Genomic DNA, 72,089 nt, shown 5'->3' on the forward strand with positions numbered 1-72,089 from the left:
CGGCAGAGCACGATGAAGCTACAAACGGTGAACATAGTACGGATCCGGCATCTGAACACGGCGACACCGAGGATAAACCTCATCAAACCCCGTCTGGGGAGGAAAATAGTCCGGACGAAGATGCACACATCATCCCGGAAACACACTTGGAGCAAGAGAACCTCCGCAGAAGGCTTATTGCCACAGCGAGGAGTCTAAAGAAGCAGAAACAAAGGCTTAAGGCCGCACAAGATACACTCAATAGCAGGTGGAACAAAGTGCTCGTCAACGAAGCAAAGTATGGTGGAAGTTACCACACAAATAGCTATCCAAAGCACAAGCTATTACCTGAATTCGACGATGAGGCCTTAGAGCCCACACAACTGAAAAATGAAACGGCCAACCGGCCGGATCCACCACCTTGTGACCGCGATAGAGCGGCTAACAAAGTCGCACATAAGTCAACACACGATCTACGTGAGAACTTGTGCCAAAAATCCGGTACGACCAGATCCATCTATGGATCTAGGAAGTGCGCTCTAGCACAAAATCAAAACCGAATACTACAACTGTTCGAACGCCATGGCACATCCCACTACAGGGGTGCCGCACACCCCCTATGTTTCACCGATGAGGTGCTGGATCATGAATTCCTAGAAGGATTCAAACCAGTGAACATAGAGGCGTACGACGGGACCATAGACCCTGGAGTCTGGATCGAGGACTTTATCCTCCATATCCATATGGCTCGCGGAGATGATCTCCATGCCATTAAATACTTGCCCCTCAAGCTTAAAGCACCAGCTCGGCACTGGTTGAAAAGCCTCCCCGAAAACTCAATTGGAAGTTGGGAGGAGCTCGAGGACGCTTTTCAGGCTAATTTTCAAGGGACCTACGTCCGACCTCCGGATGCAGACGATTTAAGTCATATAATCCAACAGTCCGGAGAGTCCGCCCGAAAGCTTTGGAACATGTTTCTCACCAAGAAGAACCAAATCGTCGACAGTCCGGACGCCGAAGCCTTAGCATCTTTCAAACACAGTGTCCGAGACGAATGGCTGGCCAGACACCTCGGCCAAGAAAAACCAAGAATAATGGCAGCCCTAACAAGCCTCATGACCTGCTTTTGCACGGGTGAAGACAGCTGCTTAGCCCGTAGTAGCACCAACGACCCAAGCACATCCGAAGTTAGGGATGGCAATGGAAAACCACGACGCAACAAAAACAAGCGTCGAAATAGAGAAGATAGCCCAGATAATACAGCGGTAAACGCCGGATTCAGGGGCTCTCGACCAAGTCAGCGGAAAAAGCCTTTCAAAGGCAGCAGAGATGCACTGTCTAGCCTAAACACGATTCTTGACAAGCCCTGTCAGATTCATGGCACCCCCGACAAACCTGCAAATCACACCCACAAAGAATGTTGGGTCTTCAAGCAGGCCGGTAAGCTAAACGCCGAACACAAAGGGGAAGAGACACCAAGCGAAGACGAGGACGAACCTTGCCAGCAAAGCACTAGAGGACAGAAAAAATTCCCACCAGAGGTTAAAACGGTAAACATGATCCATGTGACGAAGAGGAGAAGCAAACATGCACTCCGAGATACACACGCCATAGAGCCCATCACCCCTAGGTTCAACCCCTGGTTGGCCTGCCCGATCACTCTTGATCGCGGGGATCACGCGACAAGCATCCAGCACGAAGGATTGGCGGCCTTGGTGTTAGACCCAATAATAAACGGATACCATTTCACAAGAGTCCTCATGGACGGCGGCAGTGATCTAAATCTGATATATCAGGACACAGTCCGCAAAATGGGGATAGACCCGACACAAATAAGCCATAGTAATACTACCTTCAAGGGAGTAATACCAGGCCAAGAGGCCCGCTGTACGGGCTCTCTACTGCTAGAGGTTGTATTCGGTTCTCCCGATAACTTCCGAAGCGAAAGGTTAACTTTCCACATCGCTCCATTCCGAAGTGGCTATCAAGCACTACTCGAAAGAACGGCTTTCGCTCGTTTTAATGCAATACCGCATTACGCTTTTCTCAAGCTTAAGATGCCCGGTCCACGTGGCACCATCACAGTTAGCAGAAAAACTGGTCGTTTTCTACGCGCGGAAGAGGGTGCGGCAGCTTTAACAGCCGCGAACTAGATGGCCTCACCAACCAGAAAAAATGATAGGTCATCAAGACCACGGACATAGTTAGACGAGTCCGGTGCACCACTACATATACATGAGATTAGTTTGATGATCAAACCCTCCTAGATGGTACCAGGGGCTTCCCGCGTGTAATCAGGGCCAGTCCGGCTCAACTTGACTTATCTTGAATTTTAATAGTTCATTGATAATAACCAATTTTTTTTGGCACGGAAACTTTCACCTAAGTTCTTCCCTTTTACAGATGACAATCGTGCTACACCCGTCCAGGACATGGCACAACAGAGACACAGGCGCAGATGTGCAGCAGGGACCCGCCCAAAGGTTTCTTTTTAGATTAAGACCCGGCGTAAACCTTTTTTACTGTCTCTTGTTGTTCACATCCTCTGGATACTCAACACAACCGAGAAGGATGCTGACGTTATTGGCATGTGGCCACATCAGGATATTGCACGTACCTGGACACCCGGGGTTTATTATTAAGGGCATTGTTCAGCCCGGTATATGTTATAAAGACCGAATACCTTAGGGAGTGTTCGGCATCGCGAGTTTGGTCCTATATGCATCAGCTCCGAATCATGTCTTTGGTCAAATGTTGGGTTTGCCCGGCTCCCATGTTTTGGTACCTTACGTACCGCTAATCGGCTAAGGTAGCACTGGGAGAACTACTGCGATTGTGCCCTAGTTCATCCGGATGAGCACCTCAGAAGAGAAAGCCGAAAACTAACTGTCATGATATAGCGCGAGGCTGGTCAACTACTCGATGACTCAACGGAATCTTCGGGATTCCTCCGCATTAACGAAGGGCCGTTTCCCGGTCATGTACGTATGCGCCCCGTAGTCGGACGAGCGTAGAAGTACCAGGAGCTATATAGTAGCCCCACCGTCAAACTCCTATGGCTAAGTGAAAGTGTTAAAGCAATATAGTCTGATTGCCTTGTTCGCTGTGCTACTACCTCCTTAATGGACCAAGACATTGGATCAAGTGTGAATACGCGTTATTTTTTTGCGAACACCCCCGCATTATGTGCGTGGGGGCGGAAGCCGACGACTGCAAACTTTCAGGTTATATACATATATACATAAACGGCCGCACAGGAGGCATCATAATACTTTCAGGCAAAAGTATAAACATAGCCTTGATAACTCAATAAAACATTGTTTCTACAATGGGAGTACATGTCACTAGAACATAATATTCTTCGAGCACTGAGCCTCTATCGAACGAGCGCCTTCAAGAACTTCTTCAAAGTAGTGCTCGGCAGCCACTCGGCCTACGACCGAACCCGGTGTTGCAACAGTGGTGGCCTCCATCTCTGCCCAGTATGTCTTGAAACGGGCAAAGGCCATCCGTGCACCCTCTATGCACTCCGATCTCTTTATAGCATCGATGTGCGGCACAACACCAAGGAATTGTTCCACTAAACTAAAGTAAATATTCGGCCTTGGCCCTCCTGGCCACAGATGATCCACAACAAACCTCATGGCAAGTCCGGACAACCTATGGAGCTCGGCCCACTCGGCCATTCGCTCATTCAATAGAAGCGGGCGGACTGGAGCATGGAACTGTGACCAGAACAACTTTTTCCACTTCGTGATCTTTTTGATCCTTGAAGTACTCGGCCGCATCAGCAGCACTTGCAGCCAAATCCATGTAGGCGTCCGCAGAACTCCATGGTCGGTCAAGAGGAGCATACTTCGGATCTCCGAACTTAGTTCGCAACAAGAAGGGCTTCCCAGACACGATATCCGTAGCATGATGCAGCTCCTCCTTCGTCGCTCTAATTTTGGAGCGGGCTTCCTTGGCAGCTACCAGGGCCTTCTCCAGGTCCGTCGCCCTCGCTCGGCTTTCTTTTTCAAGAAGCTGGTAACGGTCAGCGGCATCGTTCAACTCTACAACCATTTTGGCTATTCTTTCCTTGCTCTGGCAATGCGCGGCCTGTTCGGCCCTCAACTCTTCGACCGCCTTTAGAGCGGCCGCATTGCTACTCCTTGCTTGTTCCTTGGCTCGGGCAAGCTCCGCCCGAAGGGTCTCCACGGTGGCAGCTCCATCTGCAGTCACAACATATTAAAGATACTAGCATCATGCTCCTCTTACTATGTGACGATCACCAGAAAAATCACTTACCATGTGCCTCGTCAAGCCGCTTGTTGACAAGCACGATGTCGGCATCGGCCGCATCAAGTAGCCTCTTTAGCTTGGGAAACCCATCAGTCTGGCTAGCCACCGGAACCTCAGCCACCTGCACATAAAGGCAATCGGGTTATTACCTGGGACTATGATCCTCGGTTTGCCGCCGTTCTCGACGACAACCAGAGTCTCACGGGCTACTATCTGCATAGGGCACACCTAACATGTGCGGTACTGTCAAAAACATACACTATTTTGCGTACCTCAAAGCCTTTCAGCAAACTCATAAAAGCTTCATGCAATCCGCTTTCAGCGGATGAAATCCTTTCAATTACCGTACCCATTAGCGTATGATGTGCTTCTGAGACGGCCGCTTGCCCCAGAAGATCCTTCAGTGCATCCGACCACACACTATACGATTCTGGACTCTTGTTGTTTCTCTCCTTAGGAGCCGGATACTGAGGACTCTGGGTAGCCAAAAGGTTATCCTCTGGCCTTGGCGGATCAGGAGATACTCTCCGCGATGACACTTCAGGGTCGCCCGCCTCATGAGGCGGGGTGTCAGGGGGAGGCGTTTCGCTCTCCATCATCTCCGGAAGAAGATCCCCCGAAGGTGAACTCTGTCGAGAAGGGCTACGATCCGGACTACAATTTATAAGCTTCGGTTATTGTCTTCGGAAGTAAGGTAGGATATTTTCACTATTAAGTACTTTTTGATTACTTATAGCTCAGTAGAGGGCTAATCCCCGCGCGGACATTGTGCAGCAAGAATACCTGATAACCCACAAGTATAGGGGATCGCAACAGTTTTCGAGGGTAAAGTATTCAACCCAAATTTATTGATTCGACACAAGGGGAGCCAAAGAATACTCTCAAGTATTAGCAGCTGAGTTGTCAATTCAAACACACCTGGAAACTTAAAACCTGCAGCAAAGTGTTTAGTAGCAAGGTAATATGATAGTAGTGGTAACGGTAGCAAAAGGTAATAGTAGTAAAAGTAATGTTTTTGGTGTTTTGTAGTGATGATAGCAATAGCAACGGGAAAGTAAATAAGCGAAGAACAATATATGGAAAGCTTGTAGGCAATGGATCGGTGATGGAGAATTATGTCGGATGTGGTTCATCATGTAACAGCCATAACCTATGGTGACACAGAACTAGCTCCAATTCATCAATGTAATGTAGGCTTGTATTCCGAATATAGTCATACGTGCTTATGGAAAAGAACTTGTATGACATCTTTTGTCCTACCCTCCCGTGGCAGCGGGGTCCTTACGGAAACTAAGGGATATTAAGGCCTCCTTTAAATAGAGAACCGGAACAAAGCATTAACACATAGTGAATACATGAACTCCTCAAACTACGGTCATCACCGGTAAGTATCCCGATTATTGTCACTTCGGGGTTAACGGATCATAACACATAATAGGTGACTATAGACTTGCAAGATAGGATCAAGAACTCTCATATATTGATGAAAACATAATAGGTTTTGATCTGAAATCATGGCACTCGGGCCCTAGTGACAAGCATTAAGCATAGCAAAGTCATAGCAACATCAATCTCAGAACATAGTAGATACCAGGGATCAAACCCTAACAAAACTAACTCGATTACATGATAAATCTCATCCAACCCATCACCGTCTAGCAAGCCTATGATGGAATTACTCACGCACGGCGGTGAGCATCATGAAATTGGTGATGGAGGATGGTTGATGTTGATGATGGCGACGGATTCCCCTCTCCGGAGCCCCGAACGGACTCCAGATCAGCCCTCCTGAGAGGTTTTAGGGCTTGGCGGCGGCTCCGTATCATCAAACGCGATGATTTCTTCTCTCTGATTTTTTTTCTCCCCGAAGCACAATATATAGAGTTGGAGTTGGAGTCAGAGAGGCACCAGCGGGGCCATGAGGTAGGGGGCGCGCCCCCACCCTCGTGGATAGGTGGTGGGCCCCCTGGCCTTCATCTTTTGTAGGTATTTTTTATATTTTCCAAAAAGTGGCTCTGTGAAGTTTCAGGTCATTCCGAGAACGTTTGTTTCTGCACATAAATAACACCATGGTAATTTTGCTGAAAACAGCGTCAGTCCGGGTTAGTTCCATTCAGATCATGCAAGTTAGAGTCCGAAACAAGGGAAAAAGTGTTTGGAAAAGTTGATACGACGGAGACATATCAACTCCCCCAAGCTTAAACCCTTGCTTGTCCTCAAGCAATTCAGTTGATAAACTGAAAGTGATAAAGAAAAACTTTTACAAACTCTGTTTGCTCTTGTTGTTATAAATATGTAAAGCCAGCATTCAAGTTTTCAGTAAAGATTATAACTAACCACATTCACAATAACGCATAGGTATCAAGTTTACTCATATCGATGGCATAATCAACTAATGAGCCATAATAATAAATCTCGGATGACAACACTTTCTCAAAACAATCATAATATGATATAACAAGATGGTATCTCGCTAGCCCTTTCCGAGACCGCAAAACATAAATGCAGAGCACCTTTAAAGATCAAGGACTGACTAGACATTGTAATTCATGGTAAAAGAGATCCAGTCAAGTCATACTCAATGTAAACTAACAACAATGAATGCAAATGACAGCGGTGCTCTCCAACTAGTGCTTTTTAATAATAGGAGGATGACTCAACATAAAAGTAAATGGATAGGCCCTTCGCAGAGGGAAGCAGGGATTTGTAGAGGTGCCAGAGCTCGTTTTGAAACAGAGGTGAACAATATTTTGAGCGATATACTTTCATTGTCAACATAACAACCAAGAGATGGCAATATTTTCCATGCTACACACATTATAGGCGGTTCCCAAACAGAATGGTAAAGTTTATACTCCCTCTCCACCAACAAGCATCAATCCATGGCTTGCTCAAAACAACGAGTGCCTCCAACTAACAACAGTCACAGGGGCAGTTTTGTTTTGCAATTATTTTGATTTAGTTTGCATAAAGCATGGGACTGGGCATCCCGGTGACCAGCCACTTTCTTGTGAGTGAGGAGCGGAGTCCACTCCTCTTGAGAATAACACGCCTAACATGGAAGATACGGACATCCCTAGTTGATACATGAGCTATTCGAGCATACAAAACAGGATGATTATTTGAAGGTTTAGAGTTTGGCACATACAAATTTACTTGGAATGGCAGGTAGATATTGCATATAGGAAGGTATAGTGGACTCATTTGGAATAACTTTGGGGTTTATGGAATTGGATGCACAAGAAGTATTCCCGCTTAGTACAGGTGAAGGCTAGCAAAAGACTGGGAAGCGACCAGCTAGAGAGCGACAACAGTCATGAACATGCATTAAAATTAATCAACACCGAATGCAAGCATGAGTAGGATATAATCCACCATGAACAAAAATATCGTGAAGGCTATGTTGACTTTGTTTCAACTACATGCGTGAACATGTGCCAAGTCAAGTCACTTAAATCATTCAGAGGAGGATACCACCCTATCATACCACATCCTAACCATTTTAATAGCATGTTGGCACGCAAGGTAAACCATTATAACTCATAGCTAATCAAGCATGGCACAAGAAACTATGATCTCTAATTGTCATTGCAAACATGTTTATTCATAATAGGCTGAATTAGGAATGATGAACTAATCGTATTTACAAAAACAAAAGAGGTCGAGTTCATACCAGTTTTTCTTATCTCTGTCAGTCCAGCATATAACATCATAATTGCCTTTCACTTGCACGATCGAATGATGTGAATAATAATAATAGTGCATGTGCATTGGACTAAGCTAGAATCTACAAGCATTGAATAAATAGGAGAAGACAAGGCAATATGGGCTCTTTTTCAGATCAACAATAATGCATATAAGAGCTACTTCAACAATTTAATTATGGTCTTCTCCTATCGATCCCCAAAAGAAAAGAAAAGAAATAAAACTATTTACACGGGAAAGCTTCCAACAAGCAAAAGGAGAACAGGAAATCTTTTTGGGTTTTCTTTTTAATTACTGCTACAAGCATGGAAAGTGAATTAATTAAAAGCTATAACTAATTTTTTTGGTTTTTCTTAAGGTTTATTAAACACACAAGAAGAAAACATAAAAAGGAAAATAAACTAGCATGGATGATACAATGAAAAAGTATGAGCACCGACATCTATCAATGAGTGTGTGAACATAAATGTAATGTCGGTGGGAAATACGTACTCCCCCAAGCTTAGACTTTTGTCCTAAGTTGGTCTATGGCCACGGCTGGCCTGCCTGATATCCATAGTAATAGTTGGGGTCATACTGTGATGAAGAAGGCTCCGATTGCCACAGGTAATTAGACTATCGCGGAGGATCAACTTGTGGTTCCGCCTCTGGCTTTGTGGCGGATGTAGGGTTCCGGTAGGCGTGAATGTCCTTTGGCGAGACGAGGTATTTGCCTAAAGATAAATTAAACAAGGAAGGAGCAGGCAAGGTGATATTCTCAGGGTGATGTTTATCAAAGAACAGTTTGTATTTCAGCTCCCCTTCCCCATTCTTTATAACAAAGTCATGTGCTACCATACTCTTATAATCTAAATAAACATGAGGCAGCAATTTTTCTTCTTTTTCATAGTGCCTAATAGGTATATTATAATGTGCAGCAAGGCATGAAGCATAAATACCACCAAAGATGGGTCCTTTGGTATGGTTAAGACTTAACCGTTTAGCAATAATACCGCCCATACTAACAGAGTTGTCAGCATATAAACCATGGAACAGAATAAAAATATCAGGGACACTAAGGTTTCCACAGTTTCCGCGACCAATTAAGCAACGACTAGCAAATATTGCAAAGTAGCGTAAAACAGGAAAATGTATGCTAGTGATTCGTGCATCGGAAACCTTCCTAGTTTCCTCTACAGTGATAGTATCAATAAAACCTTCCACATCCTTGCGATGTAGTTCCTATAGACTACCCTCAAAAGGGATCAAACAAACCTGACAAAAATCATAAAGTGACATCTTCTTAACCACATCATATAAATGAAACTCTACTGAAGGAGGTGATTCCCTAGGATAATAGTAGAAGTTTTGCACAAAAGTATTGGTTAGTAAGCGATACTGTTCGCGTTGGTCGTGGAGGAAGTCAATGAGGCCTGCATTCTTTGCCAATTCATAAAAATCCTCATAAATCCCAATTGCTCTCAAGAATTCATCGGAGTGCCATTCACACGGCCTAACCTCCGCGATGCGAGGCAAATTATATTTAGGCTTCTGTGCCTCTTCATTTTTCTTTTCCCTTGAGCTTCGGCTCGATGAGCCCCTCAAAAATCTCTTTATCATTTTCTGAAAAATTCTGAAATTTTTAGTAACTTCAAAATAAAAGTAAACTGAACTCAATAATATTGATAGCAACTACTCCTACAAGTGCCTAAGGCCTATATCATGCATCAAAACTACTTTTGACCATATTAATTTGGCATGCAAGCTCAAGAACAGGGTCACCTAAGCAGCAAAAATTTGCAATGAATAAAGCACTAGAACAAAAACTAATTGTACCAATGGAGGAGTCACATACCAAGGAACAATCTCCCCAAGCAGTTTTGTGAGAGGTGCTTTGAGCAAGGAGATCGAAAATGGCAGCAAAACGAGCTTGGACTCGAGTTTGAGCTGGTTATTCGTGTTTGGGGGAGGAAGAAGAAGTGTATGGGTGAAAGGATAAGTGGAGGGGGGCCACCGTGGGCCCACGAGGCAGGGGGCGCACCCAGGGAGGTAGGGCGCGCCCTCCACCCTCGTGGGCAGGTGGTTGACCCCCCTGCTGTGTTCTCAGTGCCAAATATTCTCAAATATTCTAGAAAAAATCATATTTAAATTTCAGGGCATTTGGAGAACTTTTATTTTCGAGGTATTTTTATATTGCACGGATAATCAGATAACAGACAGGAAAAACATTTATTTTTATTTTATTTAATAATATAAATAACAGAAAGTAAAAGTGGGGTACAGAAGGTTGTGCCTTCTAGTTTCATCCATCTCATGATCATCAAAAGGAATCCACTAACAAGGTTGATCAAGTCTTGTTAACGAACTCATTCCGAATAACATGGAACCGGAGAAATTTCGAATAACACTATGTTACCTCAACGGGGATATGCACATCCCCAATAATAAGAATATCATATTTCTTCTTGACAGTAGGAAGAGGAAATTCAAAACCTCCAAATATAATCGATGGAATTTTTCCAATAGAGTTGATACTATGAACTTGAGGTTGTTTCCTCGGAAAGTGTACCGTATGCTCATTACCATTAACATGAAAAGTGACATTGCCTTTAGTGCAATCAATAACAGCCCTTGCAGTATTCAAAAAGGGTCTTCCAGGAATAAAAGACATACTATCGTCCTCGGGAATATCAAGAATAACAAAGTCCGTTAAAATAGTAACGTTTGCAACTACAACAGGCACATCCTCACAAATACCGACAGGTATAGCAGTTGATTTATCAGCCATTTGCAAAGATATTTCAGTAGGTGTCAACTTATTCAAATCAAGTCTACGGTATAAAGAGAGAGGCATAACACTAACACCGGCTCCAAGATCACATAAAGCAGTTTTAACATAGTTTCTTTTAATGGAGCATGGTATAGTGGTACTCCTGGATCTCCAAGTTTCTTTGGTATTCCACCTTTAAAAGTATAATTAGCAAGCATGGTGGAAATTTCAGCTTTCGGTATCTTTCTTTTATTTGTAATAATATCTTTCATGTACTTAGCATAAGGATTTGTTTTTAGCATATCAGTTAATCGCATACGCAAAAAGATAGGTCTAATCATTTCAGCAAAGCGCTCGAAATCCTCATCATCCTTTTTCTTGGATGGTTTGGGAGGAAAAGGCATGGGTTTCTGAACCCAAGGCTCTCTTTCTTTACCATGTTTCCTAGCAACAAAGTCTTTTTTATCATATCGTTGATTATTTGATTGTGGGTTATCAAGATCAACAAAGGTTCAATTTCTATATCATTATCATTACTAAGTTTAGCATCATCAATAACATTATCATTAACATTATCACTAGTTTCAGGTTCATTACCAGATTGTGTTTCAGCATCAGAAATAGAAATATCATTTGGATTCTCAAGTGTTTTAGTAATAGGTTCACTAGAAGTATGCAAGGTCCTATCATTTTTCTTTTTCTTCATTTTAGAAGAACTAGGTGCACCTATATTATTTCTCTGAGAATCTTGCTCAATTCTTTTAGGATGGCCTTCAGGATACAAAGGTTCCTGAGTCATTCTACCACCTCTAGTCATAACTCTAACATCATTATCATTTTTCTTACTATTCAATTCATTGAGAAAACCATTTTGAGCCTTAAGTACTTGTTCTACTTGAGTGGTAACCATAGAAGCATGTTTACTAATGAGTTTAAGTTCACCTTTGACTTTAGCCATATAATCACCCAAGTGTTCAAGCATATTTGAATTGTATTTCAATTGTCTACCAAAATAAGCATTAAAATCTTATTGCTTAGCCATAAATTTATCAAACTCATCTATGCATGGGCTAGCAAACTTAGCAAATGGGACTTCAGCTTTATCATATCTATAGAGAGAATTTACCTTTACTACCTGTGTCGGGTTATCAAGACCATGAGTTTCTTCAATAGGTGGAGGATTAAGATCATATGTTTCTTCAACAGGTGGTAAATTAAGACTGTGTATTTCTTCAATAGGAGGTAAATTCTTAACATCTTTAGCTTTAATACCTTTTTCTTTCATAGATTTCTTTGCCTCTTGCATATCTTCAGGACTGAGAAATAGAATACCCCTCTTCTTCGGAGTTGGTTTAGGAATAGGCTCAGGAACTGGCTCCGGAGGTGTCCAATTATTTTCATTTGCCAACATATTATTCAATAGAATTTCAGCTTCATCCGGTGTCCTTTCCCTGAAAACAGAACCAGCACAACTATCCAGGTAATCTCTGGAGGCATCGGTTAGTCCATTATAAAAGATATCAAGTATTTCATTTTTCTTAAGAGGATGATTAGGCAAAGCATTAAGTAATTGGAGAAGCCTCCCCCAAGCTTGTGGGAGACTCTCTTCTTCAATTTGCACAAAATTATATATATCCCTTAAAGCAGCTTGTTTCTTATGAGCAGGGAAATATTTAGCTGAGAAGTAATAAATCATATCCTGGGGACTACGCACACAATCAGGATCAAGAGAATTAAACCATATCTTAGCATCACCCTTTAATGAGGACAGAAATATTTTAAGGATGTAAAAGTAACGAGTTCTCTCATCTTTAGTGAATAGGGTGGCTATATCATTCAGTTTAGTAAGATGTGCCACAACAGTTTCAGATTCATAAATATGAAAATGATCAGATTCAACCAAAGTAATTATATCAGGATCAACAGAGAATTCATAATCCTTATCAGTAACACAGATAGGTGAAGTAGCAAAAGCAGGGTCAGGTTTCATTCTAGCATTTAGAGATTGCTTATTCCATTTAGCTAATAACCTTTTGAGTTCATGACTATCTTTTCAAGCTAAAATAGCTAAAGAAGCTTCTTGATCAAAAACATAACCCTTAGGAATAACAAGTGATTCTTCATCATCACTTTCATCAGTATTATCAGATTCAATATTTTCAATATCTCTAGCCCTAGCAATTTGTTCATCAAGAAATCACTAAGTGGCACAGTAGTATCAAGCATAGAAGTAGTTTCATCATAAGTATCATGCATAGCAGAAGTGACATCATCAATAACATGCGACGTATCAGAACGAATAACAGAAGCAGGTGTAGGTGTCGCAAGCTTACTCAAAACAGAAGGTGAATCAAGTGCAGAGCTAGATGGCAGTTCCTTACCTCCCCTCGTAGCTGAGGGATAGATCTTGGTTTTTGGATCTCTCAAGTTCTTCATAATGATAAGCAGATATATATCCCAAGTGACTCAAAGAATAGAGCTATGCTCCCCGGCAACGGCGCCAGAAAATAGTCTTGATAACCCACAAGTATAGGGGATCGCAACAGTTTTCGAGGGTAAAGTATTCAACCCAAATTTATTGATTCGACACAAGGGGAGCCAAAGAATATTCTCAAGTATTAGCAGCTGAGTTGTCAATTCAACCACACCTGGAAACTTAATATCTGCAGCAAAGTGTTTAGTAGCAAGGTAATATGATAGTAGTGGTAACGGTAGCAAAAGGTAACAGTAGTAAAAGTAATGTTTTTGGTATTTTGTAGTGATGATAGCAATAGCAACGGAAAGTAAATAAGCGAAGAACAATATATGGAAAGCTTGTAGGCAATGGATCAGTGATGGAGAATTATGCCGGATGCGGTTCATCATGTAACGGTCATAACCTAGGGTGACACAGAACTAGCTCCAGTTCATCAATGTAATGTAGGCATGTATTCCGAATATAGTCATACGTGCTTATGGAAAAGAACTTGCATGACATCTTTTGTCCTACCCTCCCGTGGCAGCGGGGTCCTTACGGAAACTAAGGGATATTAAGGCCTCCTTTTAATAGAGAACCGGAACAAAGCATTAACACATAGTGAATACATGAACTCCTCAAACTACGGTCATCACCGGTAAGTATCCCGATTATTGTCACTTCGGGGTTAACGGATCATAACACATAATAGGTGACTATAGACTTGCAAGATAGGATCAAGAACTCTCATATATTGATGAAAACATAATAGGTTCAGATTTGAAATCATGGCACTCGGGCCCTAGTGACAAGCATTAAGCATAGCAAAGTCATAGCAACATCAATCTCAGAACATAGTGGATACTAGGGATCAAACCCTAACAAAACTAACTCGATTACATGATAAATCTCATCCAACCCATCACCGTCCGACAAGCCTGTGATGGAATTACTCACACACGGCGGTGAGCATCATGAAATTGGTGATGGAGGATGGTTGATGATGATGATGGCGACGGATTCCCCTCTCCGGAGCCCCGAACGGACTCCAGATCAGCCCTCCCGAGAGGTTTTAGTGCTTGGCGGCGGCTCCGTATCGTAAAACGCGATGATTTCTTCTCTCTGATTTTTTTCTCCCCGAAACACAATATATAGAGTTGGAGTTGGAGTCGGAGAGGCACCAGGGGGCCCATGAGGTAGGGGGCGCCCTAGGAGGGCAGGTGCGCCCCCACCCTCGTGGACAGGTGGTGGGCCCATGGCCTTCATCTTTTGCAGGTATTTTTTATATTTTCCAAAAAGTGGCTCCGTGAAGTTTCAGGTCATCCCGAGAACGTTTGTTTCTGCACATAAATAACACCATGGCAATTCTGCTGAAAACAGCATCAGTCTGGGTTAGTTCCATTCAAATCATGCAAGTTAGAGTCCAAAACAAGGGCAAAAGTGTTTGGAAAAGTAGATACGACGGAGATGTATCAATACCCTCCGAGGCAGGACCCTCTGGCGAAGATTTCTTCTCCCGTTTGGAAACCTTAGTTTCTGGATCTTCAGAGGTATTCCTCTTCCTTCCCCGGGGAGAGGGAATGTCAGATTCTTCCCCCTGGTTGTCCTCCCTCGTGGAGGCGCTCATTCCCCCGGTTGGGACGAGTAGCGAGTGAGGCCCGCTTTCGGCCTCTTTATTCCCCCCTTCATCTTCCTTTGAGGGCACCTGATAAGGCGCCGGCTCGAGCATTCTGTCCAGTACCGGATTGTCCAAGCCCTCGGGAAGGGGGGCCGAACACCTGATCATCTTCGCCTTTGTTATCCAGTCCTGGTCAAAGAGCGACTTTTTAGAATGATGTCATGATAAATAAAAGGACAACATGTTCGGCCATGGGATTACTTACTTGGGTATCAGGGCGGTTGCAGCTCAAACCCACATCCTCAGTGGTGTCCGGACACACTATTTGAGCTCCGAAGAACGATTTGTACATATCTTCGAGCGTCATGCCGAGGAAGTGCTGAATAGCTCGCTGTCCTTCCGGGTTGAATTCCCACATACGGAGGCGCCGACGTTTGCAAGGCTGGACTCGACGAACTAGCATAACTTGCATTACCATACACATGCTGAAATTTCTCTCAAAGAGATCTCGGATGGGGCTCTGCAATATCGGCACATCCTTTGCTGGACCCCAGCTCAGCCCCCTGCTGATCCATGATGTCAGTTGTGGTGGGGGGCCCGAGCGAAAGGTAGGGGCGGCTACCCACTTGGCACTTCGGGGAGCTGTGATATAAAACCACTCCCGCTGCCACAAACTGGACACCTCTGGGAAGGAACCCTCTGGCCATGGAGCATTAGCGCTTTTGCTTATTAAGGCGCCTCCGCACTTTGCGTGCCGCCCCTCGATCATCTTCGGCTTCACATTGAAGGTCTTGAGCCATAGGCCGAAGTGAGGGGTAATGCGAAGGAAGGCCTCGCATACGACAGTAAATGACGAGATGTGAAGGAGGGAATCCGGGGCCAGATCATGGAAATCCAGCCCATAACGGAACATGAGCCCCCCTAACAAAGGGATCCAGAGCGAGGCCTATCCCTCGAAGGAAGTGAGAGATGAACACAACACTCTCGTTGGGTTCGGGAGTGGGGATGACCTGCCCTCGGGCAGGTAGCCTATGCGAAATTTCGGTAGCCAGATATCTAGCCTCTCTCAGCTTCTTGATGTCCTCCTCTGTGAAAGAGGAAGGCATCCACCGACCTTGAAGGTTGGATCCGGACATGGTTGAAGGTCCGAAGCGCCTAACCTGAGCCTTGGGTGTTGGAACTCGAGGCGGGGGAAGGATTCGATTAAGCACGCGAGGGAAAAAAGGACAGGCCTCGCCCTCTTTACAAAGAAGGTGAATATCAAGCGTCCTCCTCGTGGCCATTTGGGACTTGCCTAAAAACGAGGAGTCATACCAACAGGCATGATTGGGTTACCCACGTCCGTATTGATGAGAATCCCGCAATAAGGGGGACACGATCTCTGCTTTGACAAGACGTGTCAGGAAACCTGCCTCGCAATATGTGCAGCGCTGGTTGAGAAAAACAGTTCGAATAAAGACCGGGCGATGGCATGATGTCGTGCTGTCAAACGTGTCAGCAGATTAGATTTGTGGAAATAATATTCTCTCTACGGTGGTATGCAGAACTTGTTTTGCAGAGCCGGACACTATCCTTGTGTTCAAAATCTTCTATGGAGTATTCGGAGGAGGAACCCACCTTGCAATGCCGAAGACGAATCTGCGCGCCGGACTCATCATCATTGAAGCCTGGTTCAGGGGCTACTGAGGGAGTCCTGGATTAGGGGGTCTCTAGACAGCCGGACTATATCCTTTGGCCGGACTGTTGGACTATGAAGATACAAGATTGAAGACGTCGTCCCGTGTCCGGATGGGACTCTCCTTGGCGTGGAAGGCAAGCTAGGAAATACGGATATGTAGATCTCCTCCCTTGTAACCGACTCTGTGTAACCCTAGCCCCCTCCAGTGTCTATATAAACCGAAGGGTTTAGTCCATAGGACAACATACAATCATACCATAGGCTAGCTTCTAGGGTTTAGCCTCTACGATCTCGTGGTAGATCAACTCTTGTAATACGCATATCATCATGAACAATCAAGCAGGACATAGGGTATTACCTCCATCAAGAGGGCCCGAACCTGGGTAAACATCTTGTCCCCTGCCTCCTATTACCATTCGCCTTAGACGCACAGTTCGGGACCCCCTATCCGAGATCCACCGGTTTTGACACCGACAGTTGGGGAAGACATCTCCAGCAGTAGCACGACGGTGTGGTGGTGGTGGAGTAGCGTGGTTCTTTAGCGGGGCTTCACCAAGCACTACGGAAGACGAGGAGGTGGAGAGGTAGGGCTGCGCCGAGAGAGAGACTTTCGTGTGTGGCAGCCCCAAAACCCCTATTATATATCGGAGGAGGGGAGGGGGCTGCGCCCCCTCTAGGGTTCCCACCCTAGGGTGGCGGCAGCCCTAGATGGGATGGAGGGGGCGGCCAAGAGGGGGAGAGAGGGGGCACGCCCTAGGGTGGGCCTTAGGCCCATCTGCGCCTAGGGTTCCCCCTCTCCCCTTTTGCTGCGCCTTGGGCCTTAGTGGGCGGCACACCATCCCACTCAGGGGATGGTCCCTTCCCACTCTTGGCCCATGCAAGCCTCCGGGGCCGGTGGTCCTAGTACATTAGCAGTGATGCCTGGAAAACATCCGATGTCCAAATCCTGACTTCCTATATATCATTGTTTCACTCCGGACCATTCCGGGACTCCTCGTGACGTCCGGGATCTCATCCGGGATTCCGAACAACATTCGGTAACCACGTACGTACTTTCCCTATAACCCTAGCATCATCGAACCTTAAGTGTGTAGACCCTACGGGTTTGGGAGGCATGTAGACATGACCGAGACTTCTCTCCGGTCAATAACCAATAGCGGGATCTGGATAGCCATGTTGGCTCCCACATGTTCCACGATGATCTTATCGGATGAACCACGATTTTGGGGATTCAATCAATCCCATATACAATTCCCTTTGTCTATCGGCATGTTACTTGCCCGAGATTTGATCGTCGGTATCTCTATACCACGTTAAATCTCGTTACCGGCAAGTCTCTTTACTCGTTCCGTAACGCATGTTCTCGTGGCTAACTCCTTAGTCACATTGAGCTTGTTATGATGATGCATTACCGAGTGGGCCCAGAGATACCTCTCCGTCATACGGAGTGACAAATCCCAATCTCGATTCGTGCCAACCCAATAGATACTTTTGGAGATACCTGTAGTGCACCTTTATAGCCACCCAATTACGTTGTGACGTTTGGTACACCCAAGGCATTCCTACGGTATCTGGGAGTTGCACAATCTCATGGTCTAAGGAAATGATACTTGACATTAGAAAAGCTTTAGCAAATGAACTACACGATCTTGTGCTACGCTTAGTATTGGGTCTTGTCCATCACATCATTCTCCTAATGATGTGATCCCATTATCAATGACATCCAATGTCCATGGTCAGGAAACCATGACCATCTATTGATCAACGAGCTTGTCAATTAGAGGCTTACTAGGGACATATTATGATCTATGTATTCACACATGTATTACGATTTCCGGTTAATACAATTATAGCATGAACAATAGACAATTATCATGAACACGGAAATATAATAATAACCACTTTATTATTGCCTCTAGGGCATATTTCCAACAAGACTAGCTCGATAATCAAAGATGGTTAAGTTTCCTAACCATAGACATGTGTTATCATTTGATGAACGGGGTCACGTCATTAGGAGAATGATGTGATGGACAAGACCCATCTGTTAGCTTAGCATATTGATCATTCAGTTTTATTGCTATTGCTTTCTTCATGTCAAATTCATATTCCTTCGACTATGAGATTATGCAAGTCGTGGATATCGGAGGAATACCTTGTGTGCTATCAAACGTCACAACATAACTGGGTGATTATAAAGCTGCTCTACAGATATCTCCGAAGGTGTTTTTTGGGTTGGCATAGATCGAGATTAGGATTTGTCACTCCAGGTATCAGAGGGGTATCTCTGGGCCCTCTCAGTAATGCACATCATAATAAGCCTTGCAAGCAAAGTGACTAATGATTTAGTTACGAGATGATGTATTATGGAACGAGTAAAGAGACTTGCCAGTAATGATATTGAACTAGGTATAGAGATACCGCCGATCGAATCTCGGGCAAGTAACATACCGACGGACAAATGGATTTGTGTATGTTGTCATAACGGTTTGACTGATAAAGATCTGTGTAGAATATGTAGGAGCCAATATGGGCATCCAGGTTCCGCTATTGGTTATTGACCGGAGAGGTGTCTCGGTCATGTCTACATAGTTCTCGAACCCGTAGGGTCCGCACGCTTAACGTTTGATGATGACATAGTATTATATGAGTTATGTGATTTGGTGACGGAATGTTGTTCGGAGTCCCGAATGAGATCACGGACATAACGAGGAGTCTCGAAATGGTCGAGAGGTAAAGATTGATATATAGGACGATGGTATTCGAACACCGGAAGTGTTTCGGAGGGTACCGGGTACATATCGGGTCACCGGAAGGGGTTCCCGACACCCCCGACAAAAGATATGGGCCTTATGGGCCAAGAGGGGAAACACACCAGCCACAAGGTGCTGGTGCGCCCCCCATATGGGCCGGCCGAGAAGGAGAAGGAAAGGAAAAAGAGGGAATAGGATTCCCCCTTCCTTCCCTCTCACCCTCTCTTTCCTTGCCCCTCCGGCAGATGAGGAAAGGGGGGCGCCGGCCATAGGAAGGCCCCAAGTAGGATTCGGCCTACTAGGGTGCCTCCCCTGCCCCCACCTATATATGTGGGGGCGCCCCTAGCACACACCAGACAATTGCCTAGACGTGTGAGGCGCCCCCCTCCACCATTTACTCCCACGGTCATATCTTCGTAGTGCTTAGGCGAAGCCCTGCACGGATCACTTCACCATCACTGTCACCACACCATCGTGCTGACGGCACTCATCTTCTTCCTTAGCACCTTTGCTGGATCAAGAGGACGAGGGACGTCATTAAGCTGAACGTGTGCAGAACTCGAAGGTGTCGTACGTTCGATGCTTGGTCGATCGGATCTAGAAGAAGTTTGACTACATCAACCGCGTTGTCAAACACTTCCGCTTTCGGTCTACGAGGGTACGTGGACACACTCTCCCCCTCTTGTTGCTATCCATCTCCTAGATAGATCTTGCGTGAGCGTAGGATTTTTTTTGAAATTGCATGCTACGTTTCCCAACACTGTCGCATGCCCCAAATGCCAGCAATCACCTGACTAGGAGCCGACCGACACCACCACGCCGGCTGCAACACGAAGGGCTCAACCATTTGAGGAGAACGTATTCTCTGTCTACAATGGAACACGATATTGATATAAAGATGATATCAATTACGCTCGGTCTCTAGAGCAACATAACATCAAGACCTAGTCGAGACATTAAGGATGTACAGAATCAAAAAAGATAAAGGGAAGAAGAAAAATAAAAAAATAAAATTGATGCGACTAATGGCATGCACCAATCAAACAAGAAACAACACCAATCACCACCATTAACAAGACAAAAACAATGAGGAAGTTTCTCTGAAAGCAACGCCTACAGGAAGGACAAAAACATCAATCATCGCCCTTTATAACACACCAATTACAAAGGAAGGTCCTCTAAAAGCAGCACCTTCAGGAAAGAAGCAACGAACAAGCATTGTTGTCGTTTGATCCAACCGCCGAAGGTCAGATCTTGAGTTTTAACCGTGGAGAGCATACCCGAGTAATCTCCAAAGAAATACCTTAAACAAGGAAAAGTGCATAAACATTGTTGTTGCAGGGTGCAACCAACGAAGGTTAGACCTTTTGTTTTCACCTTGAAGCTTGAGATATGATGCTCATGAGAGCCCACCAAACCAAAGACATTGTGTGCTACCATGACCACTTTTCAAACAAGATGATGCTACATGAGTGATGGTGCCCTGGACTAGGGGTGCTTGCCACATTGGCTCCCGACCATATGGGCTGGTACGAGGACACCCAAGATGATCAACTAGTGGGCCATATTCGTTGGTCCCAGGAGCACCAAGGTGGATTTTTCCTGAAGACTTGGCGCATACACCAAGACATAGAGGCAGTCTTCGACACGTTTACCCTTAGATGTAACCGACCTTTGTGTAACCCTAGGCACCCTCGGTACCTATATAAGCCGAGGGTGAGCACCATAGACGCCAACTCTCAGACATGATATTGTGACAGATCATTTGTAACTTATATATACTCCCTCCAAATAAATACAATCAAAATATGACATAGGGTATTGTCTCTTCGAGAGAGCATGAACCTGGGTAAATCCCCGTGTCATTTGTTACCATCGTGCTAAGGTTACCAGCTCGGGATCCCCTAAGCAAGATCTGCTGGATTTGACTCAATCATTGGTGGCCCATATAGGTCCTCCAAGTGGTCGAAGCGGTTCGATGACGTCCACGGCTGACGATCAGGTCAGCAACGGTGCAGCCTCCGCCCCAGAACTCCCCTACCACGGCTCGACCGGATGGTCGGGGAAAATTGAGGACTCAACCTCTCCCCGATATATGGAACTCGACAATTCAGGACCAGCCTCACTTTCCTCGCACATGACACTATATCAGGTTGTGGAAAAGCAAGGCATATTTATCCAAGCACCAACTCCAAGTCAAGCTTGGAACAAGAACCACGTCCCGCCTGAACAAGCCTAGAGCTTAGATGCAACGAGTTAGTGTGAAAGCTAGACATGTGTGGCCCCGCTAAATAAAATGAGGATTGATATCGAATTGATCCTCGGAAAGACAATCTTTGGTACCAATGTCAGATCGGGTCGGAGCCTATTTTTTGTTCCCGCCCACTACCCATGTCGAGTACTGCCCAGATAACATGGGACAAACTGACATATGGGATCTAGCCCTAAGTCATATAGAAGATAAGGGAGACCATCCAACAATTCTCGACAAGTTTTGTATTAAAGAAAAACAAAATTCCGGATTGTATGGACGAGGAAGCCCTAGCGCCGTCCTACTTCAGTGTTTACGATGAAGGGGTCAGAAGGCAATTCTATCATCATCGTACGAGGATGTTCGCCGAACTCTCCGACATGATGAAAAACTATTTCTCCATAGAGGACGCTGATTTAGCCAATTAATGGCGCCAAGACCCTTGCTCAGAATTTCCCGGGGCATAAGGGGGAGGCAGGCTCTCCCACCATAACCAATCACCCAAGCGCATCGATGATGATAGGCACAATGATCAACTTCCATGGAAGAATTCGGGCAAGTAGAAACAGAGTTAAATCGCTACTGGACACAGTACTCGACCGACCATGCTCAATCCACTCCACCTAGTCAGATAAACCGGCCACCCACAAACACAGGAAATTTTGGGTCCCGAGACATGTGGCAAAGGAGGACAATTCAATAACCCCGGCAACAGAGCAAGCCAAGGAATAGCAATCAACCACGACCAAGGACGATATCCGTCTGAGGTCAATGATGTTCTTATGAACTATGAGACACATTCCTGTTGAAACTAACGTAAAAGAGCTCTTCGAGAGATCTACACCATGACGAGCGCAGCGACCTCAGAGGACAAGTGGTCGAAAGTTCTGATCAATTTTTACCATCAAGACCAACCAATGGGAGTCCACACTTGAGGAGTCGCGGCTCTCATCCTTGACCCCATAATCAACGGTTACCATTTGTCCAACATCCTGATGGACGGACGGAGGCGGCAACCTCAACCTAATCTATGAGGATACTTTGCAAAAAAAAGCAGTTTGACAGACCCTGCATCCAGCCGAGCAGAACAACCTTTAAAGGTATCGTCCCTGGGAAATAAGCACGTTGCACCAGAAAAGTCATGCTCAACATGGTGTTCGGAACTCCCAATAATTATCAGGTAGAGGCCTTAATCTTCAACATAGTCCTGTTCTAGAGCGGCTACTACGCGCTGCTCGACTGATCCATGTTTGCCATGTTTCATGGCATCCCCCACTACGCATATGTGAAATTAAAGATGTCGGGGCCGAACGGCGTGATTACGATAGACGGCAACCCCGATTGATCGTTCAAAGCCGAGGACAGGACTGCAAACTTGGCCCTCGAGGCTGAATCTGATGCCTTAGCCGCCGAGGAGTTATCTGAGCTATGGGCAACGGTCCATAAGGACAACGTTGTTCTCACCAAAGGCTCAAATCAACGTCCTTTAAACCAGCCGATGAGATCATTAAGTTCCAAGTCCACCCCGAGGACCCGTCTAAATGGTCTCTATCGGAACTCGTCTAGACGCCATGCTAGATGTGGCACTCCGCTAATTTCTCACGAAAACTGGGATATATCCGCTTGGCACCCTTTCGACATGCCAGACATCCCAACTTCCCAAGGGACCTCACAGAGCACAGCATGAACATAATAGAGGGATGTAAACCAGTTAAACATGCATTGCATAGGTTCTCCGAGCAAAAGAGACAAGCAATGGGAGAAGATCTGGCAAAACTACTGGAAGCCATATTCATCAGAGAAGTAAAACATTCGGAGTGATTAGCAAACTTGGTCATGGTACCCAAGTAGGATAAATCCAAGCGCTTGTGTGTCGATTTTAAAGACGTTAACAAAGCCTTCCCTAATGACCCCTTCTCGTTATGTCGGATCGACCAAATTATCGATGTCATTGCCGGCCATGACCTCTTATGTTTTCTGGATGCGTGCTCGGGCTACCATCAAATCAGGATAAAGGAATCCAACCAAGAAGCAACTGCATTTAGCACTCCCTATGGTCTGTTCTCCTTCAATACACTTGCCGAGCTTAGAGATATCCAGAGATTGGTAGGATGTGTTGCGTCCCTGAGCCGATTCATATCTCGCCTTAGTGAAAAGACACTTCCACTGTGGGAACTGCTCAAATAGACCGGGAGCTTCAAGTGGATGCCCAAGGCCAACTCAGCTCTGGAAGAAATCAAAACACTGTTGGCCACTAATCTTGTCCTAGCTGCTACTTACCTTGGTGAATGATGACCCACAAGTATAGGGGATCAATCATAGTCCTCTCGATAAGTAAGAGTGTGGAACCCAACAAGGAGCAGAAGGGAATGACAAGTGGTTTTCAGCAAGGTATTCTCTGCAAGCACTGAAATTATAAGCAACGAGTAGTTTGATAGCAAGATAATTTGTAACGAGCAAGTAACAGTAAAGGCAAATAATATGCAGCAAGGTAGCACAATCCTTCTGTGTCAAAGGACATGCCAAAATGGTCTCTTATGATAAGCAAAGTGTTCTTGAGGGTACACGGGAATTTCATCTAGTCACTTTCATCATGTTGGTTTGATTCGTGTTTTCTACTTTGATAATTTGATATGTGGGTGGACCGGTGCTTAGGTATTGTTCTTACTTGAACAAAGCTCCTACTTATTATTAACACCCTTGCAAGCCTTTGCAACTACGAGAAAAGTATTAAGATACAATCTAACCATAGCATCAAACTTTTAGATCCAAATCGGTCCCTTACAAAGTAGTGCATAAACTAGGGTTTAAGCTTCTGTCACTCTAGCAACCCATCATCTAATAAGTACTCCACAATACATTCCCTTAGGCCCAAATATGGTGAAGTGTCATGTAGTCTACGTTCACATGACACCACTAAGGGAATCACAACATACATATCATCAAAATATCGAACACATATCAAGTTCACATGATTACTTGCAACAAGATTTCTCCCGTGACCTTAAGAACTAAAGTAACTACTCACAGATGATGATCATGCTCAAGATCAGAGGGGTATTAAATAGCATAATGGATCTGCACATATAACCTTCCACCAAATAAACCATATAGTAATCAACTACAAGATGTAATCAACACTACTAGTCACCCACAAGCACCAATCTAAGGTTCCGGTACAAAGATAGAACACAAGAGATGAACTAGGGTTTGAGAGGAGATGGTGTTGTTGAAGATGTTGATGGAGATTGCCTTCCACAAGATGGGGGAGTTGTTGGTGATGATGATGACGATGATTTCCCCCTCCGGGAGGGAAGTTCCCCCGGCGGAACCGCTCTGCCGGAGGGCAAAAGTGCTCCTGCCCAAGTTCCACCTCGAGACGGCCGCGCTCGTCCCGAAAGTCCTCTCCTTATTTTTTCTAAGTCAAATATATACCAAAAGAGGGGCAACTGAGGTGGGCCGAGGAGGGCACAACCCACCAGGGTGCCCTTGGGGGGCTTGGCGCGCCCAGGTGGGTTGTGCCCACCTGGTGGGCCTCCTCCGGTATTTTTTTATATATTGCAAAAATAATTCTTCGTAAATTTTTAGCTCATTTGGAGATGTGAAAAATAGGTAACTCTGGCGTAGCTTTTCCAGGTCCAGAATTATAGCTGCTGGCATTCTCCCTCTTTATGTGAAGCTTGCATATTATGAGAGAAAAGGCATTAGAATTACTCCAAAAGGCATTATTATGCATAAAAACATAGTAAATAACAATAGGTAAACATGATGCAAAATGGACGTATCAACTCCCCCAAGCTTAGACCTCACTTGTCCTGAAGCGAAAAACCGATATCGAAAAACATGTCCACATGCTTAGAGAGAGGTGTCGATAAAAATGAAATACGGACATAGAAGCATCATGTATATTATTATAACAACAACATACTTTATTATAGAACTTTTAATATGAAACTTTATCAAATAACTTCTATCATATAACTTCTCATGAACAAGTAACAATTCATCACAACATCGAAGTATAAAGCATAAACTCTATTCAAAACCAACAAACTATGTTCTCAGTCAACTTTGCAACTACAATTCATCATCTTTTCAGGAAGGGTCACGTATCAGGGCCTTTTAGCAAGTCCACATACTCAACCATCATATATACTTCTACGATTGCTAACACTCATCGCATACCCATCAGCAAAAAGTTTCAACCAGACACATAGGAAGATAGGGGCTTATAGTTTCGCCTCCCAACGTATTCACCTCAAGGGTGATGTCAACAATAATAACTCATATACACTCATATTCAGTTGGATATATGTGTCTAGATCTTTCCTCACCACATGATGCTTGCAAAAGAGAAAATAAAAAGGAATAGGGAAGAATACTTTGACTCTTGCATAAAATTAAATACATGAAAGTAAAAGATAGGCCACAAAGGGAAGCAGAGGTTGCCATGCGCTTTTTGGTTGTATGCTCAATCTCTTAGTGCAAAATAACATCACATTATATTGCCCGTTGTGATAGCAACCTTTATTATGCAGTCTGTCACTTTTATTATTTTGCCATCACAAGTTCGTACAACGCTCAATTTTCTCTTACACTAAATGATCTCACACATTTAGAAGAAATTTTTATTTCATTATTGCACCGATGACAACTTACTTGAAGGATCTTACTCAATCCATAGATAGGTATGGTGGACTCTCAAAATAAGATTTGGGTTTAAGGGTTTTTGGATGCACAAGTAGTATTTCTACTTAGTGCGGAATTTTTTGCTAGCAAAGATAGGGGCAAGCACCACATGTTAAAGGATCAATGGCAATATAACTTTGATGTGAATATGAACAAACATAAATCATTACACTATCTTCCTTGTCCAACATCAACAATTTTGGCATACAATATTTTTATGGGGGCTCACAATCATAAAAGATGTCCAAGATAGTGTATTTGCATGTGAATCTTCTCTTCCCTTCTTAATTATTTCATCAATTGCATCATTGACCAATGCTATGTTTGTCAATCTCCAATAAATTTTACTACTTATACTCTTCCTTATGTGATGTCAATACTTACCATAAGATTAGCATATGATCTTTTTCATTTATTTTCCTTTCTATTTATTGGGACACGAAAGTAAAGAAAGAAAAACTCAAACTAAACTTCATTATATATCTCGCACATGATGTCGGGGAAAATACACACGGGTATACATTTTCCCCTGATTTGTGCATGGACAAGCCGAGGCCAGGCCAAAGATTGAAGGACCAAGAGATTTGAAGAATCAACATGCAGCTCAGAGGGACCGAGATCAAGCAAGAGGAGCAATATATCGGCAAGAGAAGGGCCTCCCTTGCCGGGCAGGTGAGCCCGGCAAGGGGCGAGGCCACCATCAGAAGCAAGCAACCAGGCACCCCAGCAAGGTCTGCCGGGGTTCGCGGGGGAAGAACCACCCCACCAACCACTCAAGCACGACCCATGTCGTCTATCAGTGGGATGTCAAGCCGCAAAGTGATTAAGTGGTAGCCATTCGCCACATGGCAGCCATTTCCTACAGAAGAAACCCCCCAATGACACCCGTCCTGCGACACGTAAAGAGGACAGGCGCGGGGCTGGCAAGATAGTCCGGCAGGCCTCGCCAGGCAACCAGTGATGTGACACCAAGCTGTGCATTTAATGCACCCTATTAGCCCACATAGTTAGGTATGATAGCACTGTTTGCTATCATATCAGTGGATAATAACTACATTGCCATTGTGGTGACCCCTTAATCTATAAAAGGTGGCCCATGGCACCCATAGGGGAGGTTAGAAGGTTAGAAAGTTGACAAACCCATACGCGCGTAGTGACAACTACCCATAGGCAACCCCTGCCGGGCAAGTGTACTATGCCTCACCACCTCCATTCCACCATAATTCCACCAAAGCAGGAGTAGGGTTTTATGCCTCACGGCGGCCCGAACCTAGGTAAATTGCTTGTGTCCTCTCTGCCACGCTGCTGTGTGCTAGTCTGCTCTTTGTGCAACGTGATGCCCATGCCGAACCAACAAGGTGCCTCTTGGTCCCATAGGTGGCCGTGGATATCCCGTGACATCTTTGGCGCGCCAGGTAGGGGGCTCGTTTGCATGAACCTAAAAGCATGCGCAGCACATCATCTTCGTCGCCGTCTCCACCTTCGACGGTGCCACCAACTGTGGCGCCTGCGGAGACGCGGAAGCAAAGCGGGCCTCCCCCACGCCGTCCTGTCACTCTCCGAGCTTCATCATGTCAACGATTATGGCCAAGACCACTGCTGGCGGTGGTAGATTTATGCCGGCGGCTCGTATGGCGTTCTCGCCATTCGGGCACCGTTCGGAGGAAGGGGCACAATACGTGCGGGTGCGAGATCCCTCCTTGCCGTCCCTCCCCCTCGTCAACGATCGAGATGCTTTAGCCTCAGCGTCGTCGACGTTGATGATTACCACCTGACGCTTGGTCCAGTATTTCCCCCGTCGTGGGTAATCCTGAGCAAAGCGCTGGTATGAGTCCGTCGATTGATGCCCCGGCAAGCATGCTTCGGCAAGGCTGCCTCCATTGGCACGATCCATGCGACAACGGTCACTACACTGACTCGAGGGGGAGGGAAAAAAAGGGAAGAAGATCAGAGAAGCTCGGCTCTGTGCCCTGATGCCCGCCAGCTGCAAGAAGTGCATATCAATCCTTGCCGGGAACAAAGAAACCACATGGTTGCCTTCTACTCCTCCAAGTGCCGCGGACGCGTCGAACGCGCGAAGCCTGTCAGAGGATAAAGAAGTTTGAAAATGAAAGCTAAGTTCACGTTATCACCTCTTGTTGATGCATTTCTGATTTTTGCAGTCATTTATCCCTTAACTCTAGTAAGTGTTTGTGTTGAGAAATTCCCCATGCGATGGAACCTTGGCTAGTTTCTTTGATCGCACCATCGTCCTTTCCGGATCCATGCTTACAGGATGAGAGGCTACATCGAGAGCTACCTAGGAAAAACCTACTAAGACGCATCCACGCCAAGATGACTGTTAAGGGTCGGACCCTTATGATAATCGCGGAAATATGATATCGGCAGACATCCAGAACATGGATAGGGATTGATCATACAAACTTGATCATATAGAGTTTAAAAGGATAAACATGCATTTAAGGGTTCGGCTAGGATTATCAGTTTCTCAACAAACACTAGAGGTAAAATGACTAAACATAGAATATATATCATTGTTCATTACAGGGCCCCGTGGAAATGACTGTTGCTTCATACTTGGCCCTGTGGCCAGGTGGAATGTCTTAAACACGAAGAACCATGTCGGCGCGGGGAGTGGCCTTCCCCTCAGCGGCAGCAACTTCAGCACTTGCAAGCGGCTTCTTGAAACCATCATCAAGATCGAGTTCTGGGTGGTTACAGGCGATGTTGCTCAATACCATGAAGAGGGCATCGCGAGCGAGCCTCCGCGACTTGGTCATGAAACGCTCGGTCCTCCCCTCTTCATGCACCTTCAACTTTTCGAACAACTTGTTGAAGAAGAGCCCCAACTTGACAATCGGGACCTCCTGCTCGCTGGCTAAGTAGACTGGGCCATCCATGCCCATTGCCGCAGCCTGGGCGCCAAGGCGGAATGTGATGTCAACCAGGCTCTTGATCCAGAGGTTGTTCATGTCGACCCGATTCTTCAGCCTATCCTATGCATCTTGCCGAAGATGCTTGGTGGTTTCCAACTCCTTGGAAAACAACTGATATCGGGATTCAAGAGATTCTGCTAACTGCTCCAGCGAGCCAATCCTTGCCTTCATGTCAGATATGTTGTCATTGGCGGTCAAAAGGCTTTGGGTCTTGAAGGAGAGCTGTGACTGCACATCAGCCAGATGAAGATCTGCCTGACGTGCTTCCTCTTTGAGCGCCTCCACCTTCTTGGTGCTCTTGACAAGGTCTTCATTCAGTTTGGCCACCTGCCGGTCAAGCTCAGCCTTGGCGGAAGACGCAACATCCAAATCCTCATCAAGCTTCTTCAGCTAGGCAGCATGATAAGCGGCAAGGGTGTCCAGAGCAACGTTATGCTTATCATCCAATTCCTTGGTGCATTGCTGCACCAAGGCCTCCAAATTTTCATCTTTGCCGCAGAGGGTAGATTCAAGGTTCTCCTCCTGAAGGGAGATCTCTCGCTCCCTGGCATCCAGAGATACTCTCTGGTCCCCAGGCGCCCTTCCCAAGCCATGACATCCACTTTCATCATCTGAAGGGTCTCTTGCTGCCTCATGAGCAGCTTGAACTGCTTGTCATGCCATTCATGCAGCTCCAGGCACTTGTCCTTCAGCCTCTGATCCACCCTGCTAGCGGATTCGCGCCATTCCTTGAGCTCCTGCCACTTTTGGCGGTGCCGGGTCTGCATTTCCTTCATGCGTGCCGCCATGGATTCCATGAAGGACAAATCCTTAGTGATGGCAGCTGAGTCGTCAGCCTCTCTGCCTCCCAGATGCAGCGATGCCAGAAGGTGCCAAAGCTCTTCGTCGAGCTCTGCGTCTGTCAGGAACAGGTCGGGGGCTCCGATATCAGGCGGCGACAACACCATTGCCAGCATACTTTGGGGAGGTGGCGGAATTTCAGCAATGGTTCTGGCAGTGGGAGGCGGACCCATGGTCTGGAGTGGGATCTTCATCTTAACGGTCGATTCCCCTACCGGGGCGTCCACCAAAGAATGCTCCATCACTGCCAAGGAGCCTTGAACGTCCCCAACAGCGAGATACCGATCCTCAGCAGCTGAGATCCTTGCCGCTTCGTCCGCAGTAGACCTCCCTATGTCATCCACCACGTCCAACAAATCTTGTTCTTCAGTTTGAGGGGCTGCACGCGGGAGGTCCAGGAAACAATGAAGAAACAGAAATCTCAAGCAAATGAAGAATCCAGTGGATGCAACCAAAGCATAGAAGAAAAGAAAGGTCCGGCCAGGTACCTAGGGAAGTCTGCTGGGCAGGGGTCTCCGTTTCCCCAGCACCAGTTGTTGCCGAGCCACGAGCCTCATCCTCTGCCGAGGTGGGCTCGACAGCCTTCTGCACCGCCTCTGCCACGGAGGATTCCATGACGACCTCTTCGGCTTGAGTGGCAGAGGAGGCGTGCCCCTCCGGGAGGGGCTCGCCCTATGTCGCATCTCCCCACCTCCTTCATGTGGGGAGGCGGAAGGGCTGCCTCCATCATCTCCGGCGGGCGGAAGCAAGTCTCCACTCCCAGGTCGGAGGCTGGGCTGGTGGCTCGGCATGAGGTCTTCAGCGTCCTTCCCTGCCAAAGCCAAGCCCTCTGTGCCCTCCAGCGACCTGAGGCGCTAGAGCTTCTTCCGAGAATGGTGAACGAGGGTCTCCGTGTCCTCCTCCACTTCCATGCCAGCAGTAACAAAAATGAGAGGCGAGTCAGCCAGAGCATTCAAATTAGCCTAAGAAGATGCCTGCCACAAAGAGAAACCCTCCTTACTCTTCCACGATGAGCATGTAGTTCAAATTGAACTTCGTGGGAGGGGGAGACTCCCTTCCTCTTCAGAGGTAGAAGGGTGGACCCCCGGGCAGCTTCGGCGCCTTCTGCGACGTCAGGAGCTCCGGGGAAGGAGAGTTCTGCGAAGAACTCGAGCCGGAGCGGGAGTTGGACTCTGCCTCCGTAGCCGCCGGCCGTTTGGTGGAAGGAGCCTTGGCCTGAGCAAGACGAGGGGATTGACAGCATGCCACCTCAGCCTTGGTGGACTTGGTGGAGGTCTTCTTCACCCTCTTGGTGGCTGGCGCTGGGTTGGAGGTCGCTGCTCCTCGGGTCGCCGCGCACCTGTGGGTGTGCTGATCTGGGTCCGGTGCGGGGGCTTGCGGCCTAGCCGCAAGCCGCTCATCTTCGGGAGTCGCTGCCATGTCCTCCCCCCTCTCCTCCTCCCCTCCCTCCTGGAGCTCCGTCGTTGCCGTGGCTAGGGCATCCAGCCTGGCAAAGTCAACCTCGGTGAGCTCTTCCCCGGCAGATCCCTCCGTGGCTCGCGCTTCACTGCTGCCCTAGGACGAGCTTCCGCTCCCGACTTTCCCTTTGCACTTTCCGGCCTTCACGACCTTCTCCATCTCCGCGAGGCGAGCAACCTTCTCCTTCTTGATCGACCCTCTTCAGAATATGCGCCACCTCCACAAGGGAGGAGCGCTTGTACATCTCACCCTCATTCCTGGTGACCCTCTCCACCAGGGTGCTCGACCACTGAAGCTCTTCATCAAGGGAAGGGAGCTTCCAAGTGCTCGATAGTCCCTTAGCGTTGCAGTCCGGCATCCACTTCAGTATCTGATCCCGGGCAGAGTTGATGTTCAGGGGAATGACGGTTGCTGGGAGTTTAAACAACTCAAACCGGCCAAATAGTTGGTCGCACAACCAGCCATGCCCATAAACTGATAAGTTGTTGGCCAGCCCCGAAAGCAACATCATCTTGTCTGCCATGCCTCCATACAGCCATGCAGGTCTGTCCCTTTCCTGCAGCGGTGAGATGCGGTGGAGGAGAAAATCTACCCCCACATGCTCAATGGTTAACCTGGCAGCCGCTAGGCGGGTGATCCTGTTAATTGCCAGGTGCAACCTATCCTCGGTAAGGCCCTTGGTGCTCCAACCCTTGCCACGCTCGATGCACTCCTGCCGCGCTTCGCAAATCTCGGCGGCGCCTTTGTCCTAGATTCGGCACCACTCCCCTCTCCATTCTTCCCACCTCCCATGCTGGAACCCAGGAAGATAATCCCATGCCTTCTATAGCAAGCGCGGCATCCAGCTGATGATTCCAGAACGGTTAATCCTGGTCTCCACCAGCGGGACGAAGTAATGCCGGAATAGATCCACATTGGGCTGCACTCCGACAAAATTTTCACACAAATGCGCGAAGATGGCCATGGCCGCCATTGCATTTGCCTCACTCCGACAAAATTTTCACACAAATCAAGGAGGTGGAATCCATAGATCTTCATGATTGCCTCAAAGAACTCAGAAAAAGGAGGACATAGACCACAGATGAAGTAAGCAGCAAAGAACCAATAAAAATCGGGGGATCCACCTCACCCGCTTCATAAACTACGGGTGCCCCGTGCCCTTTCTCAACGGGCCTCCCCCATAGGTACCAGTACTTTGCCTGAAGAACGGGGCCGCTCAAGGAGGACGGAACGAAGACAACGTTCTCGCACCGCTTCTTATTCAGCTCTGCCGACCTCTTGCTCCCCTTGGCAGTGGCCTCCTTCGCTGCGGTCGATGGCTTCTTCTTCTCTGCGGGTTTCTTCCCCATTTTTGCAGTGACGCGGGGAGGGGGGATTCAGTGGAGAAGGCGGCGGCGGAAGGGGGAGCGAGAAAAGGAACTGTCGCTCGGCTTGCGGAGGAAGAAGATGGAGGAGCGGGGCGAGAGACAGGTGAATCATGTTGCTCTGTTTTTCCTACTCTTAAGGGGGAAAAGTGGAGCCGTGGCGCGGCGCTTCAGAAAGTTACCGTTTTACCATAACTGCAATGGTGCCACGACCCCATGACGCGTAGTAATTGCGCAAAATGGACATTGGGTTGACTTGTCGCCATGACGGAATGGCACACACAACCCTCTCCTGCCATGTGTCCGTGCACCGTTTGGGGCCTAACCCAACGTGCCACACGACACGTAAGGCTTAGGCCCGGGGGCTTATGTCGGGGAAATACATAGGGGTATACATTCCCCCCTGAGTTGTGCACGGACAAGCCGAGCCAGACCATAGATTGAAGGACCAAGAGATTTGAAGAATCAACATGCAACTCAGAGGGACCGAGATCAAGCAAGTGGAGCAATATATCAGCAAGAGAAGGGCCTCCCTTGCCTGGCAGACGAGCCCGGCAAGGGTCGAGGCCACCACCAGAAGCAAGCAACCAGGCACCCCGGCAAGGTCTACCGGGGTTCGCAGGGGCAGAACCACCCCACCAACTACTCAAGCACGACCCACGTCGTCTATTAGTGAGGTGTCAAGCTACAAAGTGATTAAGTGGCAGCCATTCGCCACATGGCAGCCATTTCCTACAGAAGAAACCCCCATATGACACCCATCATGCGACGTGTCAAGAGAACAGGCGTGGAGCTGGCAAGATAGCCCGACAGACCTCGCCGGGCAACCAGTGATGTGACACCAAGCGGTGCATTTAATGCACCCTGTCATCTCGCGGAGTTAGGTATGATAGCACTATTTGCTATCATATCAATGGATAATGACTACTTTTCCATTGTGATGACCCCTTAATCTATAAAAGGAGGCCCATGGCACCCGTAGGGGAGGTTACAAGGTTAGAAAGTTGACAAACCCATACGCGCGTAGTGATAACTACCCATAGGCAACCCCTGCCGGGCAAGTGTACTACGCCTCACCACCTCCATTCCACCATCAATCCACCAAAGCAGAAGTAGGGTTTTATGCCTCATGGCGGCCCAAACCTGGGTAAATTGCTTGTGTCCTCTCTGCCGCGCTGCCGTTCGCTGGTCTGCTCTTTGTGCAATGCGACGCCCCCCTGCCGAACCAGCAAGGGGCCTCTTGGTACCATAGGTGGCCGTGGATATCCTGCTACACACGATTACAAGGATAGAAAGATCACTAAGCAAACACCCGAAGAAAGATCGAACTAAATATTTACTCAACTAAATCAAAAGATAACTAAAGATCGAACTAAGATAAATAAAGGCAAAAGATAGTGGTGGTGATACGATACCGGGGCACCTCCCCCAAGCTTGGCATAAGCCAAGGGGAGTGCCCATACCCGATACTCAAGTCTCCTTGGGTGTTGAAGAAGGTGGTGGTGGCGGTGATGATGATGTAGTAACGATCTTATCTTCCGGTTTCCATGGCAAGGGCTCACCATCATAAGATGAGGAGTGAGTCTCGCTAGTCCTGCAACTGGCAGCCAAACTCATACCTTTAAACCTTGCCTTATATTACTAGACTTGGTTTTGGGGATCATAGATTTGCCTTTGCAGAAAGTTGATTTGCTCGTTGAAGGTGAAGACGATGTCCTTCATGGATTTTCCATCCACCTTAAGATCATGGGTGTAATCTGTGATCATGAGGTGATTTACATGGAGTCCATGTTCCACCACCCCCTTGCACTTTAAGACCTCTTGCTCCATAACTTTGAGCCTGGCATCCACGGTCCCCGTCCCCTTGGGACCCTGGACGTCGTGGTTGTGGAGCACCCTCTCACGCATCTCGATTGCTTGAGGGTGCTACATCACCTCCCGCAAATAAGGGTTGATGACGTTCTCGAAGAACTTGTCCTTGGAAGAGCTTGAAGTGGCCATGGTGATCTAGATCTATCAGAAAATAGCAAGAAAGAAGAATAGAAGATTTCCCCATGATACGGTGGTTAAAAGGTTCGGGGGGTATATAAATATTTTTTATCTTGGGAAACAAGAAAACGGAGTCTGGAAGGTATCTGAGGTGGGCACAACCCACCTGGGTGCGCCTAGTAAGCCAGGCGCGCCCTGGTTGAAGGAAATATGCCCTAGAGGCAATAATAAAGTTGTTATTTTATATTTCCTTATTCATGATAAAGGTTTATTATTCATGCTAGAATTGTATTGATTGGAAACTTAAATACATGTCTCGTGTCCCTAGTAAGCCTCTACTAGACTAGCTCATTGATCAAAGATGGTTAAGGTTTCCTAACCATAGACATGTGTTGTCATTTCATAACAGGAGCACGTCATTAGGAGAATGATGTGATGGAAAACACCCATCCGTGAGCTTAGCATAATGATCTTTCAGTTTATTGCTATTGCTTTCTTCATGTCAAATACATATTCCTTCGACTATGATATTATGCAACTCCCGGATACCGGAGGAATACCTTGTGTGTTATCTAACGTCACAACATAGCTGGGTGATCATAAAGATGCTCTACAGGTATCCCCCAAGGTGTTTGTTGAGTTGGCATAGATCGAGATTAGGATTTGTCACTCCGAGTATCGGAGAGGTATCTCTGGGCCCTCTCGGTAATACACATCATAAGAAGCCTTGCAAGAAAAGTGAATAATGAGTTAGCTGCAGGATGATGTATTACAGAACGAGTAAAGAGACTTGCCGGTACCGAGATTGAACTAGGTATGAAGATACCGACGGTCAAATCTCGGGCAAGTAACATACCGATGGACAAAGGGAATTACTTATGTTGTCATAACGGTTCGATCGGTAAAGATCTTCGTAGAATATGTAGGAGCCAATATGGGCATCAAAGTTCCGCTAATGGTTATTGACCGGAGAGGTGTATCGGTCATGTCTACATAGTTCTTGAACCCGTAGGGTCCGCACGCTTAACGTTCGTTGACGGTATAGTGTTATATGAGTTATATGTTTTGGTTACCAAATGTTGTTCAGAGTCCCGTATGAGATCACGGACATGACAAGGAGTCTCAAAATGGTCGAGAGGTAAAGATTTATATTTAGGACGATGGTATTTGGACACTGGAAGTGTTTCAAGACGTACCGGGACGGAATCGGGTCACTAGAAGGTGTTCCGGGCACCACCCGGCAAGATATGGGCCTTATGGGCCAAAGGAAGGGACATACCAGCCCACAAGGGGGCTGGTGCGCCCGCTCCCTTGTTTGGCCAGCCCTAGTGAAGGAAAAGGGGGAGGGCTAGCCCCTCCGGCCTTTCTCTCTCATGGGAGAAAGGAAAAGGGGGGCGCCACCCTCCCGTGCCTTTCCTCGCACTCGAAATAAGGAAAGAGAGGGGCGCGGCTTGGGAGGGAACCCAAGTAGGATTCCTCCTACTTGGGTGCCTTCTTTGGCTTCTCCTCCCTCCCTCCCACTTATATATACGTGGGAGGGGCGCATAGCACAGAACAGATCAATTGTTAGCCGTGTGCAGCGCCCCCTCCACCGTTTACACCCTCGGTCATATTTTCGTAGTCCTTAGGCGAAGCCTTGCTGATATCACTTCACCATCACCGCCACCATGCCGTCGTGCTAATGGAACTCATGTACTACCTCGCCATCTTGCTAGATCAAGAAGGCGAGGGACGTCACTGAGCTGAACATGTGCAGAACGTGGAGGTGCCGTGCGTTCAGTACTTGATCGGTTGAGGTGAGAAGAAGTTTGACTTGATCAATCGCGTTGTGAAACGATTCTGCTTTCGGTCTATGAGGGTATGTAGAAACACTCTCCCTCTCGTTGCTATGCATCTCCATGGATAGATCATTGCGTGTGCGTAGAATTTTTTCTGTTTTCCATGCATCGATTCCCAACACTAATGTCTTGTGCCCACCAGGGTTGTCTTCCTGATTGTTTCTTGTTTTCCTAATTTTGGTAATATTCCAAAACTAACAAAAATTATTTTAGTGGATTTTTTGGAGTCCGTTTACTTACCGTATCACGTACCTCCTCTTCTTCACGATTCTGGAGTGTTTCAGAAGGTTTCTTTTATGTGTTCTTCCAGTGTCATACTTTGGATAAAATTGCTTTCAACATTAATGGGCGCACCTGAGATATAATGTTTTATTCTTTGACCATTGACAGCCTTTAGGTTAGTACCTTCAACATTATTTATTTTGATAGCCCCAGAACGATAAACTTCTTCGATAACATAAGGTCCTTCCCATGTGGAGACAAGTTTTCCTGCAAAGAATCTGAAACGAGAGTTGTACAAAAGAACGTATTCCCCAATTTTAAACTCACGCTTTTGGATTCTTTTGTCATGCCACCTTTTAACTTTTTCTTTAAATAATTTGGCATTTTCATAAGGTTGGGTTCTCCATTCATCTAATGAGATAATATCAAATAACCTCTTTTTAACGGCAGGTTTGAAATCATAGTTGAGTTCTTTAATTGCCCAATATGCTTTATGTTTTAACTCAAGAGGCAAATGACAACATTTTCCATAAACCACTTTATAAGGAGACATAGCCATAGGATTTTTATAAGCTGTTCTATAAGCCCAAAGTGCATCATCTAATTTCTTAGACCAATTCTTTCGGGGCCTATTAATTTTTTTTCTCTATTGCTAAGTCCAACTTGACCACTAGACTGAGGATGATAAGGTGATGCTATTCTATGGTTGACAACATACTTAGCAAGCATTTTATGGAAAGCACCATGAATAAAGTGTGAACCACCATCAGTCATTAAATATCTAGGGACTCCAAACCTTGGGAAAAATAACTTCCTTAAGCATTTTAATAGAGGTGTTCTGATCAGCGCTACTAGTTGGAATACACTCGTGCGCGTCAGTCCTAAACAAACGATTTTTAACCTCTTTCCATGAATGCATTTGGAACCGTCGCCAAGTGAGTGTGTGCGATAGGGTGTCCTTCCCATATGTACCAGAAATCGTGTGCGATCGGGAGAGGCATCGAAACCCAATCATTTCCGTATGTATGTACATCCCACACGATAATCCGAGAAACTCATTTCCGTAGGTATGTACATTGATACGTCTCCAACATATCTATAATTTTTATTGTTCCATGCTATTATATTATCTCTTTTGGATGTTTAATGGGCTTTATTATGCACTATTATATTATTTTTGGGACTAACTTATTAACCGAAGGCCCAGTGCAAATTGCTGTTTTTTGCCTATTTCAGTGTTTCACAGAAAAGGAATATCAAACGGAATGAAACCTTCGTGAGGATCTTTTTTTTGGAACAAACGCAATCCAAGAGACTTGGAGTGGAGGTCAAGGAATCAATGAGGCGGCCACGAGGTAGGGCAGCGCGCCCAGGGGGCAGGCGTGCCCCCCACCCTCGTGGACCCTCATAGCTCCACCGACCTACTTCTTTCGCCTATATATACTCTTATACCCTGAAAACATTGAGGGGAGCCACGAAACCACTTTTCCACCGCCGCAACCTTCTATACCCGTGAGATCCCATCTGGGGACCTTTTATGGCGATCTTCCAGAGGGGGATTCGATCACGGAGGGCTTCTACATCAACACCATAGCATCTCCGATGATGTGTGAGTAGTTTACCATAGACCTTCGGGTCCATATTTATTAGCTAGATGGCTTCTTATCTCTCTTTGGATCTCAATACAAAGTTCTCCTCGATGTTCTTGGAGATCTATTCGATGTAATTCTTTTTGTGGTGTGTTTGCCGAGATCCGATGAATTGTGGGTTTATGATCAAGTTTATCTATGAACAATATTTGATTCTTCTCTGAATTCTTATATGCATGATTTGATATCTTTGTAAGTCTCTTCAAATTATCAGTTTGGTTTGGCCTACTAGATTGATCTTTCTTGCAATGGGAGAAGTGCTTAGCTTTGGGATCAATCTTGCGGTGTCCTTTCCCAGTGACAGTAGGGGCAGCAATGCATGTATTGTACTATTGCCATCGACGATGAAAAGATGGGGTTTATATCATATTGCTTGAGTTTATCCCTCTACATCATGTCATCTCGCCTCATGCGTTACTCTGTTCTTATGAACTTAATACTCTAGATGCACGCTGGATAGCGGTCGATGTGTGGAGTAATAGTAGTAGATGGAGAATCGTTTCGGTCTACTTAACACAGACGTGATGCCTATGTTCATGATCATGCCCATATATTCTCATAACTATGCGCTTTTCTATCAATTGCTCGGCAGTAATCTGTTCACCCACCGTAATATATGCTATCTTGAGAGAAGCCACTTGTGAAACCTATGGTCCCCGGGTCTACTTTACATCATATTAGTTTCCCGTAAACTATCCATTTATGTCATCGTTTATTTTGCAATCTTTACTTTCCAATCTATACAAAAATACAAAAAAATATTTATCTTATTATCTTTATCAGATCTCACTTTTGCAAGTGTCCGTGAAGGGATAGTGTCGGTGTCAAAACCGGCGGATCTCGGGTAGGGGGTCCCGAACTGTGCGTCTAGGCCGGATGGTAACAGGAGGCAAGGAACACGATGTTTTACCCAGGTTCGGGCCCTCTTGATGGAGGTAAAACCCTACGTCCTGCTTGATTAATATTGATGATATGGGTAGTACAAGAGTAGATCTACCACGAGATCAAGGAGGCTAAACCCTAGAAGCTAGCCTATGGTATGATTGTTGTATGATGAAGTTGTCCTACGGACTAAAACCCTCCGGTTTATATAGACACCGGAGAGGGTTAGGGTTACACAAAGTCGGTTACAATGGTAGGAGATCTTGAATATCCGCATCGCCAAGCTTGCCTTCCACGCCAAGGAAAGTCCCATCCGGACACGGGACGAAGTCTTCAATCTTGTATCTTCATAGTCCTGGAGTCCGGCTGAAGGTATAGTCCGGCTACCCGAACACCCCCTAATCCAGGACTCCCTCAGTAGCCCCTGAACCAGGCTTCAATGACGACGAGTCCGGCGCGTAGATTGTCTTCGGCATTGCAAGGCGGGTTCCTCCTCCAAATTCTTCATAAAAGTTTGTAAACACCAAGAGTAGTGTCCGGCTCTGCAAAATAAGTTTCCACGTATTGCCACAGAGAGAATAATATTAACACAAATCTAATCTGCTGACGTATTCCGCAGCGTGACATCACACTACGGCCAAGCCTTTATTCGAATCGTTTTCACTTTTCCACCTCAGCGTGTTTTGCGAGGCGGTTTCCTTGGCACGTCTTGTCAAAGCAGAGATCGTGTCCCCCATTTACGGGATTCTCATCAATACGGACGTGGGTAACCCAACCGCGCCATTTATCACGGCGCTTGGGAGGCAAGCGAGTTTTACTAGGCTGGTGGGGACGCATAGTCGCATCCGCTCATATAAGGGGATAAGGATCCACCTTTTTACCTACGCCTTCTTCCTCCTTTGCCTATCCATCTTCTGCGCACCCGAGCTCCAGCGCCCAAGCCCGCACTTCCTACCTCAACCTTCTCCAACAATGTCCGGAGCGGGAGGCAAGTGGATGGTCTCCTCCGTCACGGAGGGCCATGTCAAAAGGCTAAGGAAGGCCGGATACCTGTCCAAAGACATCGCGCACCGGCTTCCTGAGGAGGGGCAGCTTCTCCCCACCCCAAGGCCCCATGAGAGGGTAGTATTTCTTCCCCACTTCCTCCGCGGACTGGGTTTTCCTCTCCACCCATTTGTCCGCGGGCTCATGTTCTACTATGGCCTAGATTTCCACGATCTGGCCCCGAACTTCATCCTCAATATCTCGGCGTTTATCGTCGTGTGCGAGGCTTTCCTCTGCATCCGCCCCCATTTCGGCCTCTGGCTCAAGACCTTCAACGTCAAGCCAAAGGTGGTGCGCGGCAACCAGGCGGAGTGCGGAGGTGCCATGGCGGGCAAAATAGCCAACGTCCTATGGCTCGAGGGCTCCTTTGTGGAGACCTTGAAGGGGTGGCAGTCAGGGTGGTTTTACATCACCGAGCCACGCGATCCGAAGTGGATCGCAGCCCCTGAATTCCGATCCGGACCCCCTACGCGGCTCACGTCCTGGAAGGAGACGGGCTTGTCGTGGGGCGACGAAGAAGAGGTGACCGGACTGCAAAAATGCATCCAGTCCCTGGTGAACAAGCAGCTCAAGCTTGTCAACGTAGTCCAGGTCATGCTCGTCCGCCGGATCCTTCCGTGTCAAGAACGGGACTTCAATTTGTGGGAGTTCAACCCGGCGCAGCACCGAACTCTGAGCAGGCTCTTCGACACGACGTACGAAGATGTCTGGAAGGGGCTAACCAAAGGCGCCGAGGCTCCCACATCCGCCTCCGAAGACCGCGGATTCAGCTCGCAGCGTCCTGCTGGCGAGGTAAAATATTTTCATCTTTTACAGGATGTTAAGTTTTCTTCATAGTTTGACTCTATGCGGGATCTAAACTCCCTCACCTTTGACAGGATTGGCAGGCGAAGTCCGGACTGATTAACTGTCCGGCTCCCTTGCCCGAAGACCCAGCCCCTGCTCTCCTAGTGAAGCTGCTGGTTCCGGCACCTTATGTGGTGCCGGAGAAGAAGGCCAAGAAGAAGAAGGCCACGGGGACTCGAAAGAGTTCCCGGCATATGGTGGTGTCGGACTCGTCGTCCGATGAGTCCGAGACGCACTCCTCCCGTGAAGACGAGGAGGAGGAAGAAGAGACCTCTCCCCCTCCAGCGGGGGGAGGAAAGAAGAGGAAGGCCGCCCTAGTAGGGGAGGCCGAAGGGTCCAAGAAGAGGAAAACCCCTCCGCCGGACTACGCCCCCGACGCCGACGAGGACGAAGAGGAGTGGCCGGACAGGGCCAAGCGTCCGGCGAAATCGTAAGTGTTCGGATACCAGAGTAACTCATGATATTCCTTTTGTTGCGCAGCTTTCCCTAATGTCGAATATAATCATGCAGCCCGCCCAAGGACGGGCTCGACGAGTCGTCGAGCGGCTCCCTGGATTCATCGGACGTGAATTCAGTTCCGCCCGCTGCCTCCCCCTGTGCTGCGGATGACGCCGAAGTGGCGTCGCGACAAGCTCCGGGGCAAGAGGAGGTGGTCCAGGAGGAGCCGCGAGGCGACCTCCCGGACTCCAGGAGTAAAGGGGACAAGACCCCCCAGGGCTCCAAGTCCGGCTTTAAGCCGGACACCGCGCCGGAATCATCAACGGTTCCGGACCGCGGCAGGCGAACTCCTGCCAAGAGGAGCAAGCCTATTGAGCCGGCGTCCTCCGTCCAACCGGAGGCGCCGGACAATCTGCTGGAGGTGCTTAAGGGCGCCTCCATCGACGAGGAGCACCGTACCATCATGAGTACGGTGGTCCAGAAGGTTCGGTCCGCCAAAAGCGGACTTACTGAAGCTTGTGCTAGCCTTCTAACAGGCTTCGAGGTAAGTAGAAATATGTAAAAATATTACCGCATAGACAGTAGCCCCTGATGCTCTGTTTGGCGTTCGGAAAGAAAAGCCGAATAGAGGATCTATTAAATATCGCAGGAGTCTAACTAAAAAGGAGTCAATATACGTATGCAGGCTTCGCTGCTGGCCACCGCCGCACTGACTGCGGAGGTGGGTGCCCTGAAGCAGGGCCTCGAGCGGACCGAGCAAGAGCTCGGCCTTGCCAAACGGCAGCTCGAGGAGAAAGAAGGTAAGAGATACCTTATAGAAAAAATGCCTATAAGAAGACGCAATTGCAAAAAATGACAGGAGTATACTGCTTATTGTAGGGGCCACAACTGAGGTGGCGACCCTCAAGCAGGCGCTGTCCGAGGCCAAGAAGAGAGCGGCCACGGAGCGCACCGAGCGGGAGAAATTTGAGGCGCAGGTCGGCGAGGTGCAGCAAGAGCTTCAGGCTCTCATGAAAAAACATGAGAGTTTGGAGCTCGACTCGAAGACGCGAGCGTCCGAGCTTGCTGCGGCCCTTAAAACTGCCAAATCTGCCAAGGCCGAAGCCCAGAAGGCCCTCCAGGAATTGGATGCGGTGAAAAAGATAGCGGCGGGTAAGGCATTCTCTATGCAAAGCAGACATATAAAAGTAAACTACTTGTTACTTACCCGAATCCGGAGCTCTCCAGGGGCATTCGCAGATCTTCCCCGCAGCGTATCCGATGCCGCCGCATTCTACCGAGCCGAGGAAGGCAGCTCGACGGAGAAGGTGTTCTGGTCTCAGTACGCTGAGGCCGGACACCCTGTGCCCTTGAGCGACCAGCTGAAGCAGCTGGTCGAGCTCCACAAGGCGGCCGAACAGGCCCTGAAGGGCTTCATAGTTCGGCTGTGGCCTGGAGAGGCCCTGCCTGGGAGCTACTTCGGACTGGTGCGGCGGCTGGTGGAGGCTTGTCCAAGGCTCGAGGTCATCAAGCGCTCCGTCTGCATCGAAGGTGCCCGTAGGGCCCTTGCCCGTGCAAAGGTGCACTGGGGTAAGCTGGACGGTGAGAAGCTTGTGAGGGACGGGCCGCCGCCGGGGAAGGAGCATCGCAAGCCCGAGAACTATTACAAGGATGTTCTGGCCGGTGCCCGCCTTATGGCGGATGAATGCACCAAGGATGTAATTTTTGAATGAACTCGCTCGTGTTATCCTGTGCGCTGAAAACTTGTTCATATGCGCTAAGCAATGCTTGAATTTAAAATATTACTTTCTGTGCGGCCGTTTATCAAAAAATTGAGAGATGGCCAGTCGTCGGCTTCTGCCCCCATGCCACTAGTGCTGGGGTGTTCGGGATAAACCTGAGCGCTCTTTTTCCCATGATTGGGTCCGTCGAGGGAGGCGCTCAGCACAACGAACAAGGCAATCGGACTATAATGCTTGAACACTCTCACTTAGCCATAGAACTCTATAATTTTAAATTTCGGCGAAGCCCCTAGTATTCGGAAGACCGAGTTCGGGGCGCTATCCACGCCTTGGCCGGACAAAGCCGGTTCCTCGCTCGAAGCGGCATAAGTCTTTAAGGACTCGAAAAACCTCTCGAACAGCGACCGGTCTCTCGCCTCATCATGACAGTCAGTTTTAGCTTTCTCTACTGAGGTGCTCAGCCCAGCTCAACTGGGGCACAATCGCAGTAGTTCTCCTAGTGCTACCTTAGCCGATATAGCGGAACGTAAGGCACCAAAACATAGGAGCCGGGCAAACCCAACTATTGACCCAAATCATGATTCGGAGCCGATGCATATAGTGCTATAAGTTCGGGGTGCCGCACTTGTGAAAGTGTACGGACTTCTCACGCCATATTGATGGGTACTGAAGCCCCTGGCGTATTTTTGCCGTACCACAGTGTACGGATGCAACATGTTATTGATAAACATATATATAAAAAGAGGATAATGCAAAAAATAGACAAAAAGCTATGCATTGTTTATAGAAAGGCTGCTATGAAAGCGGAACGATACAAATAGTGCGATAAGCAAAAGAAATTGGACTATTTAACATGTCCTGGCCAGGGGCAGGCCGCGGAATTGTATTAAAAAACAGGTATACTGCTCGCAATAGAGACCACCTGGGAGTTCCATAATGCGGCGTGGCTTGTCTGCTTTCCTGGATCTTGCATCGTTTGTGCGGCAGTTGAATTGCCGAACGGGTCATCCGAAGTATGGAGTCCTGAGAGTAAGAGAAAAAAAGAAAAAAAAGGAATCCGGCAGCCCCTGGTGCGGTTTAAGCCGTATTTCGGGCGTGCCGTGATAGTGCCCCTTCCCCTGTGCCCATGGTATTTCAAGAGCGTAGTTATGTACGCGAAGCACTGGTTTCGCTATATCGCGAGGGCTAGGGTTGGGGCCGCATTGCTACGCTAGCTCAGAACGTGCCAGGCGGTCTTGTTGTAGGGTACTCCGGGCGCGCTTGACAGTGTCCGGCTTTTTGAAGGCCGAACTGGAGAACTGCCTAGAGAGGCTGCTTTGTACTTCTGCTGCGAGCGCTGCCGTGTGCTCCTCCGTTCGGAGGGAGCGTTCAGTGTTCCCATTGACCGTGATTACTCCTCTAGGGCCTGGCATCTTGAGCTTGAGGTATGCATAGTGCGGTACCGCGTTGAATTTTGCGAATGCGGTTCGCCCGAGCAGTGCGTGATAGCCACTACGGAACGGGACTATGTCGAAGATTAACTCCTCGCTTCGGAAGTTATCCGGAGATCCGAAGACCACTTCCAGTGTGACTGAGCCTGTACAGTTGGCTTCTACACCTGGTATGACGCCTTTAAAGGTCGTTTTGGTGGGCTTGATCCTCGAGGGATCTATGCCCATTTTTCGCACTGTATCCTGGTAAAGCAGGTTCAGGCTGCTGCCGCCGTCCATGAGGACTCTTGTGAGATGAAATCCGTCAATGATTGGGTCTAGAACCAATGCGGCGAAGCCGCCGTGGCGGATGCTAGTGGGGTGGTCCCTTCGATCAAAGGTGATCGGGCAGGAGGACCATGGGTTGAACTTTGGGGCGACTGGCTCTATCGCATATACGTCCCGTAACGCACGCTTCCGCTCCCTCTTGGGGATGTGGGTTGCGTATATCATGTTCACCGTCCGCACTTGCGGGGGAAATCCCTTCTGTCCACTGTTGTTCGGCGGCCTGGGCTCCTCCTCGTCGTCGCTATGCAGCCCCTTGTCTTTGTTTTCGGCTCTTAACTTGCCTGCCTGCTTGAACACCCAACAGTCCCTGTTGGTGTGATTGGCTGGCTTTTCGGGGGTGCCATGTATCTGGCACAAGCGGTCGAGTATTCGGTCCAAACTGGACGGGCCCTGAGTATTTCTTTTGAATGGCTTTTTCCGTTGACCGGATTTGTAGCCTCGGAATCCGGCATTAACTGTCGTATCCTCGTTGCTGTCGCTGTTAACGCGGCGCTTTTGTTTGTTCCGACGCGACCTGTCGCTTTTGTCCTTGGTATTCGAATTACCAGGGTTCTTGGTTAAATTGTTGCTGCGAGCTAGCCAGCTGTCTTCTCCCGCGCAAAAGCGGGTCATGAGTGTCGTGAGGGCTGCCATAGATTTCGGCTTTTCCTGTCCCAGGTGCCGGGCAAGCCACTCGTCACGGATATTATGCTTGAAGGCCGCTAAGGCCTCTGCGTCCGGACAGTCGACTATCTGGTTTTTCTTTGTTAGGAACCGTGTCCAGAATTGCCTGGCCGATTCCTCTGGCTGCTGAATTATGTGGCTTAGGTCATCGGCGTCCGGTGGTCGCACATAAGTGCCCTGGAAGTTGTCAAGGAATGCGGCTTCCAGGTCCTCCCAAGAACCGATTGAGTCTGCTGGCAAGCTGTTAAGCCAATGCCGGGCCGGTCCCTTAAGTTTGAGTGGGAGGTATTTGATGGCGTGTAGATCATCACCGCGGGCCATGTGGATATGAAGGAGATAATCCTCGATCCATACCGCAGGATCTGTTGTGCCATCGTACGATTCGATGTTTACGGGTTTGAAGCCCTCAGGGATTTTATGATCCATTACTTCATCTGTGAAGCATAGTGGGTGTGCGGCGCCTCTGTATTGGGCTATATCACGACGCAGCTCGAAGGAGCTTTGTCTGTTGAGTTCGGCCCGGCCGGATTTATTGCATCCGGAGTGACGATCACCGTCACGTGCCGTGGGGCGCCTGCGCGATCCGTAGATCGATCTTGTTTGCCTTGCCTTGTCCTCCAGTATGTCGCGCAGGTCGGGCGCATTTTCCCGTGCCTTAGTATGCTTGACGCGGCGTCGGGGCATGGCTTGAGTGGAGGGCCAAGAGGCCTCTCTGTCGCGGCCACGAGGTGGCCGGTCGGCCATGTCATGCGCTGGTGATGTAGGTGCTTCCTCCTCTAGTCGGGGTAGCAGCCTGCGCTTTGGGTAACTCTTGGAGGGGCGTTCGAGTTCATACTCTTCGGCCGCAAGGACTTCAGTCCATCTGTCAGCTAGCAAATCCTGATCAGCTCTAAGCTGTTGCTGCTTTTTCTTGAGGCTGCTTGCCGTGGCCATAAGCCTGCGTTTAAAACGCTCTTGTTCGGCGAGATCCTCTGGCACGACGAACTCGTCGTCGTCGAGGCTTGCCTCGTCTTCGGAGGGAGGCGTATAATTATCGTCCTCAACCTCTTGGTCCGCCGCCCTCTCGTGAGGGCTGGCTTCTCTGTCCTCCTGTGCTGAATCTTGCTGGAGGGGGTGTTCTTCGGCGCTATCCGGAGTAGTATTATCTCCCGTGCCGGAATCACCGTTTTTGCTTTGGCGGGATTTAGAGCGGCGCCGCTGACGCCGGCGCTTGGGCTGTTTCTTAGAGGTATCGTCCCCCGCTGTTCCATCGCCATCTCCATCCTTTGGAGTGTCCACCATATATATGTCATATGACGAGGTGGCCTTCCAGCGCCCTACAGGTGCTGGTTCTTGTTCGTCTCCTGCATCGTCGTCCATGCCGTCGATGTCTTCGGAGTCGAAGTCAAGCATGTCGGTTAAGTCGTCGACAGTGGCTACGAAGTGGGTGGTGGGTGGGTTTTGAATTTCTTCATCGTCCGTATCCCAACCTTGCTGACCGTAGTCCGGCCAGGGCTCTCCTGATAAAGAGAGAGACTTTAGAGAATTCAGGATGTCGCCGAAGGGCGAGTGCTGAAAGATGTCCGCGGCGGTGAACTCCATTATCGGCGCCCAATCGGATTCGATCGGCAGGGGCGCGGGGGGCTCGGAGTTCGGAGAGGAATCCGGCTCCTCGGAGTCACGGGCCATGCGGAGTGCGGGGCTGGAGTTCGGCTCGATCGCCTCTGAGATCGCAGCCCCTGAGGCAGCGTCCAACCGCTGATCCTCGATCGGCGCAGTAGGCTCCGAATCAATGGTCGGAACCGATGCGTGTGCGGCCTCCAAGGCGCTGTTCGGCGGCAGAGCTATATCATGCCCATCGAGACAGTGCGGCGCGCTTGGCTGTGGCTCGAATCCGTCGAAGATCAAGTCCCCGCGGATGTCAGCCGTGTAGTTTAGGCTTCCAAACCTGACCTGATGGCCAGGGGCGTAGCTTTCGATCTGCTCAAGGTGGCCAAGCGAATTGGCCCGCAGTGCGAAGCCGCCGAAGACGAAGATCTGTCCGGGGAGAAAAGTCTCACCCTGGACTGCATCGTTGTTGATGATCGAAGGAGCCATCGGGCCTAAAAGCGACGACACGGAGGAACTCTCAATGAAAGCACCAATGTCGGTGTCAAAACCGGCAGATCTCGGATAGGGGGTCCCGAACTGTGCGTCTAGGCCGGATGGTAACAGGAGGCAAGGAACATGATGTTTTACCCAGGTTCGGGCCCTCTTGATGGAGGTAAAACCCTACGTCCTGCTTGATTAATATTGATGATATGGATAGTACAAGAGTAGATCTACCACGAGATCAAGGAGGCTAAACCCTAGAAGCTAGCCTATGGTATGATTGTTGTATGATGAAGTTGTCCTATGGACTAAAACCCTCCACTTTATATAGACACCAGAGAGGGTGAGGGTTACACAAAGTCGGTTACAATGGTAGGAGATCTTGAATATCCGCTTCACCAAGATTGCCTTCCACGCCAAGGAAAGTCCCATCCGGACATGGGACGAAGTCTTCAATCTTGTATCTTCATAGTCCTGGAGTCCGGCTAAAGGTATAGTCCGGCTACCCGAACACCCCCTAATCCAGGACTCCCTCAGATAGACAACCCCTTTATCGCGTTGGTTGCAAGGTTCTTATTTGTTTGTGCATGTACTAGGTGATTCACGTGTAGTTTCCTACTGGATTGATACCTTGGTTCTCAAAAACCGAGGGAAATACTTACGCTACTTTGCTGCATCACCCTTTACTCTTCAAGGGAAAACAAACGCATGCTCAAGAGCTAGCAAGAAGGATTTTTGGCGCCGTTTCCAGGGAGATATACGCTCAAGTGAAGACTTTCCAAGTACCCATCACAAACTCTTATCCCTCGCATTACATTATTTGCCATTTTCCTATCGTTTTCCTCTCCCCCACTTCACCCTTGCCGTTTCATTCGCCCTTTTTCCATTTGTTTCCTTTCGTTGCCTCTTGTGTGTCCGTGTGTTAGATCATTTATTTTGTTGTCATGCCTAGCCCTTTCTCCCTTCCTTCGTCTCCTGATTTTGAAGTTCTTCACTTCAAACAAAGACACGGAGAAAACTTAAAAGATGCTTGGTATAGGATTATGGTATCCTATCGTAGTTGCACTATAGGGGGAGATTTCAAGATTCTACTTCGTAATTTTTATGTTGGGCTAACCATGTCCCACAGACAACTATTGGATTTTGATGCTAAAGGGAATTTTATTGAAATTGATCCCAATATTGCTTATGACATTATAGAGGGAATAGTAGGAGTACTTCCCCCACAAAAGGAACTACATCTTACTCAAGAAGGAACCCAAATTCTAGAGAAATTATGCGAATTGCAAAAATCTATTGAGCCTCTTAAAAATATTGTTTGGAACCTTCACTGTATGAATACGTTGATCACTCTTTGCAATAAGCGGTTGGATGCTCTAGATCTAAAAATCTCTGAGCATGAAGGGAAACATAAGGAACCTCCCGGATCCGAGCACAACTCCATTAAAAATATAAATACCAAAGAGGGCAATACCTAGATCTATTCTTGTTTTTATGCCTAGCTAGGGGTGTTAAACGATAGCGCTTGTTGGGAGGCAACCCAATTTTATTTTTGTTCCTTGCCTTTTGTTCCTGTTTAGTAATAAATAAATCATCTATCCTCTGTTATGATTGTGTTTTTTATGTTCTAATTAGTGTTTGTGCCAAGTAAAGCCTTTAGGATCTTCTTGGGTGATTGTTATTTGATCTTGCTGAAAAAAACAGAAAGTATGCGCTCACGAGAATAATTTGCATTTTTTACCAGAGAGCGATAAAATACCAATTCCAACTGAAGTAGATCAATATACAAATTATTTAGGACATCCTAATTTCTCAGGATTTTTGGAGTTAGAGAATTATTTGAAACCTACAGATTACTACAGATTGTTCTGTTTTTGACAGATTCTATTTTTCGTGTGTTGTTTGCTTATTTTAATGAATCTATGGCTAGTATCGGGGGGTATGAACCATAGAGAAGTTGGAATACAGTAGGTTTAACACCAATATAAATAAAAATGAGTTCATTACAGTAGGTTTAACACCAATATAAATAAAAATGAGTTCATTACAGTACCAATATAAATAAAAATGATTTTCTGTTGAGTTTTGTGGTGTGAAGTTTTCAAGTTTTTGGGTAAAGATTTGATGTATTTTAGAACAAGGAGTGGAAAGAGCCTAATCTTGGGGATGCCCAAGGCACCCCAAGGTAAGATCCAAGGACAACCAAAATACTAAGCTTGGGGATGCCCCGGAAGGCATCCCCTCTTTCGTCTTCATCTATCGGTAACTTTACTTGAGGCTATATTTTTATTCACCACATGATATGTGTTTTGCTTGGAGCGTCTTGTATGGTTTGAGTGTTTTCTTTTTAGTTTACCACAATCATCCTTGCTGTACACACCTTTTGGGAGAGACTCACATGAATCAGAATTTATTAGAATACTCTATGTGCTTCACTTATATCTTTTGAGCTAGATAAATTTTGCTCTAGTGCTTCATTTATATCTTTTTAGAGCACGGTGGTGCTTTTATTTTATAGAAATTATTGATCTCTCATGCTTCACTTAAATTATTTTGAGAGTCTTTTAGAATAGCATGGTAATTTTCTTTGGCTAGAAAATTAGTCCTAATATGATAGGCATCCAAGATGGGTATAATAAAAACTTTCATATAGAGTGCATTAAATACTATGAGAAGTTTGATTCTTGATAGTTGTTTTGAGATATAAAGGTGGTAATATTAGAGTTGTGGTAGTTGAGTAATTGTGGAATTGAGAAATACTTGTGTTGAAGTTGGCAAGTCTCGTAGCATGCACGTATGGTAAACGTCGTGTGAAAAATTTGAAGCATGGGGTGTTCTTTGATTGCTTTCCTTATGCATGGCGGTCGGGGACGAGCGATGGTCTTTTCCTACCAATCTATCCCCCTAGGAGCATGCGAGTAGTGCTTGGTTTTGATGACTCGTAGATTTTTGCAATAAGTATGTGAGTTCATTATGACTAATGTTGAGCCCATGGATTATACGCACTCACACCCTTCCATCATTGCTAGCCTCTTCGGTACCGTGCATTGCCCTTTCTCACCTCGAGAGTTGGTGCAAACTTCGTCCGTGCATCCAAACCTCGTGATATGATACACTCTATCACACATAAGCCTCCTTATATCTTCCTCAAAACAGCCACCATACCTACCTATTATGGCATTTCCATGGCCATTCCGAGATATATTGCCATGCAAATTTCCACCGTTCCGTTTATGATGACACAATCCATCATTGTCATATTGCTTTGCATGATCATGTAGTTGACACCGTATTTGTGGCAAAGCCACCTTCATAATTCTTTCATACATGTCACTCTTGATTCATTGCATATCCAGGTACACCGCCGGAGGCATTCACATAGAGTCATATTTTGTTCTAAGTATCGAGTTGTAATTCTTGAGTTGTAAGTAAATAAAAGTGTGATGATTTTCATTATTAGAGCATTGTCCCATGTGAGGAAATGATGATGGAGACTATGATTCCCCCACAAGTCAGGTTGAGATTCCAGATGAAAAAAAGAGGCCATAAAAAAAGAGAACAAAGGCCCAAAGAAAAAATGAGAGAAAAAGAGAGAAGGGGCAATGTTACTATCCTTTTTCCACACTTGTGCTTCAAGTAGCACCATGATCTTCATGATAGAGAGTCTCCTATTTTTTCACTTTCATATACTAGTGGGAATTTTTCATTATAGAACTTGGCTTGTATATTCCAATGATGGACTTCCTAAAAATGCCCTAGGTCTTCGTGAGCAAGAAAGTTGGATGCACACCCACTTAGTTTCTTTTGTTGAGCTTTCACATATTTATAGCTCTAGTGCATCCGTTGCATGGCAATCCCTACTCCTTGCATTGACATCAATTGATGGGCATCTCCATAGCCCATTGATTAGCCACGTCAATGTGAGACTCTCTCCCTTTTTTTATTCTCACACAACCTCCATCATCATATTTTATTCCACCCATAGTGCTTTGTCCATGGCTCGCGCTCATATATCGTGTGAAAGTTGAAAGAGTTTGAAAAGGCTAAGTATGAAACTATTTCTTGGCTTGTCATCGGGGTTGTGCATGATGGGAGCATTTTGTGTGACGAAAATTAAGAATGGCCAAACTATATGATTTTGTAGGGATAAGCTTTCTTTGGCCATGTTATTTTGATAAGACGTAATTGCTTGGTTAGCATGCTTGAAGTATTATTATTTTTATGTCAATATTAAACTACTGTCTAGAATCCTTCGGATCTAAACATTCATGCCGCAACAAAGAGGATTACATTGAAAATTATGTTAGGTAGCATTCCACATCAAAAATTCTGTTTTTATCATTTACCTACTCGAGGATGAGCAGGAATTAAGCTTGAGGATGCTAGATATGTCTCCAATGTATCTATAATTTTTGATTGTTCCATGATATTATATTATCTATTTTGGATGTTTAATGGGCTTCATTATGCATTATTATCTTATTTTTGGGACTAACCTATTAACCGAAGGCCCAGTGCAAATTGTTATTTTTGCCTATTTTAGTGTTTCACAGAAAAGGAATATCAAACGGAATCCAAACAGAATGAAACCTTCGCAAGGATATTTTTTGGAACAAACGCAATCCAGCAGACTTGGAGTGGAGGTCAAGGAAGCAACGAGGTGGCCACGAGGTAGGGCAGCGCACCCAGGGGGCAGGTGTGCCCCCACCCTCATGCCCCCCTCGTAGCTCCACCGACCTACTTATTTCTCCTATATATATACTCTTATCCCCTGAAAACATCGAGGGGAGCCACGAAACCACTTTTCCACCGCCGCAACCTTCTTTACCCGTGAGATCCCATCTGGGGACCTTTTCTGGTGATCTGCCAGAGGGGATTCGATCACGGAGGGCTTCTACATCAACACCATAGCCTCTCCGATGATGTGTGAGTAGTTTACCACATACCTTGGGGTCCATAGTTATGAGCTAGATGGCTTCTTCTCTCTCTTTGGATCTAAATACAAAGTTCTCCTCGATGTACTTGGAGATCTATTCGATGTAATTCTTTTTGCGGTGTGTTTGCCGAGATCCGATGAATTCTGGGTTTATGATCAAGTTTATCTATGAACAATATTTGATTCTTCTATGAATTCTTATATGCATGATCTGATATCTTTGCAAGTCTCTTAGAATTATCAGTTTGGTTTGGCCTACTAGATCGATCTTTCTTTCAATGGGAGAAGTGCTTAGCTTTGGGTTCAATCTTGCGGTGTCCTTTCCTAGTGACAGTAGGGGCAGCAAGGCACGTATTGTATTGTTGCCATCGAGGATAAAAAGATGGGGTTTATATCATATTGATTTAGTTTATCCCTCTACATCATGTCATCTTGCCTAATGAGTTACTCTGTTCTTATGAACTTAATACTCTAGATGCATGCTGGACAGCGGTCGATGTGTGGAGTAATAGTAGAAGATGCAGAATCGTTTTGGTCTACTTGACACGGAGGTGATGCCTATGTTCATGATCATGCCTAGATATTCTCATAACTATGTGCTTTTCTATCAATTGCTCGACAGTAATTTGTTCACCCACTGTAATATATGGGTGAAACCTATGGTCCCCGGGTCTACTTTACATCATATTAGTTTCCCGTCAACTATCCATTTCTGTCCCCGTTTATTTTGCAATATTTACTTTCCAATCTATAAAAAGATACCAAAAATATTTATCTTATTATCTTTATCAGATCTCACTTTTGCAAGTGGCCGTGAAGGGATTGACAACCCCTTTATCGCGTTGGTTGCAAGGTTCTTATTTGTTTATGCAGGTACTAGGTGATTTGTGTGTAGTCTCCTACTGGATTGAAACCTTGGTTCTCAAAAACTGAGGGAAATACTTATGCTACTTTGCTGCATCACCCTTTCCTCTTCAAGGAAAAACCAACACATGCTAAAGAGGTAGCAAGGAGGATTTCTGGTTCCGTTGCCGGGGAGATCTACGCTCAAGTCAAGACTTACCAAGTACCCATCACAAACTCTTATGCCTCGCGTTACATTATTTGCCATTTTCCTCTCATTTTCCTCTCCCCCACTTCACCCTTGTCGTTTTATTCGCCCTTTTTCCGTTCGTTTCCTTTCGCTTGCCTCTTGTGTGTCCGTGTGTTAGATCGTTTATTTTGCTGTCATGGCTAGCCCTTTCTCCCTTCCTTCATCTCCTGATTTCGAAATTCTTCACTTCAAAAAAAGACAAGGAGAAAACTGAAAATCTGCTTAGTAGAGGTTGATGGAATCCTACCATAGTTGCACTATAGGGGGAGATTTCAAGATTCTACTTCATAATTTTTATGTTGGGCTAACCATATCTTCTACCTCTTGAGCACTGAGCTGGATTTCCCTGAAGAGGAGAGGATGATGCAACAAAGTAGCGTAAGTATTTCCCTCAGTTTTTGAGAACCAAGGTATCAATCCAGTAGGAGGCTACGCTCGAGTCCCTTGTACCTACACAAAAACAATAGCTCAACGCAACCAACATGCTTAGGGGTTGTCAATCCCTTCACGATCACTTACGAAAGTGAGATCTGATAGAGATGATAAATAATATTTTTGGTATTTTTGATATAGAGATGCAAAGTAAAAAGTAAAAGGCAAAGTAAAAGCAAAGCAATAATAAAGTGATGGAGATTGATATGATGAGAAAGAGACCCGGGGGACATAGGTTTCACTAGTGGCTTCTCTCAAGAGCATAAGTATTCTACAGTGGGTGAACAAATTAATGTTGAGCAATTGACAGAATTGAGCATAGTTATGAGAATATCTAGGTATGATCATGTATATAGGCATCACGTCCGAGACAAGTAGACCGAAACGATTCTGCATCTACTACTATTACTCCACTCATCGACCGCTATCCATCATGCATCTAGAGTATTAAGTTAAAAACAGAGTAACGCCTTAAGCAAGATGACATGATGTAGAGGGATAGTTTCATGCAATATGATAAAAACCCCATCTTGTTATCCTCGATGGCAACAATACAATATGTGCCTTGCTGCCCCTTCTGTCACTGGGAAAGGACACCGCAAGATCGAACCCAAAGCTAAGCACTTCTCCCATGGCAAGAACAACCAATCTAGTAGGCCAAACCAAACTGATAATTGGAAGAGACTTGCAAAGATAACCTATCATACATAAAAGAATTCAGAGAAGACTCAAATATTATTCATAGATAGACTTGATCATAAACCCACAATTCATCGGTCTCAACAAGCACACCGCAAAAAGAAGATTACATCGAATAGATCTCCACAAGAGAGGGGGAGAACATTGTATTGAGATCCAAAAAGAGAGAAGAAGCCATCTAGCTACTAACTATGGACCCGTAGGTCTGAGGTGAACTACTCACACTTCATCAGAGAGGCTTGGATGATGATGTAGAAGCCCTCCGTGATCGATTCCCCTTCCAGCGGAGCCCCGGAACAGGACCCAAGATGGGATCTCGTGGATAAAGAAAGTAGCGGCGGTGGAATTAGGTTTTTTGCTCCGTATCTGATTGTTTGGAGGTACGTAGGTATATATAGGAGGAAGAAGTAAGTCGGTGGAGCTTCGAGGGGGCCACAAGGCAGGGGGGCGCACCCTAGGGGGGCACGCCCCCCACCCTCATTACCACCTCGTGGCTTTCTTGACCGGGGGTCCAAGTCTCCTGGATCTTATCTGATGAGAAAATCACGTTTCCGAAGATTTCATTCCGTTTGGACTCCGTTTGATATTCTGTTTCTCCGAAACACTGAAATAGGCAAAAAAACAACAATTCTGGGCTGGGCCTCCGGTAAATAGGTTAGTACCAAAAGAAATATAAAAGTGGAAAATAAAGCCCAATATAGTCCAAAACAGTAGATAATATAGCATGGAGCAATCAAAAATTATAGATACGTTGGAGACGTATCAAGCATCCCCAAGCTTAATTCCTGCTCGTCCTCGAGTAGGTAAATGATAAAAAGAGATTTTTTGATGCGGAGTGCTACTTGGCATAATTTCAATGTAAATCTTCTTAATTGTGGTATGAATATTCAGATCCAAAAGATTCAAGACAAAAGTTCATGTTGACATAAAAATAATAATACTTCAAGCATACTAACAAAGCAATTATGTCTTCTCAAAATAACATGGCCAAAGAAAGCTATCCCTACAAAATCATATAGTCTAGCTATGCTTTATCTTCACCACACAAAGTATTTAAATCATGCACAACCCCGATGACAAGCCAAGCAATTGTTTCATACTTTTGACATTTTCAAAACTTTTTTGATCTTCACGCAATACATGAGCGTGAGCCATGGATATAGCACTATATGTGGAATAGAATGGTGGTTGTGGAGAAGACAAAAAGAGGGGAAGATAGTCTCACATCAACTAGGCGTATCAACGGGCTATGGAGATGCCCATCAATAGATATCAATGTGAGTGAGTAGGGATTGCCATGCAACGGATGCACTAGAGCTATAAGTATATGAAAGCTCAAAAAAAGAAACTAAGTGGGTGTGCATCCAACTTGCTTTCTCACGAAGACCTAGGGCATTTTGAGGAAGCCCATCATTGGAATATACAAGCCAAGTTCTATAATGAAAAATTCCCACTAGTATATGAAAGTGACAAAATGAGAGACTCTCTATCATGAAGATCATGGTGCTACTTTGAAGCACAAGTGTGGTAAAAGGATAGTAACATTGTACCTTCTCTCTTTTTCTCTCATTTTTTGTTTGGGCCTTTTTTTGGCCTCTTTTTTATTTTTCGTCCGGAGTGTCATCCCGACTTGTGGGGGGATCATAGTCTCCATCATCCTTTCCTCACTTGGGACAATGCTCTAAAAATGATAATCATCACACTTTTTATTTTTCTTACAACTCAACAATTACAACTCAATTCTTAGAACAAAATATGACTCTATATGAATGCCTCCGGCGGTGTACCGGGATATGCAATGAATCAAGAGCAACATGTATGAAAGAATTATGAACGGTGGCTTTGCCACAAATACGATGTCAACTACATGATCATGCTAGCAATATGACAATGATGGAGCGTGTCATAATAAACGAAACGGTGGAAAGTTGCATGGCAATATATCTCGGAATGGCTATGGAAATGCCATGATAGGTAGATATGGTGGCTGTTTTGAGGAAAGTATATGGTGGGTGTATGATACCGGCGAAAGGTGTGCGGTATTAGAGAGGCTAGCAATGGTGGAAGGAAGGAAAGTGCGTATAATCCATGGACTCAACATTAGTCATAAATAACTCATATACTTATTGCAAAAATCTAGAAGTTATCAAAGCAAAGTATTACACGCATGCTCCTAGGGGGATAGATTGGTAGGAAAAGACCATCGCTCGTCCCCGACCGCCACTCATAAGGAAGACAATCAATAAATAAATCATGCTCCAACTTCATCACATAACGGTTCATCATACGTGCATGCTACGGGAATCACAAACTTTAACACAAGTATTTCTCAATTTCACAACTACTCAACTAGGATGACTCTAATATCACCATCTTCATATCTCAAAACAATTATCAAGCATCAATCTTTTCTTAGTATTCAACGCACTCAAAAGAAAGTTCTACAAATCTTGAATACCAAGCATATTATTATTAAGCAAATATCCATGCTATTAAAGACTCTCAAAATAATTTAAGTGAAGCATGAGAGATCAATAGTTTCTATAAAACAAATCCACCACCGTGCTCTAAAAGATATAAGTGAAGCACTAGAGCAAAACTATAAAGCTCAAAAGATATAAGTGAAGCACATAGAGCAAAACTATCAAGCTCAAAAGATATAAGTGAAGCACATAGAGTATTCTATCAAATTCCAAATTATGTATGGCTCTCTCAAAAGGTGTGTACAACAAGGATGATTGTGGTAGACTAACAAGCAAAGACTCAAATCATAAAAGACGCTCCAAGCAAAACACATATTATGTGGTGAATAAAAATATAGCTCCAAGTAAAGTTACCGATGGAAGTAAACGAAAGAGGGGATGCCTTCCGGGGCATCCCCAAGCTTTGACTTTTTGGTGTCCTTTGATTATCTTGGGGTGCCATGGGCATCCCCAAGCTTAGGCTCTTGCTACTCTTTGTTCCATAATCCATCAAATCTTTACCCAAAACTTGAAAACTTCAAAACACAAAACTTAAAGTAGAAAATCTCGTGAGCTCCGTTAGCGAAAGAGAATAAAAGATCACTTCAAGGTACTGTAATGAACTCATTGTTTATTTATATTGGTGTTATACCTACTGTATTCCAACTTCTCTATGGATTATAAACTATTTTACTAGCCATAGATTCATCAAAATAAGCAAACAACACATGAAAAACAGAATCTGTCAAAAATAGAATAGTCTGTAGTAATCTGTAGCTAGCGCAAGATCTAGAACCCCAAAAATTCTAAAATAAATTGCTGGACGTGAGGAATCCATGACCTTTTTAATGGAAATTGAAATCTAATATTCCCTTCCTTCATATCAATAATCGCACCAACCATTCTAAGGAAAGGTCTACCGAGAATAATAGGGCAAGAAGGATTGCAATCTATATAAAGAACGATAAAATCTATGGGCACATAATTCCTATTTGCAACAATAAGAACATCATCAAATCTTCCCATAGGTTTCTTAATAGTGGAATCCTCAAGATGCAAGTTTAGAGAGCAATCGTCAAAATCACAGAAATATAGCAAATCAGACAAAGTTTTGGGAATAGTAGAGACACTAGCACCCAAATCACACAAAGCATAAAACTCATAATCTTTAGTTTTAATTTTAACAGTAGGTTCCCACTCATCATAAATTTTTCTAGGGATAGAAACTTTCAACTCAAGTTTTTCTTCATAAGATTGCATCAAGGCATCAATGATATGTTCGGTAAAGGCTTTATTTTGACTATAAGTATGAGGAGAATTTAGCATGGATTGCAGCAAGGAAATACAATCAATTAAAGAGCAATTTTCATAATTAAATTCCTTGAAATCCAATATAGTGGGTTTAGCAACATCTAGAGTTTTATTTCTTTCAATCCCACTTTTATCAATTTCATCATCAAGATCTAAATACTCTGAATTTTTAGAACGCCTTTTAGGTAAGGGTGGATCATATTAAGTTTCATCAAGATTTATATTGCAAAACAAATATTTAATAGGAGACACATCAATAACTTTTAGATCTTCATCTTGATTTTCATAGGAATTGGAAGAACACGCTTTAATAAAGGCATCTTTCATAGCACGCGTCCTAGCGGTTCTTTCCTTGCACTCATCAATGGAAATTCTCATGGCTTTGAGAGACTCATTGATATCATGCTTAGGAGGAATAGATCTAATCTTTAAAGAATCAACCTCAAGAGAAATTCTATCAATGTTCCTAGCCAAATCATCAATCTTAAGCAATTTTTCTTCAATCATATCATTAAAATTCTTTTGCGAAGTAATAAATTCTTTAATATTAGATTCAAAATCAGAGGGCATCTTATTATAATTTCCATAAGAGTTGTTGTAGGAATTTCCATAATTATTAGAAGGATTACTAGGATAAGGCCTAGGATTAAAATTCCCTCTATATGCGTTGTTACCAAAATTATTCCTACCAACAAAATTCACATCCATAGATTCATTATTATTCTCAATCAAAGTAGACAAAGGCATATCATTAGGATCAGAAGAAACACTCTTAGTAGAAAATAATTTCATAAGTTCATCCATCTTTCCACTCAAAACATTAATTTCTTCTATCACATGCACTTTTTTATTAGTGGATCATTCAGTGTGCCATTGAGAATAATTAACCATAATATTATCTAGGAGTTTAGTAGCATCTCCTAAAGTGATTTCCATAAAAGTGCCTCCCGCGGCCGAATCTAAAAGATATCTAGAAGCAAAATTCAATCTGGCATAAATTTTTTGTATAATAATCCACAAATTCAAACCATGAGTAGGGCAATTACGTATCATTAATTTCATTCTCTCCCAAGCTTGTGCAACATGTTCATGATCAAGTTGCTTAAAATTCATAATATCGTTTCTAAGAGAGATGATCTTAGCAGGAGGAAAATACTTAGAGATGAAAGCATCTTTGCACTTGTTCCATGAATCAATACTATTTTTAGGCAAAGATGAAAACCAAGCTTTAGCGCGATCTCTAAGCAAAAAAGGAAATAGCTTCAATTTAACAATATCATTATCGACATCTTTCTTCTTTTGCATGTCACACAAATCAACGAAGCTATTAAGATGGGTAGCGGCATCTTCACTAGGAAGGCCGGAAAACAGATCTTTCATGACAAGATTCAGCAAAGCAACATTAAATTCACAAGATTCAGCATTGGTAAGAGGAGCTATCGGAGTGCTAATAAAATCATTGTTGTTGGTATTGGTGAAGTCACACAATTTAGTATTATCTTGAGCCATCGCGACAAACAAGAAAACTAACACACGAGCAAACAAAAAGCAAACGGGCAAAGAGAGGCAAATAGAGAGGGAGGATAGAGAGAGAGAGATGGCAAATAAAACGGCAAGGGTGAAGTGGGGGAGAGGAAAACGAGAGGCAAATGGCAAATAATGTAATGCGGGAGATAGGGATTGTGATGGGTACTTGGTATGTTGATTTTTGCGCAGACTCCCCGGCAACGGCGCCAGAAATTCTTCTTGCTACCTCTTGAGCACTGCGTTGGATTTCCTCGAAGAGAAGAGGATGATGCAGCAAAGTAGCATAAGTATTTCCCTCAGTTTTTGAGAACCAAGGTATCAATCCAGTAGGAGGCTACGCTCGAGTCCCATGTACCTACACAAAAACAATAGCTCAACGCAACCAACGCGCTTAGGGGTTGCCAATCCCTTCACGGTCACTTACAAAAGTGAGATCTGATAGAGATGATAAATAATATTTTTGGTATTTTTGGTATAGAGATGCAAAGTAAAAAGTAAAAGGCAAAGTAAAAGCCAAGCAATAATAAAGTGACGGAGATTGATATGATGAGAAAGAGACTCGGGGGCCATAGGTTTCACTAGTGGCTTCTCTCAAGAGCATAAGTATTCTACAGTGGGTGAACAAATTACTGTTGAGCAATTAACATAATTGAGCATAGTTATGAGAATATCTAGGTATGATCATGTATATAGGCATCACGTCCGACACAAGTAGACCGAAACGATTCTGCATCTACTACTATTACTCCACTCATCGACCGCTATCCAGCATGCATCTAGAGTATTAAGTTAAAAGCGGAGTAACGCCTTAAGCAAGATGACATGATGTAGAGGGATAGTTTCATGCAATATGATAAAAACCCCATCTTGTTATCGTCGATGGCAACAATACAATACAATACAATACAATATGCCTTGCTGCCCCTTCTGTCACTGGGAAAGGACACTGCAAGATCGAACCCAAAGCTAAGCATTTCTCCCATGGCAAGAACAACCAATCTAGTAAGCCAAACCAAACTGATAATTCGAAGAGACTTGCAAAGATAACCAATCATACATAAAATAATTCAGAGAAGATTCAAATATTATTCATAGATAGACTTGATCATAAACCCATAATTCATCGGTCTCAACAAACACACCACAAAAAGAAGATTACATCGAATAGATCTCCACAAGAGAGGGGGAGAACATTGTATTGAGATCCAAAAAGAGAGAAGAAGCCATCTAGCTACTAACTATGGACCCGTAGGTCTGAGGTGAACTACTCACACTTCATCGGAGAGGCTTGGATGATGATGTAGAAGCCCTCCGTGATCGATTCCCCTTCCGGTGGAGCTCCGGAGCAGGCCCCAAGATGGGACCTCGTGGATACAGAAAGTTGCAACGGTGGAATTAGGTTTTTGGCTCCGTATCTAATCGTTTGGGGGTATGTAGGTATATATAGGAGGAAGAAGTACGTTGGTGGAGCTTCGAGGGGCCCACGAGGAAGGGGGGAGCGCCCTAGGGGGGGGCGCCCCCCACCCTCGTGACCACCTCATGGCTTTCTTGATGGGGGGTCCAAGTCTCCTGGATCTTATCTGATGAGAAAATCACGTTTCCGAAGATTTCATTCCGTTTGGACTCCGTTTGATATTTTGTTTCTCCGAAACACCGAAATAGGCAAAAAACAACAATTCTAGGCTGGGCCTCCGGTTAATAGGTTAGTCCCAAAAATAATATAGAAGTGGAAAATAAATCCCAATATAGTCCAAAACAGTAGATAATATAGCATGGAGCAATCAAAAATTATAGATACGTTGGAGACATATCAATATCCCATAGACAACTCTTGGGTTTTGCCGCTAAAGGGAATTTTATTGAAATTGATCCCAATATTGCTTATGAAATTATAGAGGGAATAGTAGGAGTACTTCCCCCACAAAAGGAACTACATCTTACTCAAGAAGGAACCCAAATTTTAGAGAAATTGTGCGAATTGCAAAAATCTATTTAGGCTCTTAAAAATGTTGTTGGGAACCTTCATTGTACGAATACGTTGATCACTCTTTGCAATAAGCGGTTGGATGCTCTAGATCTAAAAATCTTTGAGCATGAAGGGAAACGTAAGGAACCTCTCGGATCCGATCACAACTCCATTAAGAAGATAAATACCAAAGAGGGCAATACCTAGATCTATTCTTGTTTTTATGCCTAGCTAGGGGTGTTAAACGATACCGCTTGTTGGGAGGCAACCCAATTTTATTTTTGTTCCTGTTTAGTTATAAATAAATCATCTATCCTCTATTATGATTGTGTTTTTTATGTTTTAATTAGTCTTTGTTCCAAGTAAAGCCTTTAGGATCTTTTTGGGTGATTGTTATTTGATCTTGCTGAAAAAAACAGAAAGTATGTGCTCACGAGAATAATTTTCATTTTTTACCAGAGAGCGATAAAATACCAATTCCAACTGTAGTATATCAACATACAAATGATTTAGGACGTCCTAATTTCTCAGGATTTTTGGAGTTAGAGAAGTATACGAAACCTACAGATTACTACAGATTGTTCTATTTTTGACAGATTCTATTTTTCGTGTGTTGTTTGCTTATTTTGATGAATCTATGGCTAGTATCGGGGGGTATGAACCATAGAGAAGTTGGAATACAGTAGTTTTAACACCAATATAAATAAATAATGAGTTCATTACATTACCTTAAATTGGTGGTTTGTTTTCTTATACTAACGGAGCTCATGAGATTTTCTGGTGAGTTTTGTGTTGTGAAGTTTTCAAGTTTTTTGGTAAAGATTTGATGGATTTTGGAACAAGGAGTGGAAAGAGCCTAAGATTGGGGATGCCCAAGGCACCCAAAGGTAAGAGCCAAGGACAACCAAAATCCTAAGCTTGGGGATGCCCCGGAAGGCATCCCCTCTTTCGTCTTCATCTATCAGTAACTTTACTTGAGGCTATATTTTTATTCACCACATGATATGTGTTTTGCTTGGAGCGTCTTTTATGATTTGAGTCTTTTCTTTTTAGTTTACCACAATCATCCTTGCTGTACACACCTTTTGGGAGAGACTCACATGAATCGGAATTTATTAGAATATTCTATGTGCTTCACTTATATCTTTTGAGCTAGATAAATTTTGCTCTAGTGCTTCACTTATATCTTTTTAGAGCACGGTGGTGGTTTTATTTTATAGAAATTATTTATCTCTCATGATTCACTTAAATTATTTTGAGAGTCTTTTAGAACAGCATGGTAATTTGCTTTGGCTATAAAATTAGTCCTTATATCATAGGCATCTAAGACGGGTATAATAAAAACTTTCATATAGAGTGCGTTAAATACTATGAGAAGTTTGATTCTTGATAGTTGTTTTGAGATATAAAGGTGGTAATATTGGAGTTGTGCTAGTTGAGTAATTGTGGAATTGAGAAATACTTGTGTTGAAGTTGGCAAGTCCCGTAGCATGCACGCATGGTAAACATTCTGTGAAAAATTTGAAGCATGGGGTGTTCTTTGATTGCTTTCCTTATGAGTGGCAGTCGGGGATGAGCGATGGTCTCAATTTGTCACCTCGGTGGGTTGTGACAACCTCGGTGGCATCCCACACCGCCTCTTTGCTCTATAAATACCCCAATATTCCATAATCCCAAGGGGAGTGGACGAAATCAATTCCAGCCGCCGCAAGTTCCAGAAACACCAGATCCCATCTAGACACCATCACGGAGGAGTTCATCATCCTCATTGGTGCCTCTTCAATGATGCGTGAGTAGTCTTTTGTAGACCTCCGGGTCCATAGTTAGTAGCTAGATGGCTTCCTCTCTCTCTTGATTCTCAATACAATGGTCTGTTGGAGATCCATTTGATGTAACTCTTTTTGCGGTGTGTTTGTTGGGATCCGATGAACTTTGAGTTTATGATCAGAACTTTGTTTTTATCCATGAAAGTTATTTGAGTCTTTTGATCTCTTATATGCATGATTACTTATATCCTCGTATTTCTTCTCTGATATTTGTGTTTTGTTTGGCCAACTTGATCTATTTATCTTGCAATGGGAAGAGGTGCTTTGTGATGGGTTCGATCTTACGATGCTTGATCCGGGTGACAGAAGGGGAACTGACACTTATGTATCGTTGCTATTAAGGATAACAAGATGGGATCTATTTATACATAAATAGATCTTGTCTACATCATGTCATCGTTCTTATTGCATTACTCCGTTTGTCCATGAACTTAATACACTAGATGCATGCAGGATAGCGGTCGATGTGTGGAGTAATAGTAGTAGACGCAGGCAGGAGTCGGTCTACTAATCTTGGACGTGATGCCTATATAATGATCATTGCCTGGATATCGTCATGATTATTTGAGGTTCTATCAATTGCCCAATAGTAATTTGTTTACCCACCATTGTTATTTTTCTCGAGAGAAGCCACTAGTGAAATCTACGCCCCCCGGGTCTCTTCCTCATTATATATGCCATCGCGATCTATTTTATTTGCATTTATTTTCAGATCTATTAATCCAAAAAACCCAAAAATACCTCGCTGAATTTTATTTGCTTTTATTTGCATTTATCAATCTATCACAATCTTTATCCCGTCTATTTGCCAATTTTTGGCGCCGTTACCCGAAAAGGATTGACAACCCCTTTAATACGTCGGGTTGCGAGTATTTGTTATTTGTGTGCAAGTGTCATTCACGTAGTGTTGCGTGGTTCTCCTATGATGTCTACTACGCAACCTTCTTCTTGTAGACATTGTTGGGCCTCCAAGTGCAGAGGTTTGTAGGACAGTAGCGAATTTCCCTCAAGTGGATGACCTAAGGTTTATCAATCTATGGGAGGCGTTGGATGAAGATGGTCTCTCTCAAACAACCCTGCAACCAAATAACAAAGAGTCTCTTGTGTCCCCAACACACCCAACACAATGGTAAGTTGTATAGGTGCACTAGTTTGGCGAAGAGATGGTGATACAAGTGCAATATGTATGGTAGATATAGGTTTTTGTAATCTGAAAATATAAAAACAGCAAGGTAGTAAATGGTAAAAGTGAGCGAAAACAGTATTGCAATGCTTGGAAACAAGGCCTAAGGATCATACCTTCACTAGTGCAACAAAGAGTCACTCCAAAGTCACAAATAGCGGAGAACAAACGAAGAGATTATTATAGGGTAAGAAACCACCTCAAAGTTATTCTTTCTGATCGATCTATTGGGCTATTGCTATAAGTGTCACAAACAGCCCTAGAGTTCGTACTAAAATAACACCTTAAGACACACATCAACCCTAATGTCACCTAGATACTCCAATGTCACCACCTGGCCGCCACCTCCTCTCTTCCACTAGGGCTCATGAAGGCCCATTAACCCCCCCCCCCCGGGGGGGGGGTCCGGTAACCCCCCGGTACTCCAGAAAATGCCCGAACCTATCTGAAACCATTCCGTTGTCCAAACATAACCTTTCAATATATCAATATTTATTTCTCGACCATTTTGAGACTCCTTGTCATGTCTGTGATCTCATCCGAGACTCCGAACAAACTTTGGTTCATCAAAACACAAAACTCATAATACAAATCGTCATCGAACGTTAAGCGTGTGGACCCTACGGGTTCGAGAACTATGTAGACATGACCGAGACACATCTCCGGTCAATAAACAATAGCGGAACCTAGATGCTCATATTGGCTCCTACATATTCTACGAAGATCTTTATCGGTCAAACCGCATAACAACATACGTTGTTCCCTTTGTCATCGGTATGTTACTTGCCCGAGATTTGATCGTCGGTATCATCATACCTAGTTCAATCTCGTCACCAGCAAGTATCTTGAATCGTTTTGTAATGCATCATCCCGTGGCTAACTCATTAGACACATTTGCTTTCAAGGCTCATAGTGATGTGCATTACCGAGAGGGCCCAGAGTTAACTCTCCGATACACGGAGTGACAAATCCTAATCTCGATCTATGCCAACTCAACAAACACCATCGGAGAAACCTGTAGAGCATCTTTATAATCACCCAGTTATGTTGTGACGTTTGATAGCACACAAGGTGGTCCTCTGGTATTCGGGAGTTGCACAATCTCATAGTCTGAGGAACATGTATAAGTCATGAAGAAAGCAATAGCAGAAAAACTAAACGATCATTATGCTAAGCTAACGGATGGGTCTTGTCCATCACACCATTCTCTAATGATGTGATCCCACTCATCAAATGACAACACATGTCTATGGCTAGGAAACTTACACTGGTACAACGACGTCCTGAACAAACGGTTTAAAACCCCTTTCCGCGACGACATTTGGAACCGTCGCCAAGTGAGTGTGGGCGATAGGGGGGTCCTTCCCACATGACCCAGAAATCCTCGGGATAGGCCTGCCTGGGACCCAGGCTGGGGCCGTGTGCGATCGGGCGAGGCATGGAAACCTAATCATTTCTATAGGTATGTACATCCCACACAGTCAATCCCAGAAATAATTTCCGTAGGTATGTACATCCCACACGGTGAATCCTAGAAATCATTTCCGTAGGTATGTACATCCCAAACGGTAAATCCCAGAAATAATTTCCGTAGGTATGTACATCCCACACGGTGAATCTCATAAAATCATTTCCGTAGGTATGTACATCCCACACAGTTCTTTGTGTGGAAACATTTGTGCAAGGTGGCCTAACGCAAACAGTTCGCTACCGGAAGCCGTGTGTGATTGTTAATTGATTGAACACGCCTACTTCCTAGAAACCATGTGGGTTGTTTGAGTTCATCGCCCACGGTGCTGTCTGAGTAACCGTTTGAATAGAAAACCCCAATAAGTAGGGTAATTAGCCTATTATTGATAATCCATGTACTAATTGGACTGATATTTCTTATAAAACATGCCAGATATTTCATATCCATATAAAAGCAACCAAGATTTCATAATCGAATTACATCAGATATCTTCGGCACTCAGTTACGCCATTACACAACAGCACCAAGTTTCACATGCAACATCAAAAACCTTTGGAAAGTAGCATCATACACGGTAAATAGAAAGATGAATCTCATCTGGGAAACTTCAGAAGCGGAAGGCAAATATTGAGCCTTCAGTGATGTTGAATGTCCTTGCAACTTTAGGCCAGTGGCTATGGATAATTGCCTGCCCAACCTTCATCCTCTTCAGCAAGACTTCAATATTGTACTATGGGTGTTGAATGAATACCTTCCTCGCCTCTTGACCATGCTGGTGGTTTGAGAGGTAATCATCGGTGAACTACTTTGAAAAGTACGGAAAACAAAGCTATGCATAAATCATTGTTGTAAATTTTGAAATGGCGCAAGGGGTAAAAACAAGGTAAAAGAGTTGGTACCATCCTATAGTTGACTAATGTCTTCTTCATTGTGCAAACAAAGATCTTGCTGTTATTCATCCCAAGTTTCTTCATCCTAACAATCTTTCTGAGTTTCTTGACTTGACTGATATTCATGGACATCTCATTTCCCCATATGCAAAATGGGTCGAACATTGGGTCTAAGCCTCTGACAGTAGGACCTACATGTGCAAGACCAAATTCTAAGAAACCTAACTATTAGAATGATTCCTGCAACTGCACAGTAATGTGCTATTAGCCAAAGGAACCTGCTTGAAAAAACCTCGATGTTATACTGCAGTGTCTCCCATTGTTTCCCTACAACACACATAAGGAAGATCTTGATCAGGTTAACTGAGAGTTGCCGTACTATCAGTAGAATATGTATTGAGTACAGCCAAATTCAATTGGTGTCACATGCATAACAATACAAAATTGTACCCACAGCAAATGAAAATCAAATTGCCGAACTAAACCAAACAGTTAAATGGACAACAGACTAAATGAACCAAAATAGTTAACTGAGCACGACATTGCAGAATATAAACATGTACTAGACGATAAGACAGTTAACAAAACAAAGAATGCTTGAGAACAGTACTACAAAATGTAGTAATTGTTGGACCAAAGTGTTAACTAAACATTACATTTCAGAGGACCAAACTGTTAACTGAACATTTGATTGCATATTAACATTACAGAGGAAAAATCACTAGAAGGCACTGGCGGTGGCCTCGAGAAAACATCACGAACTGTATTTTAAAGTAGACAACCGCGTGGCGGTGTCGACGGTGGCCTCGAAGACGAGGTGCTCCTCCAAGATCTGGAGGTTGAAACGCATGGCAGCCATAGCGACCTCGTTCACGCGTGCAGCCGCATGGTACTCAGCTCCACATTATACTACGTGTAAAATGGTTGTGGGCGGCACTTAAGTTGAGGAGGGGGGCAGTGATTTCGGTGGAAGGTGTTGCTCCATCGGTCGGGGCATGTGGGACGGGAAAGGAGGAGGATGGTGTGGGTGGGGTGTGGATTACCTAACCAAATCGACGAGGCCGCGCAGCCAGAAGAAGGGTCGGCGGAAAGGAGGCCGCGCAGCAAGAAGAAGGGTCGCCGGCGGGGAGGCGGCGCTGCAGGAAGAAGAGTCGCCGGTGAGGTGGCCGCGCTACAAGAAGAAGGGTAGCCGGCGAGGAGGCGGTGCTACAAGAAGAAGGGTCACCGGTGAGGAGGCTGAGCTGCCAGTAAGCAGCAGTGAAGGTTTGAACTTGAAAAGCAAGGAGGAACAGTGGAAATGTGGGGAAGGGGGCGGGGAGATAGATATTTCCGCGGTGGCAAAAATTTTTTGCTCGGCGCCGCGAGAAACTGGTGTGCAAGTGTGGTTCAAGTGGGGGCCGTGGACTGTAGACGATGAAGCTTCCTGTGTAAGCCAGACAAGACGGTGCGCCAAGATATTTTATATCGCATCCCACACGATTCTTTCTAGTAAAATATTTTTGGTATACCTGTTTTTTTCATTATGTTTTGAAAGACAAAATGGTGTTATGGAGGGAAAGGATGGTGTTTGAATTGCTAGAATATTTATGTACAGTGAACATGCAACTAGTACATGAGTGTCGTGTTTAAATTTGGAATTATTCCGGGTTCGTTTGGCATTTTTATGCATTAATTGAGTTTCTGGGCATTTAATGTGCATAATTCAAATTTGAACTACAAGCACATGCTCCAACGCACCAAAGTTGTTTGAAAAGTCACATGTGTGTCCTTGGTGAATTTCTAGGTTCCATGCAAGAGATGGGAGTGAAATTCAAACATCTAGGCGTCCTCGCTCGGTCGGAACGATTGAGAAACTTGGTTTTTTAATTCCTGTAATTCCAAAACACGCCTGAAAATCATGAAACTTGGCATGGTCTCATGACATGGCACCAACATGCAGCGGTAAATTGTTTGTCCGAATTGGGACAAGCTTTGGTTTAAGCTTCTTGCAAACCGGAGCTTCCCTCAAGAAGGCTCGTGGTTCCGAGAGGGAACATGTCACCTCCGTGTGCGGAACAACATACGTACACTTCCTTCTCTTGCCTTAATTTTTTTACACAGCCAGATTAGACCAAATAGAAGTACCGTGCTAAAATTTGGAATTATTCCAGGTTTGTTTGGCTTTTTTTATACATGGGCATTTAATGTGCATAATTCAAATTTGAACTACAAGCACAAGCTCCAGTGCACCAAAATTGTTTAAAAAATCACATGTGTGTCCTTCAGTGAATTTCTAGGTCCCATGCAAGAGATTGGAGTGAAATTCAAACATCTAGGCATCGTGGCTCGGCCGAAAAAATTGAGAAACTTGGTTTTTTAATTCCTGTAATTCCAAAACACACCTGAAAATCATGAAACTTGGCATGGTCTCATGACATGGCACCAACATGCCGCGGTATTTTTTTTGGCCGAATTGGGACAAGCTTTGGTGTAAGCTTCTTGCAAACCGGAGCTTCCCTCAAGAAGGCTCATGGTTCCGAGAGAGAACGTGTCACCTTCGCGTGCGAAACGACATACGTACACTGCCTTCTCCTGCCTTAATTTTTTTACACAGCCAGATTAGACCAAATAGAAGTACCGTGCTAAACTTTGGAATTATTCCGGGTTCATTTGGCCTTTTTTATACATTAATTGAGTTTCTGGGCATTTAATGTGCATAATTGAAAATTGAACTACAAGCACATGCTCCAGTGCACCAAAGTTGTTCGAAAAATCACGTGTGTGTCCTTGGGTGAATTTCTAGGTCCCATGCAAGAGATGGGAGTGAAATTCAAACATCCGGGCATCGTGGCTCGGCCGGAAAGATTGAGAAACTTGGTTCTTTAATTCTTGTAATTCCAAAACACGCTTCAAAATCATGAAACTTGGCATGGTCTCATGACATGGCACCATCATGCTGTGGTAATTTTTCAGTCCGATTTGCGAAGGCGCACACATCAACAATCAACAAAGTCATTTTGGAACAAGTGTTGTCACGTTACAAATCGGAAACATAAGTATTATTGAAACCGTGGGCGTTCGACTTACCAATTACGTGCGGCCACGCGTCTAGTTTTTTATTGGCTAGGAGGTGCCGTGCGGGGTAGCTATTTGAGTACGGGAGGCATGCGATCAGACCCCTGCGCGTGCTCATTGGGAGGAGAGCCCTTTTGACCGCTACCCGTCGCACACCTCCCTCCCAACGTCTCCATTAATGGCGCCCGAGCACCTATTCTACGTCGTGGCTATATGTCTCACTGGACGGAGATTTGAGATTTAAGAGATAAAAATGAAAATCTGAAAAGAAAGTTTTCATGGATCTTGTTGTATGATCCGTCCGACCTATATAGCATCGACTGCGACTTATAGCAAGCATGATGAATATAAGGACAACGACATTGGATAATATTTGTCTTACATATTTACATGCGGCAATGCCCGATATACACAAGGGCAAAAGAAGAAGGAAGACAATGATCTGGCTCACTGATCTCTACTTTCTTGATGCGTTGCTGTAGGCCGTGGGAACTAGTATCCACGGCGGGCGGCGACGAGCTCTTTCTTGTCCTCAAGATGTTGGTTGAGAGCATCCACGGATTCCTCCACCAGCCTTCTATGCTCGATGCGCATCATGGCAATCTCGTCCATACGTTTCTCGATGATGACGCCGGTCCTCTTCAACAAGGCAGTGGTCTGCTCCTCCTGCTCCGCACTTCCGCAGTGGCAAAACATTTTCTCTCGGTGCCGCGAGAAACTAGCGTGCAAGTGTGGTTAGGTGGGGGTGGTGGACTATAGACGATGAAGCTTCCTGCGTAAGCCACACAAGACGGTGCGCCAAGACATTTTATATCGCATCCCACATGGTTCTTTCTAGTAAACTGTTTGTGGTATACCTGATTTTTTCATTATGTTTTGAAAGACAAAATGTTGTTACGGAGGGAAAGGATGGTGTTTGAATTGCTAGAACATTTACGTATAGTGAACATGAAACTAGTACATGAGTGTCGTGTTTAAATTTGGAATTATTCCGGGTTCGTTTGGCATTTTTATGCATTAATTGAGTTTCTGGGCATTTAATGTGCATAATTCAAATTTGAACAACAAGCACATGCTCCAATGCACCAAAGTTCGTGAAAAATCACATGTGTGTCTTTGGGTGAATTTACAGGTCTCATGCAAGAAATGAGAATAAAATTCGAACATATGGGTGTCGTGGCTCGACCGGAATGATTGAGAAACTTGGTTTTTTAATTCCTGTAAATCCAAAACACGGCTGAAAATCATGAAACTTTGCATGGTGTCATGACATGGCACCAACATGATGCAGTAAATTTTTTGGCCGAATTAGGACAAGCTTTGGTGTAAGCATCTTGCAAACCAGAGCTTCCCTCGAGAAGGCT

This window comes from Triticum aestivum, chromosome 1A, assembly GCF_018294505.1.
Source record: "Triticum aestivum cultivar Chinese Spring chromosome 1A, IWGSC CS RefSeq v2.1, whole genome shotgun sequence".
Classification (NCBI taxonomy): Eukaryota; Viridiplantae; Streptophyta; class Magnoliopsida; order Poales; family Poaceae; genus Triticum; species Triticum aestivum.